Here is a 72,089-nt window from a genome sequence, read left to right as displayed (position 1 = left end):
ATTCTTTCTACACATTGGGGAGGCATCTCATATATACCTATGACATTGTTTCTTCCTAAAGGGAGGAATATTATTCAACAGTCATGGATCAACTTCTACATTCATCTTGGAGCAACTATCACTAATGGGTATTCTATATTCTAAGGGTGACTACCTTGTCTCCTTTATGGGGGGAAGCTTTTCCTCTTATGAGGTTTTGTCCTTCTCATACTTCTTTATTATACTTATACCTCTTTTTTTTTTTCTTTTTTCTTTTTGGGGGGGAGGGGAGTGTTTCCCATGAGGTTTTCCCTCTTTCTCTATTTTCAGAGAGATTGCATTGCATCACATCATATGTAGAGCATTGCATTTGTACATGGGTACCTAACATGACCTAGTAGCTATGACCCATCATGCATTTTCATCATAGATTTTGTGAGCTTAAGTGCATTCCCATAAGTTTCACTTAAGGGGAGTTGTTAGTGTAAATAATTTATTATTATTACACTTTTCTTAAGTTTACTTAGGTTAAATGAAATAATTTATTAGTTATCATATAGACACCTAGGAGTATGCATAGTCATATGAGTTGTCTTGTTGACAACACAAGATTTTGCATATTCATCTAAGTTGTCATGGAAACAAAACAATTGTTTGTACTCCAATTGAGCACATGGTGTATACAACATCTCTTTATGAGATACACCTATGTAAGCTTATCCTCTGATCATCGCACAAACTCCTGTACTCAATTAAGGATAATCCACTCTTGGTGGACATGTGCTTAGTTGTGACGCTTATCGCTTTGCTGACTCCTAGTCATTCTAGATGCCTTTATAAATAGGCACTTCTAGTGTGTATTCAATATGATATTCAATCTCATTATTGTTATTATGATCATACATTATTGGTCCATATTGTGCTATTGCTTGAGCTTCTTGATCTTGGTGTTATTTTTTTGTAGGGAAAATTCTTAAAAAGACATCTTTAAAACTAATGGTGGTACATTGATTACATTCAAAAAAGAAGAGGAGACCCATAGCTAAAGAGAGATAATGTAATATCTCCCATTTCATGATTACCAGAGGTGAGAACTCCATATCAAAAAAGCTACATGAGCATCTAATTGATGGTGGTTCTTAGAGAAAGACAAAGTTAAGATGTTAAAAATGATTTTAATGGATCTTGTTATTAGTTTTGAATAGTCCATCCTCAATCTGATAGTAGGCCCGATTTGAGAAAAATGAAAATACAATGACTCCTTTGCATAGATCATTTATTATTCCAACTACTTCTTCATCACTACCTGCAAGGCTTCTAATCACCTTATGTTTCTTAAGAAGGTCAACACCATTGGTAGTGTCAGTTAAGTTGTCCCCTAGATGCATATAAGTTGAGATGATTATGGGTTCCAGAGATACTTTGTAACTTTGATTCTTTTCAAATGAAATTAAGTTCCTCGTAAGTATTTTTGTGTCATCCTCCATAGTAATTTGAGGGATGGAAAGAGTGCTCCCAAAATACCTATTATGAAATCTAATATGTGAAGTACACAATTTTCTGTTGCAATGAGGGAACAACTATATGGCAATGGTGGACATGGAAGGTATCGATTAAAAGATGAAATCATTAAACATTCAGCTTGATAGGCATTGACTTTATCTATGCCTTATGGAAATTTGGGTGCTCATGTGGATGTATAAACATGAGAGGAGGTAGACAAGCCTAGTACTGAGTGAAATAAACAAGAAATAGCTCACAAATTTTGTCCCACATTGGGGAGGAGGTGAATCTTTCAAGTCTTTTTATACAACAAGACTCAATAAGCTATTTCTTTAAGACACATGACTTTTAGAGGTAAGGCTCATATGTGAGGGGCCCACACATGGACAACTAAAGGTGATGATGGAAATTTTTTTGAACCAAAGTAAAATGATGATAGGAGGTGACATGGCAACCAGAAGGTGAATAGGTGAGTGCCATGTTGCATGCAATTTGAGGTGGGCATAGATTGTGTGATCGCAATAGTCAAGCTATGATTGGGCCTAACTACAATGACAAAATGAAATAGTCAAATTAATTGCTAGTTGAAGCATCACAAGGTAGAATCCTTGGATAAGGAAATAAGGTGCGAGGATGTAATTAAGGGACTCATAACTTTCGAGTGGTTAGATGCTGATTAAGCCTAACCATAGTGAAGCTATGAAATAGTTTGGGTGTGGTTTGTTGGGTGAAGGTGCAGTTATAGATTGAGGCCTAGAAGTTACATAATTGTTCCATTTGGCATAGTGGGGATCAATCCAGATGCAACACATGGTGGTCAACTAGAGGCTTGATTGAGGTAAGTATGAAGCAATGGATGTAAAGTTTGAAATATTAAAAAATTTGAAATATCTCCACTCTACGTAAAATCTAAGATCTAAATTGGAAAGTAAAATTGGGATATGATGTAAACTAAAACTATATGAAATGGTTAAATAGTTTCAACATTTAAATTCTTTGAACCATGGCCAAGGGCCTAAAACTTCAAATGCATGCTAGAGGCCTCATTTTTTGCTGAAATATAGAGTGTAGTATACTGTTGGAAAGGGGAGAAGATCAATTTTCCATTTTTGAAGTCAAAATATATGTAGGTCGTCGGAGATAAAATTTATAAGTAGATTTGTAAAATTTGGGGTGTTCTCAGTAGAATAGGTGTTTTTCATGATGAAGCTTCAGAATCAATTAGGAAAGAAAATAGAAAAGTTTGGTGGTTCTAGATTCAAGAAAATTGTTCCTAGAGGTGTTATTTTCCTTTGAAAATATTTGGTGGATGTTTTGGCTCTTCTTTTTAGCATTAGATTCAACATATTTTGTAGATGTTTCTTTCTTCATCATTTGGGCAATTTCAAGCATTTTTCAAATAGAATGATGGAGATATGATTTTCAGTTGAAGGAAGAGAGTAGAGAGAGGTTTTACATGAATAAGTGGAAGTTCTTCAAGTGGAAAATTTTTTGTATCATAGAAAATTTGAGATTTCTTCCTTTCTATTTAGTTTCTTCTCTTCTCTTTCTTTATGGTGGTTGGTAATTTTCTGTTTGCAATCTATTGAGTTGAGCTCTACCTGTGATACTTCCACGCACAATAATTTTCTCTTGTATGAACAGTAGTTATTGGAGTTTTACATATAGTTCTGATCTATTGAGTTCTTTTATGAGTCATTTTCATATATCCTTTATGTATTTATTTCAAGGAAATGAATAAAATGCATCAACAAGCTTATCTTCAATCTAATTCTTGTCTCATGTTTATGATGTTTGTAATCTTCTATAGTTTGTGAATAAAGAGCACAAATCTAGTTACAATCTATTTTAGTTTATAAGTTTTGGTATATTTTTCTTTTGATTCAAGGAGTCGTGTAAATACTTGATTTACCATTATGGGATTGCAAATTTCATGAAGGGATAGATCGAGTATGAGATCCAATTTTGATGCAAATATCTGATTCACAAGGTGAATGGATAGATATGGAGTCTTGATATGATTTCCAAGGATATGTGTTAGTAATTTGTGGAATTTCCCAATAGCTAAGACACTAATCAACTATAGGGTCTAAATGTTTTGTTGTTCATATCTTGGTTTTGCTAATAATCAACACATTAATCAAAGTCTTTTCCCTTTTATTTTGAAGAGGTGAAAGGATTTTCCCTCCCTTATCTTGTCAAATTCATAGGTCATGTTATTGGTTGTTTCATGTTTATGTTGTTTACATAAGGATAGAAGAATTGGGGTTTCAATCTTCTTTATCTAGATTTAGATATATGTTTTAGGTAGTGGTACCATATGAATGAATCTGAGCTTCACCCACCTAGCTTTTGTAGAGCTTGAAGAAGGAGTATAGCCTTATAGTTGGCCTTGGTGTCTAAATAGATATGTTGAACATGCAAATTAGATACCCCTATATCTATTTTTTCCTATCACTGGGTCATTGAAAAGATGTTAATTTAGGAGCCAACAAAATGAAGACTTTTGAAGGGGAGTGTATTGAATCTGTATGATAGACAAACCTTGAGAATTTGAAAAGAGATTCAATAAAATGGAAAGAAGTGCATGAAACAATTTGCAATAGTAAGTTTTTATTTATGTGCTTTCTAGTTTCTTACTCAAAAAATCATGTGTCCCAGTGGTTACCTTATTTAGGACAACAATACTTTGAAAGTTGAAAGTAAATTGCATTGTTACTAGTGAATTCATCATCAATCAATTCATCAAGGTAATGTTTTGAAGTGATGTTGTAAAATTTCAAAGTCAAGAATGATAAGATATGTTGTTCTTTTTTCCAATTTTTTAAATCTTCAAGAGTGGTTTGATGATTTGCACATTTTTCCTACAAACTGAATGTCTGGTTCAGATTTATCAAGAGATAAATTACATTTCAAATCTTTCTCACAAGTGTGAGTTGTAACTCTAAATCTATGCGTGCCAGTTTCCTAGTTGATTTCAAATTGAAAATTTTGAAGAACTTTCAACTTGTATTGGCAGATTTGATGCTTTTGATAAGTAGTTCTTGGAAAAAAAGTTACAAGTTCTTGATTTATAAGTTCAAGTGTTGTATGCATATGCTGTTCTAAAAATTTTAATGTTAAAAAACAAATCACAATAGTGATTTATTTTTCCTTTTCAAAAGGGTGGAGGACCTACATGGTTTTCATTGACGATGTGAAGAAGTTGAGGTTTACACCTGTGCCAAAACCAATAGATCAATTTCCAGTATCAACACTTAAGGTATTTTGATTTTAACATGTTCTCTTTTTATGAAAGTTAAGTGAATAAAATGGTTACCTCTATTTAGTGACATTCAACACTAGTAGAAAGAGGTACTTAAAAGTTTTCATTTCAAGATGAAATCAGATCTCAAATCTGAAGTTAGTTTACCAAGTTATGAAAGTGTGATTGAAGAGGTTGCTATGTTTATAAGGGAATTTCGTATTGAACTTATTACTTTCATAACAAATGTAGTAGGAAGTATACAAGGTCAATCTGATATTCAAGTTTATATGAATTTCAAATTAGTGCTCTTGGAGCTCCATTTTTCTTTAAAACCTAAGGAGTCTTCATAGCCTATTGTTTTCATATTTTCTTTTATGTTCGATTTAGTTGATAGGGAAACACATTTGAGATTATTAAATATTTTGCATGTTGAAGATCTTTTCAAGAAATTGAGAGTGATTTGAGTAATAGTGAATTCTGTACAAAATCCTCTGATAATAAGAGTGAAAGTGTTAAAGATAATAGTGAATGTGATCAATCCATGATAATGATAATGTGTCTTGTGATTATGAAGAGAGGGATTGTAGATCTAGAAAATTATATTTCAGTCAGCAAGATAAAGATGGATATATATCTAAAAATGAATCATGTGATAGTATGTATGAGAGTCTAGAAATTTACAACAGCAGTATGGATAACTATTCTTGTGATGGAAATGATAATAATGAAGTATCTAATGTTAATGTATTGTATAAGGGTAAAAGCACAAACCTGTGTCACCCTTTTGTAAAGGAAAAGGCTAACAAATGTATAGCTATTCACCTTCAATGATATAAAAGTGGTATTATTAATTAGAATTTGAAAATGAAATAAACTAATGAAATACATAGAAATGGACAAAGTTTAGCATTACAATTTTTAATAATTATTTGGAATAAGAATTGATATATTTTTCAAATTTTTATAGATAAGTTTTTAGTTGCCAAAAAATGTTGAGAATTAAGGGTTTAGTTCCCACTACAAAACTATATGGAAATATACCTATTTCTATTTGAACTTAAACTATGTTATAGATAACATATATAGCTAGGACAATAAAAAATAAAAATTCACTTTAGACCTACATTTTCTCTTTTATAATGATTCAAATTTCACTTCACCTAAAACCTATAGTTTTCATCTCTCACCACAATGTTCAAACGAAATCTATTCTAACCAAAAGAAAAATTATACATTCTAGAAGAGGATCCTCTCCTCTAGAATGTCATATAACTTTCAATATTTTAAATATGATTTTATATTTTTTTCTTTCTCAAAATCAACATCTTTTTGCATGTTAAAATATGTGCTTGTAGAATTTTTTAATTACAATATAATATATCTAATTAAAACAATGTAAACTCTATATGAGAATATTCTTGACTTTGAGCTCTATAAAATAGTGTTTAGATGTTACTAAAAAATATCATAAAAAATATTAAGAGTTATTGAAACATTAGTTTTCTTAAATACTTTTATTTCTTTAGTAATTGGATACAAACTAGTATAGAACATGCATTTAATAGACATTTTCAATTGGAAAAGTGTGAGACCATATATAACTTATCTAGAATGAATTTATTTGGATGACATGTTTGAAAAAAATTAGTTTTTGGATAGAAATACTCAACTTTAGTGATTCTGATAAGTCAACTTGAAAGGTGACACAACTTTGTACTTTTACACATAAAGAAGAGAAAACATGTTGTGATAAGGATTTTGTTTTTTCTAATTATCTTACTAATAGTACTATGGCTATAAGTTTTTCAGACCATCCATAGCCAAGGAGAATAAACTTGTGATGAAGTCTTGTTGAATGTTGATGAAATCTCAGAAATATTGGCTCGTGATCTTAAAAGGTATGCAAATGTTTTTAAGAGTGATTTGGTTTTCCCTTGCACTTTTTCTTTTTACGATGAAGTCCTTTCCCTAAAGTTTTATGCTCAAAATGGTACAAAATCAAAACATTCTTTGTCCAATTTTGGAGGTGTATGTGATAATAGTTCAAGTTTCAATATGCATGATGACTTGTCTTATTTGGAGAATACTATTAGCAAGAAATTTGGTATTGTTTTAGATTCTTTTCATGTTGATGATACTAAAGTTGGTTTTGATTGTTCATATGACAAAGAGGAAATGGATAGAAGTTGCGATTCTAAGTTTGACTTTTCTTTATATGTAGATAAATATTGTGATGATGAGTTTTATGAGTTTAAATTTCACTCTAACAAGTTATTTGATGAAGACTATGATTATGATAAGCATATTATATATGAGAACTTTCATGATAGTTTTTCAAACTTAGTGATTAATTAGTTGTTTGAGTGTGAAAAAGTTTCAGCATGTGATAAATTTGATCGATTAATATGACTACAAGTGAGAAGAAATTAGATTTTATGTATTCTTCACACTCGATTACACAATGTGAGTAGTAAACTCTTGACATGTGCAACATTTTGAATGAAGTAGAGTATGAAATCTTTGTGTTTCCAATTAATAGCATGCATTAGTCATATGTTCATGAAGATTTTAAATTTTATTCTAGTTTCTATGAGCATTTTGATCTGCCCTCTCATAGTGTGGATGATTTTGAAGTAAATTTTTATTGGTATATGAACTATGATAGTGAAGATAGTACTTATGTTTTGCCAAGTAAATTAATTCAGAATACTAATCTAATTGGTGAGATTGATAGGAACAATGTTTTCATCTTACCTCATGAAAATAGAAATGAAAGTAAGGTATATGATAGAGTTAAGAAGTTTTGTTAAGCCTCGGTGCTCTGGGGCCATCATTTGTGTAGTTTAGGAGTAGTTTTCTTACTTTCAATAAAGTTTCTTGAGAGAAATTTTTTGAGTGGTCTTCAATTTTTAGAGATCTGAATCATTTCCATACCCATAAGGGACATACATCCCTAGAAAGAGCCACTAACGGGACTCAAATTTGCATCCCTAATTTTGAGTACCATTCTAAATTTTGAGTCAAATTGAGCCACTATAAGAGCTTTTTCGTGCATGTGTATCCGACTGTCACTTTGAGGCCTATGAAGTGTTTCAAATTTCTAATTCTCTACACTTAGTATATGCACATGTCCTATGATGATAAATTTCCATTCCAAATCAATCTATGAAGCATCATTTTGAGCATTGTGCAAATATGAATTTTTTCCCAAGTGTGAAACAATGATCGAAAGCCTAGTTTGTATTTGAATATCTTGCACCCAGTTAAGTTTCATGATTTTCCTCTTTGGGAGTGTTATGTATGCATAAGAGAGAGCCTATGTGTCAATTTTCAAGTTACTCAAATATGTTTTGACTCTGTTTTGAATCCCTCGAAATTGATTGTTTACTGTTGTCATGCTGATGCATATTGCTTAGAATTCTGGGAAGCCCTGTTTGACTAGTTATAACTTGAACCTAGTTGACCAAAATGAGAAAATTTCTTTTGCATTGCATTTTAAGGGTCAAAAAAATGATATGTTTCATATTTGAGCCTATGATGAATCTATTTGACTAATTTTCAAATGTGATTCCAAATGCATTTTAGAAATTTTTGCTGGTGTCAAAATGTTTAGATTGATTGGTGACCCTATTTGGGATGTCGTAGCTTTCAATCCATGATAGGTGAGACCAAGTTTATTGTACCACTATGTTCTACTTTGAAAATATTTTAAGTGTGCCAATTTTCAAGTCTTGACAAATCTATTTGCACATTTTTAGGATGTCATAACTTTGAGAGGAGTGGGCTATCATAACCCAATAAGAATGTATGACTATTGTATATATCAATCTTACTTTAATAAAGCTATATGTATTCAATTCATTCTCACTAAACTATTGTGCCCCATTAATCATTTTAATATGGACCATTTACATTGACATAATATAACTTCATAAAATTACTCAATATACTATATTGAATTATTGTCATTACAAAATAATAGAAAAATAATAATAACTTATAATAATAATAATAAAATATTACCTTTGATAAATTCCCATATTTATAATAGTATTGAATGATATAATAATAATAATACTTTTAACCTATAAACTAACATGCTTAGTAATTAAATAATTATGCTGAAGGCATTCCCTTATATGAGGTCCATGACCTATTTTTCCCCATCAACAATAGATATATACTTTAAATTTGTGGGTGACCATAGGATACATCATTGCCACCCCATTTTCCAACCACAATTCGCTCCATTTTCGCAATTGATTTGATTTATCTATTATTTCTTGTCATGTATACACGTCAAATCACAAAGCCTTGATTTCCACTTTTAATCAGAATGACTTGTATTGATTTCCCATGACATCCAACCTAGATTAGAGAAATGAAACAACATTGTAGGAAATGACATACAATTAAGATCAAGGCAAGGAAACACCATTGCAAGAAATGACATCTAAACCTACTTAGAAAAATGAAACATTTCTACAAAGGATAGACTCTAATGAACCACCATTAGGAGATGTTTTTCTTTTGGTGACCATTTTGTGAGCTCTTCTTAAGCATGTAATCTTGTATGATGTCTTTTCACACTGTTGATGAGGTCACTATTTCCTGAAGCTCCCATAGAGTAGCAACCAATTTCCTTGCAGAAATGGAGACCCTATTACCATGGGAAAATAGCACTCAGTCAAGATGTGTAGGACAATGACACTATGGGAGGCATTTTACAATTTGGTTCTAGTGTTCTAGGTTGTAGGATGCAAAATGTACAAATAAATAGACACTAACATAGTGTGCTTCTTGATACAATATAACTACATTAATTATGTATAATAATACCTAAAACTAATTTGATGTTTAAAGTGGAATATTTAAGTATCTTGTGGGAGATACTTACATGATCAAACTATTTTGATAGATGGCTCAAATCACTATCATATTCAATTTAATTAACAAACTTTGATTCACATTGTACTTTCAAAATTTTAGGTACACTAATAGATTTTACAATAAATATATGTTATACAACAACTTAGAACTAAATAAAAATTTGAATATTTAATACAAAAGAATGCTTCTCTATTGTGTGCATTCGCCTAAAATTTGCATCTCTTTTAGTAATTGTTTACATTATTTTAAAAGAGCTCAATGTAGAACTATTTAGATTTTTTTTTTTTAAAAGGAAAACAATTTGTTTGGAGAAGGGGATGTTTTTCAAGACGAGGTGCATACTTTATTGTATGTTTGTAAATCTTGTAACGAGGTGTACCTCATAGTTCTTATTGCTCCTAATAGGGAGAATCACTAGAAGTGATCAATAGCAAGCCTTAATAGGTTAACTTTATACTACATTGCTAAAGCTAGTGGATATCATCCCCACTCCAATTTTACTTTCTAATTGGATGGTTTTTGGGTTACCTTATTGTGTGTCAAAAGTGTTATGAATGTTTAATGCTTTTATTTTTTATGCATGCAATTAGATTAGATTATTATATGAAGAATTAATTGGTGAAATAATTAAAGCTTTCAAATTTTATTGGTTCCTGGTTCACCCCCCTCTTAGTAACCTTGCCTACCTTATATTTCCAACACTAACTTCTGAATCAATGCCAAATGGAAAAAGTATAACAACCAATGGATCAACAACTATCATATAAATGAGAGTAAATCACCAATAATAATTCGAATGATAAGAAAAACTCACAATATATTAACCACTAAAGGAACTTCCATGAGTACACCACTAATGAATAACTAAAACTCATCAATAAAAGTCAACCATCAATAATATAAGACCTCTTATCCAACAAGTAAACCATCAGAGGCAAATATTAAAAACCATGAAGGAGACTCGGGCTACATACTAGGGAGTGTCATCACATGGTCAAACTAATTGAGTTGCCCTAGACTAGTTGGTAAAATCAAATATCTATGTCACCTTCTAGGATACCAAATTCTATTTTGGTCAAAACTCATTTCTTTGTGACAACTCATTTTTTATCAAAAACTAAAAATACCCTTTGATAGATCTCAGATTCAATATCATCATTATAAAAATTTCTAAATGTTTTGATTAGTTATAATATGTTACAATTTCAAATATTATAAGTCAATATTTCAACATTTCAGAAGATGCTCCCTCAAAAAATGGAAAATAATATTATATCATGTCAAAAAAAATAATATTATATTTATCTCTAAAGGAGAGAGTCCTCTTCATGAATATGTATTTTATTTTCAAAAAGTTGTAGATTTGATAGGGAAGTTTTGACGGCAAAAAAAAAATGTTGGATAATGAGGTTAAACTTGAGTACATATAACAAAGAAAATATACATCAAAAATAATAATTTCTTTTTTTGTTCCCTAGCTATACAAGTCATCTACAAGATATTTTCATCACAAAACAAAAAGAGATGATTTGCATATACGTGTTTGACAAGAACTGCACCATGTATGTTTTAGGGTTTCAAAGGGGACTTCAAAATTTTAAAAAAGTGAATAAATTCTTATTCAATAAATTTATAGAAATTATAGGCATTAAATTCATCCAATTCTACATATTTCATCAATTTACATCATCTTCAAATTCTAAACACAAATACCATTTTTTTGTCATTAAAGTTGAATAGTCGCATTCTAATATCCTTTTTCTTTATAAAAGTTGACATAGGTTTGTGCTTTTCCCATGGTCTCTCACTAGACCCCAGAGTCTCAAGCATTGACTTATCCTAGATTGATCACTCTAGATGTTGGACCCTTAATGTGATCCATGTGGAACCAAACTACACTCTCATGAAGACATAGGAAACTACTCATACCTCTCACTGCCTATATCATCCCAATCCCATCCTTAGCCTATAAAAGAGCTCAAGGCATGGGCAAGGAAAAATCTCTAACATATATTTTAAATGTCTATCTAAATATTTTAATTAATATGCTATTACTTATTACACAAATTACAATGAGTTACCCTAGCAACCACTTTGAGCCCCAACGCTTGTTGAAAAACACTCTCAATAGATGCACCTTGACTACATTGCCAAAACTCACAAATCATAATTGTGTCCCATACCACAAAACCATAATGATCGAATTTGGTTCCATAATAGGCAACCCAAAAATATAAGTTGGTTCTGAAAACCCAAGTCATTATAAGTGCTCATCAAATAAATCTTATAAACATAATTCTCAAATTTGAATCACAAACTACATCTTGGCATCCAATGAAATAAACATTATAAAAAAAATCTTAGCAGCCTTTGGTGCACATCCTAATTTGGCCAACTAAACAGTCGACCAAGAAAACCATCATAAAAATAAACATCACAAGACTATAAATAGAATATAAGAAAACATGGCTTCAACCATATAATTTGATTTCATCATAATGTATGATTAGATCGAGTCATAAGGATTTGTTGAGCAATAAGGTGAGAATATACATGTTAATGTAAATTGTAATGTTAATATATGTATTTAAATATATAAGTATTTAAATGTCCCATCCTTTTGTGTACATGAAAAATCATGCAATATAATCTTGTTATTAATTTAAATAATCTTAAATAATATTATTATCAATTTCATTTCTAAATATTAATTTGACTTCTATTTAAGTCCAATAATAATATTTACTTTTCTTTTAATTCATCTGACAACTAGAGATTAAATTATAAATTTAATTGAATTATTTATAATTTCTTTCATAATGTCAAATAGTTATTAACTTTATTAAATATGTGATTACAAAGTGAACTCAACCATAACTTCTCTTAAAATATAATAAAATTAAAATTATTTATTTATTAACTTTCATGTTGCATTAATAAATATAAAACCATTTATATGCAACTAAGAGTTTAACTAGGCTTAAGGAATCATTAATACTAACTTCCACATTTCAAATAAATGAGTAGTATTTATACAATTTTTTGAATTGATAGATAATAATTTTTTTCCAAAAATATTTAATTATTTTTTCTAATTTTTATAATTGATAAATAATTTCATTTTTGAAAATAAATCCATTTTTTCAGAATTAATAAATAATCATTTTTTTAATAATAAATAATAAATCCAAAAATTATATTTCTTGAAAAAGAATAGAAGCATACAATTTTTTATTTTCACATGGCTAAGATCTTTTCAAACATGCAATCATTAAGTTTTATTAATTTTGTATCTTGAATACAGTTATTTTCTCAAGAGATTTTTAACTAATAATTTTGTTTAAATCCAAGGCAAATATAAGTTTTTCTTGATGAATCTTCACAAGAGTTTCTCTTGAAGTTTTAAACTAATTTTCTTTCAAATCTTAGCTGATAATAATCATTGTTCTCTGAACTTTAATGTTGAGTTTTCTCTAGTTGCTAAGATCTAGGTTTTCTAAATCAATTTTCAGTAGCATGATTCTACAGTTTACATTTGGCTATGGTTTCCAAAAAACACATGAATCAATTCTATTTCTTAATTGAAAATCAAAATTTTCTTTTATATTTTATCCCTTTAATTTAAACAAATAAATTTCAGCAATATTATAGACACGAGGTAGACATATCTTCCAAAAATAATTTCAACAGATGAGTTCTCAGACCCTACCTCAATCTGATATTTGAAATTGTAGACAATATGGTAAGTACATGCAATCCAAATACCTTTAAGCTTTCAACAATTCTTTAACTTCAATTTCCAAATTGATATCCCAAAACTTTTGTGTAACTCTAAAATGACCAAGACGCCTCTAATAAAGAGTTGTATCCCTAGCTAGGGTTTCTAATTTTTAATTTAAATAAAAGCCACTCATTTTTAATTGAATATTAAATAGCTTAGTTTATTAATTTTTTTGGTCCGTAACTTAATTTATTAAATCCTCTCATGCACAGTCAAAGTTCTTTTTATTTTAAAAATTATTTTATTTAATTAAGCTTTTCATGAAAATTTAACTCTTTCTAAATTAAAATATTCATTTATTTTATTTTTCTCACTTTATTATTTAATGCAAGCATGCTAAAATGAATTATTTATAATTTAATCAACAAAGATAATTAGAGCTCATTATTTATATTTGTAACTCTAATTCTAATCATATTAATTAAATAATTATAGTAAAATAATATTTAATATTTAAATTATTTTATTTTAATTTTCTAAATTAGAGATTTAAATTAAATCTTTTAAATTAAGCATATATTCAAATAATTCTCAAGAATTAAATATCCATTTATTTAATATTATTTTTAAAAGAAAAATAATATTTAATAATTCAAATATAGATGATTAAATAAAAAATCATAAATAAACATTCTACCTAGCAAATCACAAAGTCAATCTACATTAACTGCATTAGGAAAATCAACCCAAGTGAAAATCAAACAACATACTCACAAAAAGACTCACGAGTTTAAAAAGGGCAAATAATAAGATACATGTCCTCCTTGTAGGACACACATTTAAGCTTTGGTTGGGATTGGACCTGAACATTATCTTCCCATTCTTACCATTGAGTTATTACGATAGGGTAGGCTCATCCTAACAATTCGGGGAAGTCGATGCCTGCTGTTTGCAACCTTCATAAAAGATGAGTGTATGTACATGCATATATAAAAATCTAAGCTGGATAGGCAATGGTAGGAGTGGTACATTGTATAGATCCTGACTAGTGAGTGACTATGACTCCCTCCCCTAACCCTAACAAACACATTAGACATAAATATAAAATAGACACACACACCATACACATGCAAGTATGGGGTAAGTACCATAAATAAATCATGATTACCAATAACATTAGATTTCACAATAAAAAATGATCATAGTGAAGATACAATAATCATCATTCAAGGAAATATCGTATTGTAACATCAAGAAAACAATTCCATTTGCTAAGAGTAATTTACAAAGGTAATTATAATCATTGAATAGACACATGAAAGTATCATCATTGTAAGTAACCAATACTATTTGGTATAGTCAATTAGTCTATATATGAAAGGATCATATTTTCAAATATTAGTTAAGGGTTAGCATGTCCACATAAGAATTTTATAAAAAATTAACAACAAAGTATAAAATGATAGTAAAGGAGGGGTATTATGTCGTGAAGCTACTAATCATAGATTAGTAGTCTATGGTTTACCTCTCTACAAGTGGGCATGCCAAAGAGTGCATGTACACTTCTTATGACAGAAGAGCATGATATTTGTCTCATGATAGAGAGGAAAATAGTTATGGAAAGTATTTTGAACAACCCAAACAAATTGTGCTGATTTGATGATTTGGTATGCCTCATGTATTTGAGATTTAGGTTTATATTTGTTGAAGTATGGTTGTAGGTGTTCATTTGGTATCAAAGAATTTCAAATATGTTTTCTACAAATTTATCTTCTTGGCTTCTATAGTTGAGTGTTAAGTGTGTGAATGGATCATTTGTGAGTATCTTGAGTTAAATATATTAGTCAAAAAGGTTAGTTGTGCTTACATTAAGTAAAAGTTATTTAGATTGGAGGTGAAATGATTTGCTACCATTTGTTGGATGTTTAGGTAGTTGAAGTTTATCAAGAAGAGTGTTCGATTTATAAAATGGTAGAACAAATTTGTGTCATTGTGTTACTTGAGAAGACTAATTTAATGATGTCCCCTAAGAGGTTAATGCTTAATCATTTCAAATTATTGATAGTATTTGGGAGGCTTCTTAAAAGAGGGTACTCCAAAATAATGAGCACTTTCAAAGTAAAAAAAGGTTGCATTGTAAATGGGCTATGCATTTTGCCTTAACTTTGAGTGCATGTCACAAATTTCAAAAGGAAAATATAGAAAATGCATGTGCCTGAGTTATTGTAAGGGGTGCATTATCGATTGTGCCCGACATTCCAAATGTTTGGTTTAACATATTGATGAACCATGTATCTAGAAAATATTCCTATAGAATTGGCGAGTATAGTGGTTGGGTAGCCATGTATCTCAGTAGACAAATTTATTTTATATGTACCCAATAATCAGTTTTGATACAAGCACAAAAGGATAAAGATCTAGAGTGATGATAGTTTCCTAATAAAATATAATACATCAATACTTTAGAAATCAAACTTAACTTATTTCAAATTTTTGCACTCATATCTAAGAAATTTCTACTCAAACTAGAAAACCGAATAAGATAGAGTAAATAGATATAGAGGTGTAAACATAATGAGGCCATAGTAAGCCTCAACATTTAGTGTGTGGTATTTAAATCATACTTATCAAATATAATTGAATAATTCTCAAATTCCAAGGGTAAGAAAGATATAAGAAATGATAATAGAAATAAAGGAGCAAGAAAGTAATGCATGAGAAAGAAACTAATGTGAAAAGGTAGGCAACCATTAAACATCACAAACTATGGATAAAATTAAGTTTTGAAAAAAAAAGTCAACTTTCACTATTTAAAACTTTTAATCTTAGAATGAAGCTTAGTGTGGGAATTTTAAATTGTCGGGAAAAGAGATAGTTTCCAAACTATGTAGGATTTAAAATAAAGTGGCTACTGCAATAGCTATGCCAAGGTAGAAGAATTGATTTATTTCATAAACAAGAACAACCCTAGTAAAAAAAATTCCACTGACCAATCTGTTTAATGTAATTTCTTACATTCATTTCTCCAAATTCCCCTATTCAACCTCAATTGGCAAGGGGATGAATGCTTGGCAATGTAGATAGAATTAAAGAGTTTTTATCCTTTGTGAAATCATTGATGATTCCTTCATTGGAATGTGAATGTTGTTGAGAAAGTAGATAAGGATAGTCTTAGTTTCTCGAAATTTCAACATTGAATATCAAAAAGCAAAGAAATTATTGAGAACGTAGATAGAAGTTATGAATTTATAAATTTTGTGATGCCGGTGAGGACTTCCTTCTTTACAATGTGTTGATCTCTTCTAGACTACTTCTTGAATTTAATTAAATATCTCAAGATAAGGGAATGTGTGGGATGGTTTGTCCAAGCCATATATTTAGACAACCTTAGATTGTCAATGTGTGCATTGTTGTCATCAATTTTCTTTCATTAATCTCCAAATATTTTGGAGCTCTCACAATAGGGGTTGACTCCCCTCTATACATAGGACTTGATCATCATTTCATTGGATCAATTTTCCTTATAGCATAAAAGAGAAGGGTAAAGAGAATGAAATAATTTTGCATGCTACTAATTATAATAGTTGCATTGGTCTTGTGCATGGCAGGTATAGCCAGGACAAGCTCACCCTTATTCTGATTACTTGCATTGACTATTTTGAGTGTTAATAATATTAGATTTCTATAAATTTCTCTTCTTGGCTTGTGTACTTGAGTGTTAAGTGTGTAAATGGATCATGTGTGAGTATCTCAAGTTACAGATATTTGTTACAAAAGTTAGATGTGATTGCAATAAGTAAACATAATTTGAATTGGAGGTAAGATGACATGCTACCATTTGCTTGATGTTTAGATTGTTGATGTTTATCAAGAAGAGTGTGCTAGTGCTAAAATGGTAGAATGCATTTGTGTCATTGAGTTACTTGAGAAGACTAATTGAATGATGTCCCCTAAGAGGCAAATGTTCATTCATGTCAAATTATTGATAGTATTTGGGAGGTTACTTAAAAGAGGGTAGTCTAAAAAAATGAGCACTTTTGGAGTGAAAAAAAAGGCTACGTTGTGAATGGGCTATGTATTGTCTTAACTTTGAGCGCATATCACAATTGTCAAAAGGAAATTCTAGAAAATGTATGTGCTTGTGTTGTTGTAAGGGGTGCATTATCAGTTGTGCCCAACATACCAAAGGTTAGGTTTAACATATTGATGAACCATGTATCTAAAAAGGATTCCTATAGAATTGGCAAGTATAGCAGTTGGGTAGCCATGCGTCTTGGTAGATGGAATTTTTTTATATGGGCTTAGTAATTAGTTTTGATGTAGGTATAGAAGGATAAATATCCAGAGTGATGATAGTTTTGTTGTAGTGATGATTTTTGATCATTAGACGTAGACAGTGCTTGGTTTGTCATAATCCTAAAACCATTTGTAAGTAAGGTTTGTGATGAGCCAAAATCACTTTACTCTAAAGTTTGTAGTGATCTTGAAACCATTCATGTGATGTTTGTGAAGTCCATGGTGAGATTGAAACCACTACAACATTGCATCGGTTAGGGCTAAAGTGTAAACATCCAAAGTGATTGTGATACATGGGAACAATATGAATGACATTATTTGATAAGCAATTGTAAATATGTACCTAATATGAGAATGTATACTAAAGCTTACACACGTAATAATATAATTATGTGATAGACATACTGGCTAACAAGGTGTCCCAACTAGAGTAGTTTCTCAATCATTAGGGCAAAGCACTATGTACATTTGTACGGGTTCCACCAAATTTTACTTCCATGGACCAATCTCTACCCCATGGCTGCTATTGGAGTCATATTTTTTCTGCTCATTACTCATGGATGCCACACTCTTAGGCTCCCTTCTGTTCCCCAAGTAGTGGCTTAAATTATCCTCTCATCATATTGCCTCTTTACAGTAGGGTTTTGGCTAGTTCCCGTTTGGTCCTCCTATTGCTCCTGCTATCTCTAGTTGGCCTTCCTCCAGTCAAGACCCAAAGTGGCCATTCCCCTACCTAGACCTAGCAATCTCACATTCTAGGGTGGAGGGACAAGATGAGAAAGAAAAATATGTTGCTAATGATGGGTGGGCTCCTCTTGAGCCACCCACCAACCCTGCTAATGTATGGGGTTATGATGACTGCCATTAACCACCTCCTTTGTGTGGCACTACATTAGCCACCTAAGGGTAGTTTTTATATTTTATTTGATGAACAATTGTTATCTTTTTGACACTGTTGCATGACCTCTCACATAATGATCCTTATATCCCCTGACCTTTTTTTTTTGTGAATATATAACTTTAGTTAATACAAAAATGATTTTCATAAAAACAAAATAGAAAAATGTTATTTATGATTGATTAGAAATAAAAATAATTTAATTTTTTTAAAAACATAATAATAATTATACAATCACATAATAAATATAATATAAAAGTTTAAATCAATATTTTTTTGATCAAATAAAATATGTAAAAGAACAATAAACATAATATAATAAATGAATACTTTAGAGGTCAAGCTTAACTTATTTGAAATTTCTGTACTTATATTTGAAAAATCTCTCCTCAAACTAGAAGATCAAATAAGACAGAATAAATTGACACAAAGTTGTAAATCTTATGAGGCCACACTAAGCCTCAACATTTAGTGTGTGATATTTAAACCATGCCTATCAAATGTAATTGAATAATTCTCAAATTGAAAGGGAAAGCGAGATATAAGAAACATTGATGGAACTAAAGGTGCAAGAAAGTAATGCACAATAAAGAACTCAATGTGAAAAGACATGCCACCCTTTAACATCACACACTAAAGAGAATATTAAGTTTGGAAAAAATAAGTCAACTTTGACTATTTAACACTTTATTCTTAGAATAAAGCTTATTGTGTGATATTTAAGCTATGAGGAAAAGACATTTAGAATAAAGCTTAGTGTATGATATTTAAGCTATGAGGAAAAGACATATCTTTCAAATAGTGCAAGATTTAAAATACAACCAGTACCGTAATAGTTATGCCAAGGTAGTAGAATCGACTACTTTCATAAACAAGAATGATCCTAGGAAAAACAATTCCACCAACCGACATGTTCGATGCGATTTCTTACCTTCATTTCTCCAACTTTCCTTATTCAATCTTGGAAAGGGGACAAATGTTTGGCAATTTAGTTAAAGAATTTTTACATTTTTTGAAATCGCTGAAGATTCCTTCATTGCAATGATAATGTTGTTTTTCAAGTAGATAAGGAAAGCCCTAGTTTCTCTAAATTTTGACATTAAATCTCAGAAAGCGAAGAAATTATTGAGAATGTAGATAGAATTTATGAATTTTTAACGTTTGTGAAGCCGGTGAGGATTCCCTTCTTTGCAATGTGTCGATCTCTTCTAGACTACTTCTTTAATGTGTCGATCTGAAGACAAGGGAATGTGTGGGACAGTTTGTCCAAGTCATATATTTACACAACCTTAGATTGTCAACGCGTGTATTGCTGTTATCAGTTGTCTCGAATTAATCTCCAAATGTGTTGGACGACTCATAGTAAAGTTAAAATAACAAGGGTTGTCTTCCCTCTATACATAGGATTGTATCATCATTTCATCGCATCAGTTTTCCTTATAGCCTAAAAGAGAAGGCCAAAAACAATGAAATCATTTTGCATGCTGCTAATTATAATAGTCGCATTGATCTTGTGCATGGTAGGTATCGCCAGTATAAGCTCACCCTTATTTTGATTACTTGCATTGACGATTTTGACTGTTAATAATATTCAATTTCTATAAATTTATCTTCTTGGCTTGTGTAGTTCAGTGTTAAGTTTGTGAATGAATCATCTGTGAGTATCTTGAGTTAGAGATATTTGTTACAAAAGTTAGATGCGATTGCATTAAGTAATCATAATTTTGATTGGAGGTGATATGGCATGCTAACTTTTGCTGGATGTTTAGGTTGTTGACGTTTATAAAGAAGAGTGTGCTAGTGCTGAAATGGTAGAATGCATTTGTGTCATTGAGTTATTTGAGAAGACTGATTGAATGATGTCCTCTACGAGGTTAATTTTTAATCAATTCAAATTATTGATACTGTTTGGGAGGCTTCTTAAAAGAGGGAAGTCTCAAATAATGGGCACTCTTGGAGTAAAAAAAAGTTGTGTTGTGAATGGGCTATGCATTTTCTCTTAACTTTTAGTACATGTTGCAATTTCCAAAATGAAAATATAGAAAATGCATGTGTCTGAGTTATTGTAAGGGGTGCATTATCAATTTTGCCTAACACTCCAAAGGTTTGGTTTATCATATTGATAACTATGTAAACATGATTCCTATATAATTGGTGAGTATAGCGGTTGGGTAGCCATGTGTCTTAGTAGATGGATTTATTTTTCTATGGACTTAGTAATTAATTTTTATGCAGGTAAAAAAGGATAAAGATCTAGAGTGATAATAGTTTCCCTCTAAGGATGATTTGTGGTCATTAGACCTAGCGAGTGCTTGGTTTGTGGTAATCCTGAAACCATTTGTGACTGAGGTTTGTGGTTAACCAAAATCAGTTTACTCTAAAGTTTGTGGTAATCTTGCAACCACTTCTATGATGTTTGTGAAGTTAATGGTGAGATTGAAACTACTTCAAAATTGCATTGATTAGGGGTAAACCGTAAACACCCAAAGTGATTGTGATATGTGGGAACAATATGAATGACATTATTTGATAAGTAATTATAAATGGGAACCTAACAAGGAAATGTATACTAAAGGTTGCATGTGTAACAATGTAATGATATAGATACACATACAAGCCATCAAGGTGGCCCACCTATGATAGTTCCTCAATCATTGGGGCAACACACCATGTACGATTGCTTGGATGCCACCAAATTTTTCTTCCATGAATCAGACTCTACCTTATGGCTGCCACTTGGGTCATATTTCCTCTTTTCACTACTCATGGATGCTACACTCTTAGGCTCCCTACTATTAGCCTAGCGATGGCTTTCAATGTCCTTTTGTCTTATTACCTCTTTGTGGTGGGGTTTTGGCTAGTTCCCATATGCTCCTCTTGCTACTCCTACTACCTCTAGTTGGCTTTCCTCTAGTCAAGACTCAAAGTGAAAATTCCCTTGCCTAGACTTGACGATCTCATATTCTAGGATGTAGGGAGAAGAAGATAAATAAAAAGATGTTTTTGATGATGGACGGGCTCTTGTTGAGCCACCCACCAACCTCGCTAATGTATGAGGTTCTAATGACCGCCATGATCCACCTCCTTTGGCTATCACTGCTAGCCATCTTAGGGTAGTTTATATATTTTCTATAATGAATAATTGTTAGCTTTCATGCTCTGTTGCATGAACTCTAGCAAGGTAATCCTTGTATCCTTTGACCTTTTTATTATGAATATGTAACTTTGGTTAATAGAAAAAAGACTTTTCATAAATTAAAAAAATTTAGAAAATTATTATTAATGATTGATTAGAAATGAAAATAATTAAAAAATATTTTTAAACTAATAATTATATAATCACATATTAAATATAATATAAAGTTTAAATCAATAAATTTTTGATTAAATAAAAGATGTAAAATAACAATAAATAAATTATTTTATTAAAATATAATTAATGAATACTTTAGAACTCAAACTTAACTTATTTGGAATTTTTCCACTCATATTTAAGAAATCTCTCCTCAAACCAAAAGATCAAATAAGGTAGAGTAAATGGATATAGAGTTCTAAATTTTATGAGGCCACACTAAGCCTTAAAATTTAGTGTGTGATATTTATGTTGTGCATATCCAATATAATTGAATAATTCTCAAATTGAAAGGGCAAGCAAAATATAAGAAACATTAATGGAAATAATTGTGCAAGAAAGTAATGCAGGGGAAAGAAGCCAATGTGAAAAAATAGGGAACCCTTAAACATCACACACAAAGGAGAAAATTAAGTTTGGGGAAAAAATGTTACCTTTGACTATTTAGCACTTTTAGTCTTAGAATGAAACATAAGGTATGATGTTTATGTTCTTAGGAAAAGACATTGCTTTCAAAGAGTGCAATATTTAGAATAAAAGCACTACCAAAATAGGAATGCCAAGGTAGAAGAATTGACTACTTTCATGAACAAGAATGACCCAAGGAAAAACAATTCCACTCACAAATGTGTTCGATGCAACTTCTTAGCTTTGTTTCTCCAATTTTCCCTATTCAATCCTAGAAAGGGGATGAATGTTTGGCAATGTAGATAAAATTAAAGAATTTTAATCCTTCGTAGATGATTCCTTCACTGCAATGTGAATATTGTTGAGAAACTAGATAAGGATAGCCTTAGTTTCTCAAAAATTAAAAACTAAATCTCAAAAAGTGGAGAAATTGTTGAGAACATAGATATAATTTATGAATTTTTAATGTTTTTGAAGCCAATAAGGACTCCCTTCTTTGCAATGTTACGATCTCTTCTAGACTACTTTAATTTAATTAAATCTTCGGAGATGAGGGAATGTGTGGGATAGTTTGTCCAAGCCATATATTAAGACAATTGTAGACTGTCAATGCATGCATTGTTGTCATTAGTTCTCTCAAATTAATCTCCAATTGTTTTGGATGGCTCATAGTAGAGTTAAAATAATAGGGTTTGACTCCCCTCTATACATAGAATTGGATCATCATTTCATCAAATCAAATTTTCTTATCGCATAAAAGAGAAGGGGAAAGACAATGAAATCATTTTGTATGCTGCTAATTATAATAGTCACATTGGTCTTGTGCATGGTAGGTATAGCCACTATAAGCTCACCCTTATTCTGATTACTTGCATTGATGATTTTGACTATTAATAATATTAGATTTCTATAAATTTATCATCTTGGCTTGTTTAGTTGAGTGTTAAGTGTGTGAATGGATCGTGTGTGAGTATCTTGAGCTATAGATTTTTTTTACAAAAGTTAGATGTGATTGCATTAAGTAAACATAATTTGGATTGGAGGTGAGATGGCATGCTACCATTTGTTTGATGTTTAGGTTGTTGATATTTATCAAGAAGAGCACGTTAATGCTGAAATGGTAAAATGCATTTGTGTCATTGAGTTACTTGAGAAGAATGATTGAATGATATCCCCTAAGACATTAATGTTTAATTGTGTCAAATTATTGATAGTTTTTGGGAGGCTACTTATAACAAGGTAGTATCAAATAATGAAAATGTTTCGAGTCGAAAAAGCTTTCCTTGTGAATGTGCTATGCATCTTGTCTTAACTTTAAGTGCATGCCAAAAATGTCAAAAGGAAAATATAGAAAATGTGTGTGCCTGAGTTATTGTAAAGGGTGCATTATCAATTGTGCTCAACATTCCAAAGGTTTAGTTTAACATATTTATGAACCATGTAACTAAAAATAATTCCTATAGAGTTGGAAAATATAGCAATTGGGTAGCCAATGTGTCTTGGTAGATTGATTTATTCTGATATGGACTTAGTAATCAATTTTGATGTAGGTACAAAAGGATAAAGATCCAGAGTGTTGATAATTTTTGTCTAGTGACGATTTGTGGTAATTAGACCCAGAGAATGCTTGGTTTGTGGTAATCCTAAAACCATTTGTGAGTGAGGTTTGTGACTAGCCAAAATCATTTTACTCTGAAGCTTGTGGTGATCTTGAAACAACTTGTGTGATGTTTGTGAAGCTCATGGTGAGATTGAAACTACTTCAAAATTGCATTGATTAGGGGTAAACCATAAACACCCAAAGTGATTGTGATACATGGCAACAATATGAATTCCATCATTTGACAAGTAATTGTAAATGGGTATTCAACAAGGCAATGTTTACTAAATCTTGAATGTGTAACAATTTAATGATGTCAATACACATACAAGCCAACAAGGTGGCACACCTATAGTAATTGGTCAATCATTGAGGCAATGTGCTATGTATGGTTTCTTGGGTTCCACAAAAAATTGCTTCCATGGATGGGAGTCTGCCCCGTGACCACCACTGGTGCCAGAGTTCCTCTACTCACCACTCATGAATGCCATACTTTAAGGGTCCCTACTGCTCCACTAGCAATGTCTTTGAGGATCCTTTTGTTATATTACCTCTTCACATCAGGGTTCTGGCCGGTTCCCATTTTCTCCTCTTGCCACTCCTGCTATCTATAGTTGGCCTTCCTCTAGTCCATACCCAAATTGGTCATTCTATAACCTAGTAGACCTGGCGATCTGACATTCCAGGGTGGAGGGAGAAGAAGAAAAATAAAAATATGTTGCTGATGATGGGTGAGCTCCTCTTGAGCCACCCACCAACCCCACTAATGTATTAGGTTCTAATGACTTCCATGATCCACCTCCTTCAGTTGGCACTGCATTAGCCACCAAAGGGCAGTTTATATATCTTCTTCGATGAATAATCATTAGCTTTCTTGCTATGTTGCATGATTTCTTGCAGGTTGATCCTTGTATCTCATGGCCCTTGTTTGTGAATATGTAACTTTAGTTAATAGAAAAATGACTCTTAATAAAAAAAAAATAGAGAATTCTTATTTACGATTGATTAAAAATATAAATTATTTATTTATTTATTTTAAAATAATAATTATACAATCACATAATAAATATAATATAAAAGTTTAAATCAATAATCTTTTTATTAAATAATAGATGTAAAAGAACAATAAATAAAATATTTTATTAAAATATAATAAATGAATACTTTAGAAGTCAAACTTAACTAAATTCAAATTTCCATACTCATATTCGAGAAATCTCTCCTCAAACTAGAAAATCAAATAAGACAAGTAAATAAGTAAATATACATGTATTTATAAATTTTATTAGGCTACACTAATCCTCAAAATTTAGTGTGTGATATTTAAACCACGCCTATCAAATATAATTGAATAGTTCTCAAATTGAGAGGGTAAGTAAGATATAAGAAATGCCAATGGAAATAAAGGTGCAAGAAAGTAATGCACAGTAAAGAACATAATGTAAAAAGATAGACCCTTAAACATCACACACTAAGGAGAAAATTAAGTTAAGAAAAACCTAGTCAACTTTGACTATTTAACACTTTTACTCTGAGAATGAAGCTTAGTGTGTGATTTTTAAGCTGTAAGGAAAAGACATAGCTTTCAAGTATAAAATTTAAAATAAAACCACCACCATAATAGCTATGCCAAGGTAGTAGAATTGATTACTTTCATAAACAAGAACGAACCTAAGAAAAACAACTCCACTGACCAACATGTTTGATGCAACTTCTTACCTTCATTTCTCCAATTTTCCTAATTCAATCTCAGAAAGGGGACAAATGTTTGGCAATGTGGATAGAATTAAGGAATTTTCATCCTGTGTGAAATCACTAACGATTCCTTCATTGCAATGTGAATATTGTTTAGAAAGTAAGTAAGGATAGCCTTACTTTCTCCAAATTTCAATATTAAATCACATAAAGTAGAGAAATTATTGAGAAAGTAAATAGAATTTATGAATTTGTAACGTTCATGAAGTTAGTGAGAATTCCCTTCATTGCAACATGCCGATCTCTTCTAGACTACTTTAATTTAATTAAAATTTTCAAGACAAGGGAATGTGTGGGATGGTTTGTCCAAGCCATATATATTTAGACAACCTTAGATTGTCAACACGTGCATTTTTTTCATCACTTTTCTCAAATTAATCTCCAAATATTTTGGATGACTCACAGGAAAGTTAAAATAATAGGGTTTGACTCCCCTCGATCATCATTTCATTGCATCAGTTTTGGTTATCGCATAAAAGTGAAGGGAAAAGACAATGAAATTGTTTTGCATGCTGCTAATTATAATAGTCACATTGGTCTTGCGCATGGCAGGTATAGCCAGTATAAGTTCACCCTTATTTTGATTGCTTGCATTGACAATTTTGACTATTAATAATATTAGATTTCTACAAATTCATCTTCCTAGCTTGTGTAGTTAAGTGTGAAGTGTAAGAATTGATCATGTGTGAGTGTCTTGAGTTATAGATATTTGTTAAAAAAGTTAGATGTGATTGTATTAAGTAAAAAAAAAATTGTTTTGGAGGTGAGATGGCCTACTACCCTTTGTTGGATGTTTCGGTTGTTGACCTTTATCAAGAAGAGTGTGCTAATGCTGAAATGGTAGAATGCATTTCTGTCATTGAGTTACTTGAGAAGACTAATTTAATGATTTTCCATAAGAGGCTAATGTTTAATCATGTCAAATTATTGATAGTATTTGGGAGCTTTCTTAAAAGAGGACAGTCTCAAACAAGAGACACATTGCGTCAAAGTTCCTGCCAATAGTTAGGAAAGAAGGAAATTAGAGAGTGAGATATATGAAGAGAGAATTAAAGAGATATATTCCTCGTAATAGTTAGAAAAAGAGGAAAATGGAGAATTTAATATATGAAGACAAATTGAAAAGAGAGATAATGATAATGGAGATTTATAAATAAAAATGAAGGATACAAAGAGATTTAAGAAAGAGAGAATGATATGTTATTATAGGGACAATGAAAAGAGCTAGTTTGAAGAGAATTACAAAAAGATTAAGGATTATATTATTTTAAGAAATATTTAAATCAAAATTATAAAATTGAGTTAAATCAATGAAGTATTTATTTCTACATTTTCCAATATAAACTCAAATATTAAGATTTAAAATATAAATTGTTGACTACTTGATCCAAACCAACAAAAGAGTTAGTAAGTTTGAAGAATAATATTAGTTTTATAAATTTTTAAATGCAAAAAAAATTAAAACAAGAATGAAAAAAATAGCTAGTTAAACATAGTGTGAAAAGAGTTAGCATTTTGGGTAAAAACACAAACCTGTGTCACCCTTTTATAAAGGAAAAGGATATTAGAACTTAACTGTTCAACTTTAATGACAGAAAAGAGACATTTGTGTTTAAAATTTGGAGATGATGTAAACTAAAGAAATGTGTAAAATTGGACGAAGTTTATGCCTGTAATTTTTTATTTTTTGATTGAGTCAAAATTTTATCATTTCTAAAAATTTTAAAGTCTATTTTTAAATTTTTTTAAAATGCTGAAAATATAGAGTTTTTTTCCTACCAAACAACTATATGAAAGTGATCATATTTTGGTCTGATTTTGAACTATGTTATAGTTGACATGTATACCAAGTGGAAAAATTTTTATTTTTATTTTGGACTTATATGTTTCAAGTTATAAGTGTTCAAAGTCAAACTTATAAAAAATTGATAGGTTTTTTTCCCACCAAACTTTTTTATTCAAATCTACATATTATTTTTTTTAAATTACATATTCTTGAAGATGACTCTCTCCTCTAGAGGTACACATAAAGTTTTTATATTTTGAACATGATTTACTATTTTTCCTTTTTCTAAATAGACATCTTATTGAATCTTAAAAGACCTACTTATAATATTTTTTAAATATAACATATTTTAAATAATCAAAATACTACAAAATTTATATGACCATAATCTTGACTCCTAGATCTACCAAAGAGTATTTTTCATTTTTTTAAAAAACTTTAAGTTGGATGGAGAAATTAGTATTCCAAGTGATTTTTATTTTAGAAATTGCATCTTTTGCTTGTGTAGATGCCACTTAGGATACCACATAGGTAGTTATAACCGAAAAGGTTTCAGTCATAACCCTTTCAGCCATAACTCTTGTCGGCCCAAAAAAATGCTAGCAATTACATTGGTGGTTTCATATATAAAATAATTTGATTTTAATTTCAATTTATAATTTAAATTATGCACAGTGAATTGTGAAATTTAAAGGAGGATTTTCAAAATAAAATAAAATTTTGAAGCCATGTTTATCAATTGTTTCCTGGAGTTTAACGACAATTACAAAGGATTGTCAATAAGGTATTTTTTTTTCACCTAGTTATTTTATGTACTCTATATTGAAGTATTGAAATATATTTTTAGTGGAATCTAAATTAAAATATTTTCTTGTAGTCCAAAGTATTGAATGGGTAATAAAAAGCTTGATTAAGGAAATATGATAGAATAAGAGATGATAGAATGAAAGGTCATACAAAATGTAATGAAAACCAACCTACTGAAGTTAATGAAGAAGATGAGATTCATGAAGAGGATGAGATTCATGAAGATGAATAAATTGGTAGTACTAATGATAGAAACATATTATTAGGTGTAGGAAATTTGATGGATTTGGATGATGACCTATATTTAGTCAAATTCGATCTATAGAAATGGTAAAAGAGAACACTATTAAAAAGAATTGCCAAAACATGTGGGATGAATATTTCAAAAACAAAAGTATATTTGGAAAGACACAATTATTTGTCAAGTTATTTAGGAGAAAAGATATAAGGCCCATTTTTGAGTTGTTGGGTGTTGATAATAGGAAAAATCATCTACATAATGTTAATAAAATAATAGTTAAAAATTTGCAAACTGTCTATAACAAAATTGACAACACAACTTGAGGAGTTGATTTGAACACTACATGTAGAGCATTGATGACTATTATATCTAGTAGAAAGTTGACACATAGAAAATAAGTAGATGCAATTTTTGATTTACTGCATATATCTAGAAGAACTATTCAAAGATACATTAGGAGGAGAAATATGCTAGATGAAAACATTGAGAATAATTGGGCAAATATTTGTAGAGTCCCTCGAAAAGGCAAAATTTTTGAAGATGTAAAAAGATAGATTATTGAATTTTGGACCATATCGTCTCGTGTTTCTTCCAATAGACGTGATACTATTAAAATTAAAGATCAAGAGACAAGGACTAAAATTGAACATCCAAAACATTTTATAAATATAACACAAAGTGAATTATTTCAAACATTCAAGCAAGAATTTCCAAATGTGAAAATATAATAGAGAATGTTTGAGAGTCTATGTCCTTCCTTTGTATGCATAAATAAGATACATTAAACTTATTGTTGAAACCATGTTGAATTTGGTTTACACTTGCAATCATATAGAAAAGTTATTGTAGTACTTGATCCAAATCTAGTCATCCCTAGTAGTATGTCACAATTTCTAAAGTCTATATTATGTAAAAAATTGGAAGATTTAGATGAGTTCAAAGTAAAATGCATCATAAATCAATGTCCAAATTGTGGAGATTTATCTAAATCTCCACTACAGAATGAGAATATTGATGAATTGACACTAGTTTCAATGGATGAGATATGAATATGAGACATACCAAAATAAGATAGGAGTTGAATCCAAAAAAATCTATTGAAGAAGAGTGAATTGCGGTATGATGAGTTTATGAACTGTAAGATTTGTCCATTGATATATCCACATATCCAACATTTTCATGGTGTATGATGGCAAGCTAAACAATTTCATGATTCAAAAAATTGTTTTCCACCTGTTTGTATTCTTTTGGTTGTAGATTTTTCTGAGAACTATACATTTTCACCTCAAATAGAGCTTCAAGGGCAATATTTTCATTCTGAACAAGTTACAATATTTGTGCAAGTGACTTATAGACATGCACAATTTGAGGTGGATGAGATAGAAAGTTTAGAAGAAAATGAATGCATTATCATCAATGAGGTTCATTTCTATATTAGTGATGATAGAGTTCATGATAGGAGCTATGTCACTCATTGTTTTGCAATGTTCTTTGAAGATCTTAGAAATTATGGAATATATGTTTCAAAGCAATGGATCTAGTTCGATGGTTGTGCAAGTTAGTGTATGTATACATGTACATTTTTTTATTTAACTTTAAATGTAAAACTTATATTGATTTGTACACGTATTTCAATTTGATTTATAGAATTATTTTTTAATCTCATTTCTTGGACTCACAGGATAATTTAAATCTGCAAAAGCATTTAATTGGTTAGCCATACAACATGCTAGAAGCAATTTTAGGGTTATGTGGAAATTCTTTAAAAGTGAACATGGAAAAGGGGAGCATGATGGAGCAAGAGCATGCTTAAAGTGCACACTTCAACAACATGAACTTGCAAGTACATATGTACATAAATTTAGTTTGTTCTTGATCTACTTGTAACATACATACATGTATAGATTCTATATATATATATATATATATATATATATATATATATATATATATATAAGTTATTTTAAATTATATATGTACATGCATGTTACTGAAGGTAATTGGATAAATAGTGCACAAGAAATCGTTGAATGGTGCAAAGATCATTTTGCTACTCGGGATACTGAATACAATAAGAGTTATTTTTGGGAAGTGAAAGGCACAATTGTTAAGTATATTTATTTATTTCATATAATATATGTATGTGTGTACATATTCTTATAATTCAAGTTATTAATTAAATTATCTATATTTGTAATAGATATAGATTGGTCTAATCCTTACAATTGTCAAACAATTTTTGGTATTAGAAGTTTACATCAACTGGTGACTACAGGGCACCAAAAACCCCCAATGATTAAAGTATGAGAGAAATCATGTTTTTTTAATGACTGCATGAAGAACAATCCAATGAGTCTATGTGAAAATATTGTGAGTGGATATCCTTCAGATTGGGATTTGAAGGACATAGTCAAAAAGCCCCCTTTTGAAGATCCTAACATTGACATTGACATTCATGATCCTATATATTCAGCTGATCATGAGCATGTTTCTAATTTAGTTATGCCAGGTTTGTGGCATATGTACATATATATGACACACATGTATGTTCATTAAATTTTTCACATTATAAACATGTCTATTTTTTATGTACATTGCAAGATATATTTTTGTTGTCCAAGCCTTAGCAGATAATGTAGAAAATGTAGACTATTATCTTCTAAGATGCACAAAAGAAAAATTGATGTAAGAGCTTTTAGTGGCTTTCTAAGAAGGAGCTTTTAGTAGTTTTTTTGAAAGCTTTCAATATTTTTCTTAGTTTTTAGAAAGTTGTTTTTTATTAGTAACCTCAAAATACTATTTCCAATTTCAAATGTTAGTTGGAAGTTCATCTTATCTAAATTTTAGAAAGCTTCATGAAAAAAATCAGCTTTTTTTGAGTTGTTTTAAAAATGACCAAAAATGACAAAAAATAGTTTTATGAAAAAATTGCCAAAAATAGTAATTTTGGATTTATATTTAAAATTGTAGTTTCTCTCATTGTAGGGAGAGGAGGGTTTGGAAGAATAATAAAGAAGAATTTGGACTTCTAATATTTATTTTTGTGTTCTTTCTCTCTTATGTTTTTGTTAATTATTTGAGAAATTTTGGCTACATCATTTCGTATTAGAGCACAAAAGGTCTAGAAAAAGGAGATTTTTGTATTTGTGTGGTTGTGAGTTTATGTTTATGTAGGTTGAGAAGAGGAACTAGTTTCCACAAATAAAGGTAGAAAAGAAAAGATCCATTTGTGATGAAGGGTGAACTCATTTGAAGAGCTAGATTTGTTGATGAAGTATTTGCATAAGAGGAAAGAAGAAAATAAAATAAAAGAGAAAGAGAGGAAGAGGAAGGATGAAGAGATGAGGAAATTAGAGCTGAAAGAAATGGTAAGAAAATTACAAGAAACTTGAAAACAATTAAGAAATCTAATGGAATTAGAAATGAAAAAAAGGTACCTATTAATCAAGAAGAAGATCACATGGCTTGTTAAAAAGATTTTTCAAAAGAGGAAAATGCAGGAAAGGGAAAATAAAGTATTGCAAGAGGAAGAGGTAGAAAATGAAATGGAAAATATACCCATGATTGTTTCAACATCAAGCACTAAAGAAGACATGGTAAACGTAGTCATAGAAGAGTCTTCCTATAATTTTCAAGTATTTGAATCTTATGTTCAGAATGAGAAAGTAGAAGTGCATGTTTATAAGAAGGTTTTTAATGATGGTGGTTCAGATTTGTTTTTTAATATGGAATATATATATTTTAAAGGATATTATAAAAATTGTGGTAATGGAGAATATTTTGATATATTATGTGTTGAAGACATAAATGATTATGGTGAAAAGGCTTATACAGAAGAAATGGAATTTTGGATTTTAAAGACTAAGAAGATGTTGAGTAAAATATGGGTTAAGAAAAATAAGGGGAAGAGGGATCTTGTGATAGTTGCAAAGGTGAATGATAAAATGTCAAAAAATTGGAAGACCATGAAAAAGGAACAAACTTGCATTCCTCTCAATTCATAAAATTAATGTTTGATACAATGAAAGGAAAAGTTTCAGAAAAGAAAACTATACACATTCAAAAACAACTTGCAGGACCTACGTTCTTTCAACCAGAGGAGAATGATGTAGGAGCTTTTAGTAGTTTTTTTGAAAGCTTTTAATATTTTTCTTAGTTTTTAGAAAGTTTTTTTATTATTAGTAACCTCAAAATATTACTTCCAATTTTGAATGTTCATTGGCAGTTCATCTTATCTTAGTTTTAGGAAGCTTCACAAAAAAATCCATCTTTTTTCGAATTGTTTTAAAAATTACCAAAAATGGCAAAAAAATTTTTATGAAAAAATTGCCAAAAATGGTAATTTCAGATTTTATTTAAAATTGTAGTTTCTCTCATTGTAGGGAGAGGAGGATTTGGAATAATAATAAAGAAAGATTTGGAGTTCTAATATTTATTTTTGTGTTCTTTCTCTTTTATGTTTTTGTTAATTATTTGAGAAATTTTGGCTGCATCAAAAACACAAGTTGCTAGAAGGAACTATAGATGCTGATGGACAGTCATATCCAATTGTATTAGTTCTTATTGAAGAAACATATTATCAACAAATCAGGATAACCAATAATGGTATTGAATTTATTGAATACATGCCTGGAGAAAAGGTTTTACAATACAGTAACCATGTTGTAGCAACAAAGTTGCAATTTGATGCAATACCAAGAAGAGGACGTCATGGAAATCAAAAGTGGAAACTGCCTATTGAAGAGCATGAAAATATTCTAGAGATAATGAAAAATAGAGAGGATCCTAAGAATACAATGTTTGTGGAGCTCTAGTTCAGAGCTATTTGTACTTATTTTCTCTGTACAACTCTCATACTTTCATATTTACTAGTTACATATAGATAATTTTGGATATATATTTTATAAATTTATATACATTTGATCATGGATCTTGGATATATGGTACAAATTATGAACATTCATGTATTGTTATTTATATTTTGTGTAAGTGCACTCTTAAAATTGACTCTATAGCATGCATAAACATTCTTTATGTTTGTAAATGTATTCTTTGTGTTCTTATATGTATTAAATTTAGTGATGAACATGTATTGTTATTTATATTTTGTGTATGGTTTCATGTATATATATATGTACATACATCCCATTAGGACTTCCCCTTAGGATCTCCCCTTAAGACATCCTATTAGGACAACCCCTTTAATGATTAAATGCACTCTTAAAATTTATTCTATAGCACGCATTACATTCTTTATGTTCTTATGTATTCTTTGTGTTCTTATATGTATTAAATTTAGTGATTAAATGTTGTAGTTCACATTGTGTATTCTTTACTAGTACTCTTTATGTTCTTAAATATGTATTAAATTTATTGATTAAATGTCAATGTAACACATGTACAAAATAACATGATCCATGAAATAAAAATATGAATATTAAAAACATACATACAATCAACATGAACATAATATGTATATCTAAAAAATAACACATCTATGAAATAATGTACACCCATGTCAAATGTAGCAAAAATACCATATAAAATGTCTCCAAAGGATCGCATCAAATCTCTCTAAAATACCATGTATCAAATGTATTTGAAATAACATGTATCCATATTAAAGTATTTGAAATAACACATGTATTTGAAATAACATGTATCCATATAAAAGTATCTAAAATAGCACATGTATCTGAAATAACATGTCTTCATATCAGAGTATTTGAAATCACACACACACACACACACACACACACACACACACACACACACACACACACACACACACACAAAGAAGAAAAAAAGTCCCAACATCAATGAAATAGACATATAAAATAAGATCAAACACATCCCCCTCCTGATCCATGACCCCAAAAGGCTCTACGATCTAGGTCTAAACCCTATGTCAAATGAAAGAAATTTGTAATTCAATTATGAAATTATATGTATATGTGTATGTATTATATCATATGTACATATATATCTATCAAATATATAATAAAAAATACATAACATACCTGTTACTCATGTCATGCAGGATCTATTGGAGTTTGAATATCTCCAAAATGCAACATACTATCACTAAGACCCTATAGAACACACATATATTTACACAAGTTAAATTGAATCACTTGAATATATATATATATATATATATATATATATATATATATATATATATATATATATATATATACACACACACATATATATATACATATACATATACATACATATACATATGTATATGTATATGTATATGTATATGTATATATGTATATGTATATATATACATGTATAAAAGCTCAACTATGCTAAACAAGTATACTTGTGTAAATTATAGTAACAAATAAATTTAAACATATAAATTTATATTTACCATAGCATCATGTAATGCTCTGCTAATCTGATTGACATCTGAATCATGTAGTGATAGAGTAGTTTGGTCCAAGTCAACCATCTCATCTAGAGTCATAGTGATAAATAGAGCCTATCATACTATGGGGGCTTGAGTATGGGATAGTCTTGTAGGAGAGGGGGGCAAGTGCTCTGGGGTCCTGTGTAGGAGTAGGTGCTATAGGATCCTGAGTAGGTGTGTGGACAGGTGTTGTAGGGCCCTCTGTAGGAGCAAGTGCTATAGAATGTGTAGGGATATCATCTCTGTGAGGGTTATGATCCTATTATGCATGAGAGAATATGGTTGATTTTCCCACCAATATCACAAAGAGGAATCCCTGTGACTGTCGATAATGCCTAATGTGAACCAAGAAGATCAGATGCCAAATAGGATGCCATATAATGCAATGTATCCACATTTAATATAGCAAAAACCTCTAGTGGAGATGGTATATCTTCTATCTCATACACATCATCAACTCCTGTGCTAGAGGATGTAGTTGTCGAAATGTTACCACGAGATCGTAACATATATCTACCACATCAATCTAAAGACACCTCCTATAACTACATAGCAACTATGAAAATGCTAGAATATATCTAAGTCCTATCTATATCACCAAGAATAGGCATACCCATGGCAACCATCTATGGAGCTCTCGACATGGCCAAAAGGTTTGGACCCACCATTGCCCATTTATTAACAAGCATAGTGGTGTTCACAGGTTTAAATCTCTTTGACAATCTATCGAGGCCCTATCCAGCATGACCTGAAAAATCTATATAATCAACATCCTGATGTAAATAAAATTTTGCAAACAATTGTTTACAGAAACTAGGAGGAAACTCATCCTTTTGTGGCCACCTATGATGCATTACTAACCACCTAGGATATATAAATGGTGCCACAAGCTGATCTATACGCTTTGTAGCTAAATAAGCTCTAACCCTAGGCCTATCTATATAAAATATAAAACATACTCTTCACCATGGCAGTGGAGACCTCTCCATCAATCTATGTATAGTGCTAGTGATACTGTGAGAAAGGAAAGAGTAAAAAGTCTCAATATTGATATCATCAAATAGGCTGTACATCTCTATAATCTCAATCATATGGCATAACTCATCTCTCATAGAAATAATCTTCTCCCTATTAGGGAGAGTGGTAGAAGCCAAAAGTGTAGAATTCAGATACTCTATAGCACGAGATAACCTATCAACTGTATCTCTAAATAAATGTTCTCTCTCCTCAGAGGATGATATTAGTCTACGTGCTATGCTTGACTTAGCACTATGACCCCCTCCCTAAATATTGGCCTCCCTTGAGGACATAGGTGCACTACTAGATGCCATAATGATATGTGCAAAGAAGATCTCTATCTTTAAATGTAGAATTAAGATATATGTTTAAGTACATATAAAATTGAAAGTTAAATTTAATTTAAGACATGTACAAACAAAGTTGAAAGTAACTCAAAAATATAGATCATTTTAATTTAACACACATGTTAATTTTATATATTGAAACTTGATGTATCTAGCTCATGTATGTGAACAATAAATATGCACATGTTATTAAATAGTATATAGGTTTTCTATGTTAATATTTTCTAAAATATAACTAATTTTTAGCTATCTTGAGGTCTTAAAATTTTTTCAAAGTTTCATGTATATGCATGTTATTATAGTTTCCAAGTTTTCTAAGTTTGAAATTGGTTAAATTTTATGTTCTCAAGTTTGAACAACTAGAACTTATTATAGTTCAGTTAGATACCTAATGCTTCAAGTTACATGTTAGTTATCTGTATAGGTTTGTACTATGCTAATGTTTTCTCAAATGTAATTACTTTAGTTATCTAGGTCTCAACTTGAATTTTCTATATTTGATGTAAAATCTACATTTATGATTAAATAGATATTTACTTAAAAAATACTATATACTTCTTTAAATCTAACATATTGATCTAACTATATATAAAAAAATAGCTAGTCTAAATAATCAACTACTAAAACACTATAAATTTAATAAACTTAGTTAATAAAACACTTAAATATAATAAATTTAATTACTAAAACACTTAAAAGCCAATTAATTTGACTAAAGCTAACATATAATAACTAAAAAACAAAAAAAACCATTTACTGGTTACAGTCGAAACACTCTAAACCACTCCCAAAATCTGTAATAGTACAAATGACCCTCAACAAGACATTTTTTCTTTTTATAATTCCACTATGGTTTTGGCCAAAATGCTTTTCACCGAAAGGTTTCTGTACAATCAAAGGGGTTATGACCGAAACCCTTTTGACCGAAAGTATTTTGGTTGTAACCCCCTTGGATATCCCAAATAGTGACACAAATTTGTGCTTTTACCCTTTTACAATTGAAAAAAGTAAGGGACAATGTAAAACTAATAAATATATTTAAAACAGAAAACATACAACACTAAAAACTAATATTAAATTTTTTTGTAACAAAATTTATAAAACAATTTAGTAAAAATTTATCAAAAATTACATTCTTAAAAATATACTTTTTAAATTTATTAATTTAATTATAATTTAGAATAAAAAATTTAATTTTAAAATTAGAATAAAATAATTTTAAATTATTATGGAAAAAAAATTAAATAAATGATATGATAATTAGTTTTTTAGTAAGATTTTAAATAAACTTAAATTCAAAAGATGTTAGAAATAATAGATTGATATATTTACAATCTTTGGTAAGAAAAATGATTTAGTTCTTATTGATTAGACATGCATCTATGTCTTAGGTAGTGAGGTGGAAGATAAAATAATTACTTTTTCAAAACTTTAATTAATTTGTCACAATTGTGAAAAAGATAAAGCTATCATTAATGCATGGCATTATTGTTGCTGAAAAAATATGTGTATTTTTGTTACAAAAATACACTTTTTCTCTCTAACAAAAATAGTATAGAGAGATAGAATGAATAGAAAATGTCATTTATAAAATAAGGAAAAATGAAAAATAGATATACACATTGTAAGTTTCATATAAAATTTTAAAGTCTTTGAAAAATTGCATTCAATGAATGCAATAGTATCCTGCCTTTGGCAGGAACTAATAATAAGCACTTTTGGAGTAAAAAAAAGTTTGTATTGTGAATGGGCTATGCATTCTATCTTAACTTTGAGTTTATGCCCCAATTGTCAAAAGGAAAATCTAGAAAATGTATATGCTTGAGTTATTGTAAGGGGTGCATTATTAGTTGTTCCCGACATTCCAAAGGTTTGGTTTAACATATTGATGAACCATGTATCCAAAAATGATTCTTATAGAATTGGTGAGTGTAGCAGTTGGGTAGCCATGTGTCTTGGTTGATGGGTTTTTTTTTTATGGACTTACTAATCAGTTTTGTTGGAAATACAGAAGAATAAAGATCCAGAGTGATGATAATTTCCCTGTAGTGGTGATTTGTGGTCATTAGACCTAGGGAATGCATGGTTTGCGGTAATCCTAAAAGTATTTGTGAGTGAGATTTTTGGTGAGCCAAAATAACTTCAATCTGAAGTTTGTTCTTAAAATCACTTGTGTTATGTTTGTGAAGCTCATGATGAGATTGAAACTACTTCAAAATTGCATTGGTTAAGGTAAACCATAAACACCCAAAGTGATTGTGATACATGGGAACAATATGAATTCTATCATTTGAGAAGTAATTGCAAATGGCTAGCACTACATTAGCTGCCTGAGGATAGTTTATATATATTCTTTGATTAGTAATTCTTATCATTCCAGCTCTATTGCATGATTTCTCATAGGGTGATCCTTGTATCCCTTGACCCGATTTTACGAATATTTAACTTAAGTTAATAGAAAAATGACTTTTCATAAAAACAAAATATAATTTTTATTTATTTATAATTGATTAAAAAAAAAAATTTATTTTTTTAATAAAAAGTATACAATTACATAATAAATATTATATAAAAAGTTTAATTCAATATTTTTTTGATTAGATGAAAAATCTAAAAGAACAATAAATAAAATATTTTATTAAAATATAATAAATGAATACTATAGAACTCAAACTTAACTTATTTCAAATTTATGCACTCATATTTGAGAAATCTCTGACAAACCAAATGATCAAATAAGATAGAGTAAACGGACATGGAGTTGTAAATTTTATGAGGCCACACTAAGCCTCAACATTTAGTGTCTGATATATAAACCACACCTATCAAATATAATCTAATAGTTCTCAAATTTGAACGGCAAGCAAGATATAAGAATCATTAATGGAAATAAAAGTGCAAGAAAGTAATGTAGGGAAAGAATCCAATGTGAAAAGATAGACTACTCTTAAACATCACACATTGAGTAGAAAATTAAGTTTCAGAAAAATAAGTCAACTTTTACTATTTAACACTTTTAGACTTCGAATGAATCTTAATGTATGATGTTTAAGTTGTAGGGAAAAAACTTAGCATCCATATAGTGCAAGATTTAAAATAAAACCACTACTGGAATAGCTATGCCCAGGTAGAAGAATCAACTACTTTCATAAACCTGAACAACCCTAGGAAAAACAATTCCACCGACCAACGTGTTCGATGCAACTTCTTGCCTTCATTTCTCCAGTTTTTTCTATTCAATTGCGTAAAGGGGACGAATGTTTGGCAATGTTGATAGAATTAAAGAATTTTTATCCTTAGCGAAATCGCTGACGATTACTTCATTGCAATGTGAATATTGTTGAGAAAGTAGATAAGGATAGCCTTAGTTTCTCCAAATTTCAACACTAAATCCCGGAAAGCGGAGAAATTGTTGAGAACGCAGATAAAATTTATGAATTTTTAATGTTTGTGAAGTTGGTGGGGATTCCCTTCTTTGCAATGTGTCGATCTCTTCTAGACCACTTCTTTAATTTTCGATAGGCTTTCACTTGGCTCACGCAGCTGCTTGCAGACTGCTGCCCAAATTTCCTCAGCTTTACCGCCGAAAAGGACATGCCACGAACCTGCCTCTTGATTGTCTGAGCAACCTAAGTGTAGAGTAAGTTTCTTCGCAGTGAAGGGGAAGGCCACGAGTCTGCAAATCGATCGCCAAGGTGTGCTAAAAATTGGATATGTGTGGAGCTTGCGTAACGTATCATTGGTTTGGTACTGCTTAAACGGATATTGTTCATCACATCATTGTTTGCTAAATATAATTATAATTATTACTATTATTTTTAAAAAACATTAAAATTAATTTTTTTTTTAATTTTAATTTTTTTTTTTGAGATTTGTGCTTTTTGATAACCCTTCTTCTAGTGTTTTTATTACTATCTACAACAACTATACAGATGATAGCATGCACTGACAGCAAGGGGTTGGATTTCATTTCGTAATATCATGTTGGTTGTGTTGTTAGTAACTCTTATGTATTCCATTGTTTTTGAGTGGATATGTCGCTTTTGGTAATGTTCTATAAGAAATCTTGCAAGCTCTTCAGTTTGGTAAATTTTTTTGATGTGCACTAACATGGCTTTAGAAAACTTTATGTTAAAAAGGATTTTTAATATTCTTTAATAATGAACTCAGCTCTTCCCCTTTATACCCACTTAAAAGTTTTCTTTGGAAAACTAGAGTAAATTAGAAATTTATAGGGCATAGTGTTATACGATTTAATTGTGGGCTCTAAAGTACAACGTTCTTCTCCTTTTAATCTTGTTTCAGATTAAAAATGGAAAACAAGGTTGAAAATAGAGATTTCCTATTTTTCTATCATTTAATATTAATGATGAACCATGTGTTCTGTATACATTTATTTGTTTGCTTAAATTTTTGAGTCTATAGTCTTGATTTTTCAGCATTACAAGGCTGAAATCAAGATTCCTAAATCTGATTTAGATTTACATTTAAAACTAAATCATATTATACAATGATTTAGAATTTTAGTCTAGAATTTTAGTTTTTTTTTAATATAACTAGATCTATAAAAGTCCCCATCTAATTTATATTTATATGCTTATAAACATAAGTAGGAAAATGTAAATAAAAAGCATACCATGAGGCCATAAGCAAGAACTTGGATTCCTAAATTTCCAAGAGAACATCTAGCAAGTTGTAGATTGCCCAAATGCCAACAAAATATCCTTTTATTCATTCTCTTCATATAGTTCATCATGTAAACTATGCTTGTGGTTGCAGCAAGGGGCCATAACTTCTTGTATTCAAAAAATATTGCATCTCCCATCTTCTTTATCCCTGATTGATTGGGATTAGATAAAATAAATTTCAATCCCTTAGTGTCATCTACAAGATGAGCATTCTTAGCACTAGTTATTCATTGAATCTTGAAATCTGTATATAAATTATTCAAATCTATATATACAATGTTGAAACACTTTTTTCATAGATATCCTTTGAAACATATAAGGTTAAAGCATTACAAACAGTAAACAGATATAGAACAATTTGAAGGGCTTTCCTTCCATCCTCCAATTTTCAAGTTTTTAACTACTGTTTTCCTTTGATAGATGAAAACCTAGAAGATAACAAAATAAAGTAAATCCTGCAGGGGAAAGAAGAAAATATTGGATCAAAATCATGAATAATAATTCAAGTGTAAAGTATTTTCATGATAAACAATTTTTGAAAGAGGGCCTATGGTTATATTTTGAATTGAAGGGGGATATGTTGAATTTGCATTTGGACTTCTTGACACAAGGGAATCTTATTTTGGGTTTAGAACATCAAGTCTGGATTTAGAATCAGATTTCTTCCATGATAATCTTGTCAATTTGTTTTAAAATCCTCTCCGAAAAATCATTTTACAACTATTTTAATAGATACAGAAACTAAGCATCTTAAAACTTCTTTATAAAAGCTTCATTTCTGAATTCACGTAACATTACGAAATATGAATGAAGTAACAGAAAAATGCAAGAAATTGTAAAAGCTTCATAAAGATTTGATTTCACACATCTCTAATGAAAATTTGGAGAGTTCGAAAGCCCCATAAGGAATCAAGTACCGCTAGTCCATAAACGATCCACATCCAAGAAGCTAAAGCAACCAAGAAACGATAAAAAATTCATCATCTGACTAAAATTTATGAACAAAGTCATTCTCTTAATAGCAATTTTGAACAATGTCTGCTAAAATATTACTTAAAAAGCTAAGTTAAAATGCTTAGCATGGGTAAAAGACCCGTGACCAACCAATTGTCATTTCACATCATTCCTGCAAAGTTCAATAATCTGGTAGGTTCTCATATTTGCAACTATTTTCAGTGTCTTCTAGAAATCTATCCTAAGTGTTTTAGAAAAAAGTAAAGAAAGACATAAGAAGCTTATAATAACGGGACAATCTAAAGTCTGTAAATTTCATTGCAACAATCTATAAAATTCAAATTTGTGTTTATGATCTATTGTTTTCCATCTGGTGAATGCCCTCCAATCTAGATGGTCATGGATCATAAAGTGATAAAAAGGTCATGAAATTGCTCTATTATTTCCTTTCCTATGTTTCCAATAGTAAAACTACTAAATTACAACTTCTTAAACATTTTGGAAATGATTTCAACATTGGCAGAGTTTCCAAAGCTGGAGTAGGCTTAATCTGCTTGTCCAAGGTGTAAGTATTATGCAATAAAATTTGGTGAATGATTTTTCTAAATATTTTACTTTTTCAAAACATTTGGATATTCCAATCCATGAAATGTTTCATGATCTGAAATTGAATTTAACAAAAGATTATATTGAAGTATATCAATACAAAGCTCATTAGATTATTTATCTTAGTGAATTCCATAGGGAAGATGAAAGAAAGAAAATCTTACTTTGGCTCTTCTTCTATCTAATTTATCACACAGTAAACTGTCCTTATACACCTTCATTTTATTTACACCAGAAGTTTATAAATGACTATGCAAATAAAAGCATCAATTTGCTAGATATACTCTACAGTCTACAGTCTGACACGCACTCAAAATAAAGAATATTACCTTTGGCAAGGCGCTCCTGGTCTTAGAGAGATTCACTGCCATTAACACCAGTCACAACAGTGTCTCCCCCGTGGGCTTTCTGCTCGAATTCGCTTCCATCTTGTCCTCAATATTTTTCTTCTCTTCTTGTACTGTTTATTCTTATTCTTCTCTTACCCTTAAATCTTTTATCTGATTCTCTCATCTGCTGTACCTTCTATAGTGCAAGATATGAATGACACAACTGTTATTAATAGCAATTGTTCAGAAAGACACATATCATTCTCCTGAGGATCACGCTTTAGCTGGCAATTGTAAATAATGAGAACCTTACAGAAAGCATATCAATTTACATTCACATTCTCCATCATAGACTACGTTTTTAAATCTCACTGGGCCAGAAAATCCAAACCAACCATCATGGGGATTGAAGATGATAACACAAAACTAAGACAACTTAGGCAAATTGACCCCTATGCCCATAAGTGGTAGGGACATTCAACCTAGACAACTCCATTCAAATTGGATTCAGATGCTTAGAGGTGACCCTATATCAGTTCTCCCAAATGTATCTCATGCATCACCCATACATGATTATTTCCTTGATTGATTAGCACTTCACGTCATTAACTATATCAAATACATATGGAATCATATGTTAGACACTGTCTTGATCACACATGCACTAAGCATACATCTAATGCATACCACAAATGAATAAGGTTGCTACTGCGTGCAATAAAGAATAATTTCTGATCCAAATCTGATCGCTAATGTACAATATGTTGATCTGCTCTTATTAGAACCAATTCTTATCGAATCTCTTTCCTTGATGCCTTGTCCCATTTTGGTCTTCACCATATACAACTTAATATGTCCATGAAGATCAGCATCCCCAGGCAAGTTGCAGGCCTTTCAGAGAGGATTGTGGTTTTTCAGAGTGTAACTCCTGTAATTCTTTTTCATAAGCAATAGCTACCATTGATCCTTCACTTAATCACACCTGTTAATGCTTCCTCCATCGCTGAACTTGTATTATTTGATCATTGTCTAATGCATGGCAATTTATTTCAGTTGTTGTTCCTTTATTTTGTCATGTTGTCTGATCTCCCATTCTCAGAACATCAAGATGTCTTAAAGGTAAGACGATTTACAAGTGTATTGGTACCCTCGTCATAGTGGGGCATTAATTCTAAAATATGGTAGCCTCATTCTCTCCCTTTAAAATCTGTTCTTCCCAGTAATGCTGCTGATCAATGTTTCTCGCGTTTGGTTGGTTGGAGACTTACATGCCAGAATACATTTGAAGCTGACTGACCATGCTTTGCCTTCTATATATATATCATGTACCTTGAAACAATAATACAATAAAAAAACTATTTCAAAAATTTGATTACTGAAAGCTAAATTCATTTTGACTAATCCTATGATACTATAGATGCGGTTATGACAATTTTCATTGCATCAATGTAAATAGAGTGAATGAATGCTGTACTAATACCCAAATAAATAATAGAGAAAAGCAACATATATCATAGATAGTTCAATCCAATGCAAATATGTTTCCAAATGTGCATATAAGAATAGTTCCGAGCCTCAAATGATTATATATCCAAGATTAAAATTTAATGGTTTTGCACTTGACAATACATTGACAATGTATCAAATGAGACATTTCAAACCTATATTTAGATGTGATTCTTTAAAACTATATTTATGTGGTCCAATGTAGGACTTTAATAACATTGGTCTATGATAGCAGTTTATAAGGTCCCATCCTTATGAAATGTAAAAATTGAAGTTCATTAGTTTGTTTGTGATACACAATATTTTATACTTGTGGGCACACTAGTTTGTAAGTTTGAAGTGGTTGAAGCCTTTTTTTAGACTCTTTCTCCTAGTTCTGTGTAAAGCCATCTGTTGGAGTCCACAAATAATCACAAAGAAACTCTTCACAGTGAGAAAAGATAATATTTAAAACCAGATGTCAAATAGAATAATACTCCTATGCATCCTAAAAAATGATGATCATAGAATATTGATAGAAAATTTATTTTTTTAAACATTTATGAACTTATACATAGATTCAATTTATAGTATTTAAAACTAATAATAATATTAGTTATTGTTAAGTTTTATTATACTCTTTAGTTCATTTTATTTTAATATTCTTTAAGTATTGCAAATTTGCTTTCTATTTTTCTTCATGATTTATGTGATTTATGAGTTACAACATAGTATGTTTTCTCTGCTTTCTCTCATCAACAAGGCTACCAAAGAACTATGTTCTTAAGGTGTACTTCTCATTAGTCTATTGAGAGGATGGTTGTCATTTGATGATAGAAATCTTGCATGGCTTTATCAAGAGGTAAATATTTATTTTCTTTTACTTGTAGATCTTTATTATAAGATAAACATTTTATGTAAATTGTAGATCTTTATCATAAGGTAAAAAGGTAAAAGAAAAAATATGTCTCACCCTTTTGTAAAGGAAAAGACTAAATAATATAACTGTTCACCTTCAATGACATAAAATTGGCATTATTATTTAGAGTTTGAAAATGAAGTAAACTAATGAAATGTCTAGAAATGGATGAAGTTTAGGATAAATTTTTTTAAATAATTTTTTTGAATAATTGTTTTGAATAAAAATTGATATATTATCCTAATTTTTATTAGATAATAATTTAGTTGCTGAAAAATGCTAAAAGTTAGGGGTTTGGTTCCCACCACAAAACTAAATGAAAAAAACTTATTTCTCTTTTATCTCAGACTACGTTATAGATAACATATATAGCTATAATAATAAAATATAAAAATTGTCTTTCGACCTACATTTTCTCTTCTATAATAATTTAAATTTCAACTCACTTGAAATTGATAGTTTTAATTTCCCACCACATTTTTCAAATCAAATCTACTCTAACCAGAAGAAAAACTATACATTTTGGAAAATGACTCTCCTCTAGAACATCATATAATTTTTATTTTTTTTAATATCATTTAATATTTTTCTCCTTCTCAAAATCAACATGTTTTCAAGTGTTAAAATAAGTTCTTGTAGAATTCTTTTAATTAGATTATAATATATATAATTAAAACACTATAAACTCTATATGAGAATACTCTTGACTTCAAGCTCTATAAAATGGTGTTTATATGTTATTAAAAAATATCATTAAAAATAGTAAGAGTTATTGAAACATTAATGTTTTGAAATAATTTTATTTTTAAATAGTAATTGGATGCAAACTATTATAAAATATGCATTTAATAGACATTTCCAATTGGAAAAGTGTGAGGCCATATATAATTTAGCGAGAATTGATTTATCCAGACCATACGTTTAAAAAAATTGATTTTTAGATAGAAATACTCAAATATACTTTTTTTGATAAGTAAACCTGAAATGTGACACAACTTTTTACTTTTACCCAAACATTTTATGTAAATTGTTAATCGCAAATATCCCTTTGAAAAGTTGGCATGTTATAAATTAGATAATGGTTCATCTCCCACCACTTTTTACTCTCTTGTAAAAAATCATAGCTTTACTGAAAAATGAGTTCTTAATGTCTTGTAAGGTAAGTAAAAAAGTCTCAAAGGAAAGATTACAAAGGCATTGGAGATAGAATAAGTACTATTAGACTCATTGAAGGTTGCATACAAGTGCAGACATAGGAAACCACTCTAGTGTAGATTAGGTGATAATCAACTTCATCATCCCTAGAGTCACTATTAGATTATGTATAAGACATGAATCCTTATATGATTGAATTAAAATATTTTAATTATATAGTTCAATATGGTGTGGAGATTTTCAAAAGAGATTTCAAGTGTACAAATTGGCTTTCTCCAGTTGCTCGCAACTTGATCGAAACAATTCTATAGTACTGGTAGATACTAATAGAGATGTAGAATAATTAGATAATTATATCAAGTTGTTTTCTTAAGAGTTTTATTAAGTTATGTCTTTCAAATAGTGTATTATATAAATGGATGATTTCAAAAAAGGGAAAAGGAATTCAAATGTGTATGGAACTCTTTTTCTATAAAGGAAGATGACATAATTCACTTGATCTTTTCATTTACTTCTCCTTTATAATATTTCATTGAATATCAGTTTTTTTGTATTCTTTCTATATAAGTGTCAGTTTGTTTTAGGTCTAAAAAATTGGTGTTTAAAGTTTTCTTTCAATTTTATACTCTAGAAATTTTAAAATAGCCCCTTACTTTTTAACTAGTTAGATTCTTCATTAGGATCCACATTAAATTGGTCTATATGAAATTTTGGCACACACTTAGACAAACAGAATGCTTTGAATTAGATTTGAATGTTTACTACTACATAATAATAGCCACAACCATCACTTCACTAAACCCTAGTGGAATCTCTTAGACATTTTTTAATATCAAATTAAACTTTGAATTAAATCCCTATATCTAGAAATGAAGAATAGTACTTAGTACTAAATTAACAAAAAAAATATAATACATATTTTATATAGTGGACATATAAGTTTTGATTATAGAATAAAACAAACACAAAACCCTATTTACAAAATGATGTCACCAATAGACATAAAATATAGCACAGATAATTTAGCAAAACCAAAGATGACAAAATGACTTCTTCCATGTACAATGACAAAAAGACTTTTTTATATATCAAGACCATTCATATATCTTCTATAAAATACTTGAATGCCTCATGACATCCATGCAATTTGAGCTGATATAAACAAATAATATTAGAAGTTGAAAAAAGTGTCTACAATTTCTTCATACTTGTGAACGCCATTTGGTAATAGCTCACATGCAAGAAATATTTTAAAGAACTATGTTTTTATTCTAATGATCATTTTTTATGACTTTTAACTTCTTTAAAGAAACAATAAAACAACTAATATTGAGTGTAGACACATTTATGCTTTTAGTTTTGTGGATTCAAATTGCAAGGGGAGAAAATCTCTGCATATTTCAAATCATTAAAGATGAAGGTGTAGATTCTTAATTTCATGAGGTCAAAGTTTTATACTAGATGGAAATTGATGATATACACTCATGTTAATATAGAGGAGGATCCTTCCATTGTAATGAAATCTACACAAATTGTGAAAATGAAGAGGAGAAATAGAAATCTCCCATCCTTGGTATAATTAGAGATTTTGTAGCATATGTAGTAAACAATTATATTCATACATGGCAAGAATTAATTCATATTTCCCCTTGTGGACATTATATTGAGGGTTTGAGATGAATCTCTTCTTTTCCCAAGGGATTGACAAAAATAGAAGTAACAACAACAACCATCAATTCACCATCATTAACAAAAACTTTAGCTACTGAGACATTTTGACCCCTAACCCCATCAACTGTACTCTTACACCCTACTCAAGTGAAAGTGCTAGTTTAATTAAATCTCTCAAGATGAGGGAATATGTGGGATGATTTATCCAAGCCATATATTTAGAAAGTCTTAGATTGTTAGCACATGCATTGTTATCATCACTTTTCTTGAATTAATCTCCAAATGTATAGGACAACTCATAGTAAAGTTATAATAATAGGGGTTGGATCCTCTTTATACATAGGATTGAAATATCATTTTATCACATCATCTTTCCTTAAAGAAAAATAGAGAAGGGGAAAGACAATGAAATCATTTTGCATGCTGCTAATTATAATAGTCACATTGTGTCATGTGCATGGTAGGTGGTAGGTATAGCTAGTATAAGCTCACCCTTATTCTGATTATTTGCATTGATGATTTTAATTGTTAATAATATTAGATTTCTACAATTCGTTTGTCATATAATTTTTGTTTTTGAATTTGATTGTGTATTTTTTCAGTATCAATGTTTTGGATCACATTCTATTATTTTTATGTGATGATTGTTGATATATTGGCAAGTATTTCAATTTCTTAGGATGATCCATGAATAGATAATACATCCTATAACAAGTCTCAGTGTGGTGTTGATATGACATGTTGTGAGATAGGAGCATGTGGTGACTCGAGGGGTTATTTATGCAATCCCTAGATGGATGCTTGTATTTTTGACACTTATTGTCTTGAGGAAGGTGAAACATGTTGCAAGATATACTCTTATGATGAGGGATTTGAGCATTGGTGCGTGGAGACTTCACAATGATTATCATAGTATAGAGATGCATATTTTGGATTTGATTAAGTGTTATATTTTTTTATAAAATTTTCAAATCACACATAGTGATCCATCATTTGGATGAGACATGTTAGATGAGATATCTCCTTTAGCTCTTCCCATCTTGATGATAGATAATTGATCTCCTTTAATTCTTCTCATTCTGATGATCGATCACTGAGTGTGATTTGAAATGTTAGTGCAAAGATATGACACACAATAAAATCTAGAAACTACATATCTCTACCATGACTAATTGTGAAATCTCTTCATGTTAATGATTGTCATATCTTAATTATATTTTATTTCATTAGATTGCAAGGAATATTTTGTGTGAGATTACAATGATTTCATAGAATTAGTTTAAGAAAATAAAGATATTTATTGTCAACCTATAGAATATTTTGGTAGTATGAGTCATTTATATTTAATTGTTTGTTATTACATATCTTTTTTAGAGTTTGTATGATTATCTATTTTAGGTTCTACTCAACTATAGAAGAATCATAACTAAAAGAGAGATGGTAAATTATTTACATGTAGTATATTATTTCTTATAATGAGAATAAATAAGATTAAGATAATTATCTTTTTCTTATATACTAATCATAAATAAATGCTTATCTTTTATTGTGTACTATATTTATTTAGTGGAATAGTGCTAGATTTCTATAGACATAACAAAGTTATGATAGTAAAATTGATTTGATCTTTATCAAATTAGATTTTAAAATTTTGATTCTTATAAAACCAAAAAGATGACAATAGAAGATGAATTAGAGATATTAACAAAAAAATTAAGAAATTAATTTTTGATTCTTAAAATATGAATTAGAGATGATTTATCCTTTCTAGGGATTGATCCTCCCAAGTTAGTTCCTACTACCCTATCTTTGAGGAAGAGCTACAATGAGGTGGTGATAGGATCCAAGAAGAGGATAGCAATGATGGATCTTCCAAAGGTCATATAAGGTGTTGCAAGCCCAAAATTTTTTCTGCTAGACTCCTTAGCAGAGAATGTATCCTTTTCTATCCATCTCTTCTTGGTAGGAAGATTTTTAACAATTAGACCATCAATTGAAATGGTTAGAAAATGGAGTTGCCAGTGGAAACATAAGGGTAGTGTCTCAGTTTTAACACTTTTGGGTGGAATTTTTGTGCTCAATTTTACCTTGTAGAGTGATGTTAACAAAGTCTTATTGGGTACTTTGAGTTATGTAAACCATGGTTTTTTGTTGGGTCAGTAGAAACAAGGAATTGACCCTACAATTTACCTCCATCACTTGGCATGTATATGGGTTCATTTTCCTATGTCCCCACTTGAATTCTTAGATGAAAGAGTCCTCAAGAAGATTGGCAACTCATTTGGACACTTCATCACTCTAGACGATGTTACTAGATCTATGTCTAGGTTGGTTAGTCTTTTGTCAAATTTTGGTTAATGTTTTTATAAACCGACCCCTTCCAATGACCATCTAACTCAACTCCAAGTGGGGGAAGAGAACCCAAGCTTTGGATTATGAGAATAATAAGTTTTCAAGCTTGGTTAGCATACGCATCTTAATTTTCTTTAAAAATGTTACATCTTATTCCACCATCATGACATATTTTTCATACAAATAATACTGAACAAATACGATTATTAAAAATACCACCTTATTGAAAATAATTTCATTGTTTGATCCATTTTAATTAATTTTAAAAGTAAGATAAATGGTACTTTATTCTATTTTTATTTCATAGAGTTGTATTTATTTTTATTATTTATCATTATAAAATAATTAAGGATAAAATGAGTAGACATCATTCATATAATTATTCAATAATATTTTGGATATAATTTGAAAGAAGCTATTCAAGGAGGCAAGTGTTGTTTCTACAAAAAATGTGCTAAATATATTGCATTTCAATTAATTTGCAATGCAATAATAGTTTTCAAATAAGAAAATTTATATCAGCTCTCTATTGAGACCAAAATATGAAAGGAGTCTAATATACACAACTAAAACTAAACAAACATAGTAAATGGAGAAAGAAAAGAAAACTCTAAATGGGTTATCTATGATATTCTTAGCATTGAAGCCCATGGAATATTTTTTATAATGTTAGCAAGGGTGTATATTCATACCCATCAAGTTATTGAACATGGTACAAAACAAGTCTGCATTCCAAGGGCTATCACAATGAACATTTAACAAAGTCACTTGTAGAAATCAATAACCCAATAGCACTAATACAAAAAAATTGACTCGATATCTCTTTAAAATTTTGCAACTTTCGCAAGGTTGTCAAATTCCTCCTTTGTTCTCTCTTTTCTCCTAGATTTTATGCCAATGTATTAAAAGATTTATATGAGATGAATCTCTATAAAATGTAGCGGTCTCTGCATCTATTGGTAAGATACAATCCACTACAATCAACTTTCCATTCTTTGACAATTCCTTGTGATAGGTTTTAAAAAACTTTATGCAATGATCACCACTCCAATCATGTAAAATCTACTGACAGAAAAAATAAAAATAAATATTAATTTTCTAGTTTAATAGTCAAACCAAATACATTTTCAAATATCATATAGAGAATAAATTAGACCATAACCAACAAGCAACTAATTTCATTTAAGAATTATTATTATATTATATAAGATTTTTATTTATTGTAAGCTTCAGTATTTACCAATGGTGTAATTATTGTATTTGTTTAAAAAGAATATTACATTTCTCTAGCTTACCCAATGCTTGCTTAATAGTCCATTATTTATACAGTACCAATGTCAAAATTATAATGACTTTCACAATAAAGTTGCAACCTTCAAATTACATTATGCATTTAAGTTGTTTATAAATCTAAAGATAAATGTTGAAGAACTAGATGCCAAATATATAAATTGAAATATTTCTTAATAAAATGACCCCAAAAAACAAATCTTTCTATATGAAGGTAATTTTATTTTGAAATCAAACACCCACCTCATTCAATAATCAAGACATATATCTAAAGTGGAAACATAAGTATTATAATCTTTATCTAGAGTCTAAATGCTAAAAATACTAGCAAATATTGTTAGAAACATCACCCAACTATTTCAAATCATTAATTTGAATTACATACCATCATAAAAATAGCCTTGGTTGATGGTACATTCTCAAACATGTCTCCTCCAACATGTGTGACACCTTATCCAAAATTCATTCAAAATTGTTTAGTTTGTGGTTTATGAGTGATTTAAATAAAAATCTTAAAGTAGAATATAAATAGAAAAATAAGAGATATTTTCCAAAACAAGTTAAAGTCAATGTTTAAGTAATATTGGTATTTTTAGATTTGGTGTTTCTCAAATAGATTTTGTTTAAAATTTTTATCAATGTTTTGTGTCAATCTACAAGATCCTTCTTCATAATGCTCGAGAACATGGATTAGACAATATTTTGGTTTATGATCTACACTTTTAGATCATGTTGTAATCCATTAAACACAATCTATTTATTGATCTCTATTTGAAATACAATAATATTTCTTTTAAAAAGTCAATTCCTTATTATCTTGATAGTCACTTACAAAATATAATTTAAAAATCTCAAATAATGTAATCTTTAAAAATGTTAATACAATCAATTAAATCTAATTAATTAACAATAAAATAGAAATGATTAGCACTCATTTACACATTGATCAATACTATTTACTAAGCTAGATACTTAGGAGCATCTTTCACAACATGAGGCAAGTCAAAATTCACTCGCTTGATATGAGGGTATTTGGAGAGTATAAGATTAAAAGTAGACCCAAATCCACCTCCCACATCCACAAGCTCCTCTAGCTATTTGAAGCCATGATAGATATCAAAAATATTCTCCATCATCATTGAAGAATGCTTAGACATTGCCCTATTTAATATGACATTGAATATATGGTCCATGGCAGGGTAGTCAAATGCATGCACCCCATGAGATTTGGTAAATGGCTGACTCCCGTCAAGAACAACATCCTTTAGATGAAACCAAGAGTCTATAAAGACCTTGTCCTAATTCACTAGTACAAATGGTGCCAAGGACTTCGCATCCCTTTTCTTCACAATGTATCTACACAGAGGAGTAAGACCATAGATCCTCTTAGGCTTCCCATTATTTCCCATGGTTAAAGAGAAAGTGAGGAGTGAATGACTTGCTAGGACTCTTGGAAACCTCTCTAGAGTAATTTTCGCATTTGGATAAATGAAATCTATATTAAAAGAAATGTATGGTTTGATGAAGATGTTAAGAATGATAACTCCCTAATATTATATTTCTTCCAAATCTTGATTGATGAAGCAAATTCTACTTCTATCAATGGTTAGTCAAGGTGTGCAAACTACTATAGGAGAAGATACTCAAGTTGAAGAATCAAGTGAAAGTGATAACGAAAATCCAAGGAAATTTAGAAGCATCCAAGAAATTTATCAAGAAGGTCCTAGAAATATATTTGCTAACATGCTCTTATGGCTAAGGTGATGTAGGTTGACACTCCAAGCATGTATGAAGAAGCAAAGGGAAAAGATGAGTGGGAAGCAGCTATGCAAGAAGATTACAAATCTTTGATAAAGAATGGAATGTGGGAGTTAACAAAACTTCTAGAAAATGGAAAAATGTGGTTGGTTGCAAGTGGACCTATAGAACTAAGTTTGCATCAAATGGAGCTATTGAAAAATACAAAGAAAGGTTAATGGCTAAAGGTTTCTCACAAAAAGAAGGTATAGATTATACTGAAACCTTTTCTCTAGTTACCAAAAGACTTCTGTTTATACAATAGTTGCTTTAGCTACAAAGTTTGGTTGGAAATTTTTTGAAATGGATGTAAAAAGTGCATTTTTGCATGGTCACTTGTAAGAAGAAAATTACATGCAACAACCACCAGGATTTATTTAATATGGTCAAGAAAAATTGGTATGTATATTAAGAAAATCACTTAATTGTGTTAAGCAAGCACCAAGGGCATGGTTCTTCAAAATAAATAAGTACTTTCTAGATGTTAGATTTAAAAGAAGTAAAGTTGATCCAGATTTACATGTAAAATATAGTGATGATAAATTTGTTATCATTGTATTGTATGTGGATGACTTGATTATTACATGACATCACACACATGATATTGAGATAACTAAAGATCAACTCATAAATGTTTTTTAAATAACTAATTTAGGACTAAAGCACTACTTTTTGGGTATGCAAGTATGACAAGAAGATTGAAGTTGAGTACTAACTCTACTCAAAAGAAGGTGGATGGAAAATTATATAGGCAACTTGTTGGAAATGTGTTGTATCTTACTATATAACTAGACAAGATATTGCATATGCGGTTGGTATTGTATCTAGGTACATGGAAGATCTGCACATTGAATATTGGAAAGTGGCTAAAATAATGTTAAGATACATTAAGGGTACTTACTAGCTTAACATTGAATACCAATATCGAGGAGAGCCTACTTTAGTTGGATATAAAGATTCTAATTATGTAGGTGACATAGATGATAGAAAATCAACTTCAACCAATTTCATGGAGCAACAATAAGCAATCAATGGTATCACTCTCAGTGATAGAAGTTGGATATATTGGATCATGAAAGCCATCACAAGAAGCATTGTGGATTAGCCAATTAATTGAAGAATTACACCATCCACAAGACTCTTCAACTACAATATTTTGTGACAACCAAAGTACTATCAGGCTAGCAAAAAATCTAATATATCATGCAAGGTCCAAGCATATGTATCATCATTTTGTTCGAGATCTAATTGAAAGTCAAGAGGTGGAGCTTCAATTTTGTTGAATAGAAGATCAAGTTGCTGATATATTTACAAAAGCATTGTCTATTGTAAAATATACTAAATTTAGGGATCTATTACAACTCAAGGAAGTTCCTATCCTCTCCAAATAAACATTAAGGGGGATTGCTAGAATAAATAGTGTTTATTTATCTCTTGGTAGTTAGGCATTTAATATGTAGTTTGAAAACATCATGAACTATCCATATTTCTCCTATATCTTCATCAAAGCATATATTTCTTTTAATATAGAATTCATTAGTTTTAGGATTGTATAACCTATATCCTTTTGATTCCTCACTATATCCAACCATTATGGACTTCTCACTCTTCCTTTCAGGTTTGTTCCTTCTTTCATTAGAAATGTGAGCATATGCATTGCAACCAAAAATTCTAAAATGAGATACTCTAGGCTTTCTTCCACTCCATGCCTCTTTTGGTGTTATATTCAAAACTTCCTTAGTAGGTGTTCTATTCAAGATATATACCGCAGTATGAACTACTTCAACCCAAAATTTAGCTTCTAGATTTTTAGAGTGAAGCATACACCCAACCATTTCTATTATAGTTTTATTTTTGCTTTTGGAAACCACATTTTTTTTGGGGTGAATAAGAGATAGTTGAGTCCTTTATGCCATGTTCTTAACAAAAATCTAAAAAGGTCATATTTATATATTTAGTCCCTCTATCAATCCACCAAACAACAAGTCCAATATTATTATTATCCAATGATTACAGCCTGATTACAATTTTTAATCCCTTAGAGCTCAATACTGTCAGAAGAAGTAATGTTTGGATCACCCAAAATGAAACAATCCTTAACCCTATGCCCTTTTATACAAGTATTTTTACTACTTTAGTGTTAAAAATTAGTTACAATGTGTTAGCCATAAAATGCTGATATAGTAGCCCCAAAAAAAATTCTCAGTGGCTCCACCCCTAAACCCCAATAGTCATGGCCTAACAGACCTAGCTGTATTGGGGGTTGTCAACCCCCAAACCCCCACTTTGAGCCTAACCTAGACCTGAACCCCGCTGAGGAATTTTGTAGTATGTACAATACTTTCTTGATTAGACATGACAATCTAACAATCTTCCACTTGGGGACTAATCAAGCTCCACACTAAACAACAATCTCTCACTTGGAGATTGATCCTGTAGCTACGCCACTACTCCATGAGGCTCCCACTAGATCAAAACATCTTAGACTTTATTGTTCTTTTATTCCTATTTAGTCTAGAAGACCAATCAAAGATAAAGAGGAGTTCAACTTCTCCCTTGTTACTACCTTGGTAAACATATCTGGTGGATTGTCATCTATATGTATCTTGTCCATCTTTAACTATCTATCATCCAAAACTGACTGAATGAAATGATACCTCAACTGTATGTCTTTTGTCTTTGAATGTAGAGCAGAATTCTTTGCAAGAAGAATGACACTTTGGCTATTTGTAAACAAATAATTATCCCTCTAAGGGTGTCCCAATTCTTCCAAGAAGAACTAAAGTAGTATCATCTCCTTGTCTACCTCTATAGTAGAACCATACTCTACATCTCTAGTGAATAAAGCATTCACCTTCTGTAATATAGAAACCTAGCTCACAATTTTCCCACCAATAGTAAATACATAACCTATAGTACTCTACCTACTATCAATATCCCATACCAAATTTGAGTCAACAAAGTGTAAACACTTACTAGATGTTCCTCTCAAATATTTGAAAATCCATTTAATGACATTTCAATTCACAATTCTTGGATGACTCATATACATGCTAACAACTCCCACTACATGTGCAATATTTGGCCTAGTACATACCATATCATACATCAAGCTTCCTACAGCTGAAGCATAAGGTAACTTTGACATCTTATCCTCCTCTTTTTCTTTCTTGGGATACATCTCCTTAGTCAACTTTAAATGACTAGGTAAAGGTGTGTTGACAGCTTTAGCATTCTCCATAGAGAAATGTTGCAACACTTTTGCAATATAATCAACTTGAGATAATGTCAATTTCCTATTCTTTCTATCTTTGCAAATTTTCATACCAAGGATTTGTTTTTCTTTCCATAAATCCTTCAAAGAAAATGCATGTGCTAACTAGCATTTTAGCCCCTTAATATGATCTATGTTAGACCCAACTACAAGCATATCATCAACATATAAACATAAAATAATGTAGTTTTCATCATCCAACTCTTAAAATAAACACAATGATCTGAATGACACTGACTATATCCATGCTCATGCATAAAACTATCAAATTTTAAATACAATTGCCAAGATGCTTGCTTCAAGCCATATTAACTATTCTTCAATCTACACACTAAGTTCTCCTTACCTTTGACCAAAAATTCCTATGGTTGAGCCATATATTGCTTCATCCAAATCACCATGAAGGAAGGATATTTTAACATCAAGCTACTCCAAATGTAAATCTTCAGTGGCCACAATACTTAGAACGGGGCAAATAAAAGTCATCTTAACAATAGGAGAGAATATTTCATCAAAAGCAATGCCTTTTTTCTGTGCAAATCCTTTTATAACTAACTTGGCTTTAAATCTTTTCTTACCTCCATCCTCTTCTTTCAACCTATAAACCCATTTATTTTGTAAAGCTTGTTTACTTGCAGGCAACTTGCACAAATCCCATGTCTTATTTTTCATTAAGGAGTTCACTTCATCTTCCCTTGTAGACTCCCATTGAATCTTAGTATCCACCTACACAACTTCATCATAACATTTAGGTTCACTAGCATTTGTTAGTAAAAGAGAGTACAAAAAAGGAGAAAATTTTTATGTAGGTCTACTTAATCTTGTTGACTATCTAACATTCACTATTTTGTGTCATATTTTTGTTGTTGTAGTTATTGCACATTATGAGAAATTGTTGGAACATCATCTTTTGGAGTATCATCCAACACTACATAATCATCTTCTTTCTTCTCATGTTGCTGCAATAGATCTTTGTACAACACTTTCTCATTGAATATGTCATCCTTACTTCTTAAAATTTTATGATTTTCAAAATCTCAAAGCTTATAACCAAAGTCATCAATGACATATCCAAAAAATACACATTTCTTCAACTTAGCTTCCAACTTGGTTCTATTTTTCAGAATCTATATGAGAAAATGCTTCTCAACCGAAGGTCTTGAGAAAAGAATAACTCAACTTTTTACTAGTCCATGCTTCCTCTAGAATACCACAACCCAAAGGAGTAGAGGGACCTCTATTAGTCAAATATATAGTAGTATTGACAGCCTCCACTAACATATTTAAAAAACCCTGCATGCAACCTCATGCTCCTTGCAGACTCCATTATAGTCTTATTCATGCGTTCAACCACTCCATTTTCCTGTGGAGTCCTTGGAACAATTTTCTATGTATGACTACCATTAGTGTAGCAATAATCTTCAAATTCATGACTACAATACTCACCACCATTATCATAGCTGAGACATTTTAATTTCCTACTAGTCTCATTTTCAACTAAGCATTTCCATTTCTTAAAAGTTTGAAATACATCATATTTCTGTCTATAGAAATAAACTCATACTTTTCTAGTTACATCATCAATAAATGTAACATAAAAATGAGTGTCACTAATGGAAGATACTTGGGCTAGTCCCCATACATCTGTATGCATAAGCTCTAATTTCTCACTTTTATTTTCCTTCCCAGTCTTCACAAAACTCACTCTCTTTTTTTTTCCATACACACAACTTTCACATAAATCCATATTAACACATTTTAGACTTGGTAAAACATTCTTTGAATGAATTAATTTCATACCTTTCTCACTCATGTGTGTAAGTTTGTGGTGCCACAACACTGTATTAGAATTTGCATTAGCTATTTGTTCTCCCTTCTCAACTATCGCAACTATTCCTGAACATTCATTTTCCTCTGAAACAATTAAAGTAGAAAGAACAATATGACCTATACAAAGATATAAGCTTCCTACTTTCACATCTTTTTTTTACTGCAAGGGAACTTTTTGAAACCTTTCAATTTTTATCATAAAATGTAACTACACAACCCTCATCACCAAGTTGCCTTGCTGAAATTAAATTCCTACTTAGCCTTGGAACATGTTTTACCTCATGTAGTAGCCAATGATTCCCATTATACAACTCAATCTTAACTTTTTCTTTTCCAAAAATTTGACAGGGTTCATTATCCCCCAAATAAACAAGCCCAAAAACCCCTTGGACATAATCAATGAAATAACCTCTATGAGGTGTAGCATGAAATAACCTTTATGAGGTATAGCATGAAATAAAGCAAGAAAATCTAAAACCCATGAATCATCAACACTTTCTAAAGATAGAAGCAAAGCATCGTCTTTAAATTTGTTACTTACCACATTTTCCTCCTTGTCTCCATCTTACTTTTCCACTTCATTTTCCTTTTGAGTCCAATAATCTTTCTTCTTATGTCCTAGGTTCCCATAGTACCAGCAATCATTTGGTCCTCTCAATTGAGACCTCTTCCCTTTTGATTTTCCTCTTGATTTGCCATGATTCTTGGAATTACTTACTCTCTTAGTCGTTCTACCTCAACTTTGTGCATTCAAAACACTTCTAGATGTAGATCTGCCTGAGGTTTTCCTATGAGTTTCCTCACTCCAAATAACACTGATCACATCATCATATTTTAGAGTATTAGATCTAGAAATGGAATTACTTACAACCATTACCAAGCCATTCCAACTTTCAGGCAAAGGACAAAAAATCAAGATAGCCCTAATTTATTCATCAAAATTAATACCCATAAAAGTTAATTAATAGTAATAGTATTAAACTCATTTAAATGATCTGCAAAAGATCCACCTTCTACCATTTTCATATTAAATAAATGATTTTAATGAGAAATACCTTATTTAAAGTAGAGGGCTTTTCATACAATTTCGCTAGGGTTTCCATCAACTATTCCATCATCTTCACTTTTGTAATATTAAATGTCATTGATGGTGCTAGGCATAATCAAATTCTTGAAAGTGTCTTTCTTTCTAAAAGATCCTAGTTATCATTTGTCATAGATCCCCAATTCATGGTATTTCCTTCCAACGACTTCTATAAATCCTTTTGATAAAGATAGTCTTCCATTTGCATCTTTCATAATTGAAAGTTCTACCCATTAAACTTGTCAACCCTCTGCTCACCCTCATCTGCCATCACTGCCACTCAACTGTAAGACTTTCCTATAGAGGATAACTAAAAAATACCTCGCTCTAACACCACCATTAGGGTAAAACAATAGACAAAAATAACGATTACATGAAAATATAAATTAAAAAAAAAAAAAAAGATTATATAGAAGAAAACAGAAGACACCAAGATTTAACAAGGTTCACCCAATCCCTGGGCTACGTCTACCAAATAGCAAGTCCAATATTATTACAATCTAGTGATTAGAATGTAATTACAATTTGTAATCCCTTACAACACAATACCATCGGAAGAAGTAATTTTTGTATCACCCACAATGAAACAATCCCTAACCCTAAGCCCTTTCATACAAGTATTTTTGTTGCTTTAGGTTTAAAAATTAGTTACAACATGTTGACCATAAAATGCCAATATACTAGCCCCAAAAAAATTCAGCCAAGGAATTATGGAATATGTACAATACTTCCTTAATCAGTCACCACAATTCAACAACTGGAATAAGAATAGGCTATTCTTATTCCACTTTTTTTAAGGAATCTACTATGCTCATTTTGGGGTTAAATTACCATAGATGAATTCTAATTCTAATTTTGTATTTTATAAACAAATGTTAGATTGGTGAATGTGAGAATTTGGATTTTCGTATTCCCTCCTAATTCTTGGAACCTAATAGGAACTAAAAGACTTATTGAAAAGGTTTGGTTTGGAAAGATGCAAACTTGTTGGTACCCCTATGATAATTGGTCACAAGTTATCCAACATAGATGAGACACTTGCAATAGAGCAGAAGAAGTATAGATCAACAATTGGAGGTTTGTAGTATTTGAGTCATACAAGACCAAATATAGCAAATGTAATTGGGATTGTAGAAATATTTTAAGATGATCACAAGGATTATCATTTTGTAGAAGTGAAGAGAATATTCATATATCTAAAAGGAACTTCTTATTATGGAATTTGGTATGTCAGATCAAATAATTTCACTTTGTGTGCATATACTAATTCAGATTGGGCAAGCAGTATGGATGATAGAAAGAGCACCAGTGGTGGATCATTTTTTCTTGGAAGAAGATTGGTTTCTTGGCTAAGCAAGAAGAAAGATTGTATCTCATAGATTACAATAGAGAAAGAGTATGTTTTAGAAATAAATAACTATAACCAAGTTATGTAAATGAAAGAAATGTTGACAGATATTAGAATTGAGATTGAAGAACCTATTATCGTTTACTATGATAGCACAAGTACAGTGAGTATGTCTAAGAATCATGTATTGTATTCAAAGATAAAGTATATATTTATAAAGTATCATGTTTTGAGAGAGAAAGCAACATCAAAGGAGATTAGATTGGAGTATGTGAGTACTAACTTAGATTAGATTGTAGATATCTTCACAAAGCCTTTGCCTAAAGATAATTTTAAGTAATTGAGAGGTATGCTTGGGGTTAGTCTCCTACTTACTTCTGAGTAGGTGATGCAAAGAGTGCATTAGTACAGTGGTAAAAAACACTATTATTTGACTAGACTGAATGTTGATGCTTCTTGTATGAGGGAGTACCTAGTATGTTCCAAGTCATTGAGGACTCTTGGTATTTGGTACTTGGTATTGAACAGTGTCTTTGGACACTCAAACTAGTTGATGACTTGGAGCAGTTGATGTAACATTTGGTATGTAACAATTGGTTGTAATATTGAGACCGAGATTGAGACCTTTGACATTGATGTCAATGGGGGAGAGTATATGCATGAAAAACATCTCCTAAGGCATAGGGGAGAGTATGGATGAGAAGAACTCTTAACTTATGGGGGAGTAATATTTCTTTATAGAGATTTAAAAAGATTCATGTATGAAAGTAGGAAGTTGGTTAGCAGCAACAACAAAACACTATTTGGCATTTTTGGAACTTGGATATTTTTCATCTATGTTGTTGTCAATTCTAAAGGGGGAGATTGTTAGCATGAATGATAATGATACTAATTTGGTGGAGTATCCTAAACATTGGAGAGTATTGATATGTTGAATTAATAAATGTGTACTTGTCATTGATGTCAATATAGCATTGTTTCTATAAAGATTAACAGAGTAGCAAACATAGATCATGATGGTATGGATAATGATTTGATTGTCTAGTTATGTGCAGTTATGGACATATACAAGATAGTGTAATGATAAAGTGGTTAAGTGCACAGAAGCTGAGTTGAAGATGTACGGAATTTATACTTGATTTATAGAGAGTAGTTTAGAGACAAAGTATTGGGAAATTAGTTCTTTATGTTTATTACATATCCTTTATAGGAGATGAAATGAAGAGATACACAGTCAATTAGTGATAGAGGATAGTCCATTGGTGATGTCAGTGAGTGCGCAAGCTTTGGTATCAGACATGTGAAGTTTTGTATATAATGTGAGCTGATAGTGCTATTGTAATTGTAATTAATTTAATTATCTTATTTTTAATAAATTAGGAAAAGCCCCAAGGCTAACTCAAGGAATTATTATAATTATATGGTATAAAGGAAGGATGTTTTCCTTCTTTGTCATATGTATGGAAGTATTGTGATCATGGTAAAAAGTGCATAGCTCGTAAAGGAGTAGAGTATTTTCTTAATTCATGTAAGTGATCCAAGGGATCCATAGTTCATGATCTACTTACAAGATCTCAAGGAGCAAAAATATGGTTGACGTGATAGCGGAAGAGGAATGAACAATATATTACCAATTCTATTATTCAGCAAGGAATAAGATAGAGATCATTTGAATAATGGGTTCATTATTCTTGCCCTTAAAGCTATTTGGGTAGTGGTTCTAGCTATCTTCCACAACTCCTAATAGGGATTCAGAGTCTCCTAATAGTGACTCATATGTACTAAATGTATTCATAGACTCCTAATAGGGTCCATCCTCTAACAAGGAATATTTATATTAGTACATCATCTTGTGGGTACCATCCCCACAAGAGTTTTCCCTCTGATCAAGAGTTTCCCTAATTAACATATCTAGTTTTATTGTATATGAGTATCTAATTGTGGCTTCAGTTGATATTTCTCTTATGGTTAAGATTGTTTAAGGTTGTTAATTGTGTTATTAGTTGGATAATTAATTGACCACTCCCCTCTTGGTCATATCAAAGGACTATAGATTCTAATAGTTCATGCTCTTATGAGGTGAAAAAAATTCCTTTTAGGTCATAGGTAACCATTTTGAGGCATTTCATAATCCCCGCAATATTTAGAGCATTTTGAATTAGCCCAACCTTAATTTCATAAAAAACTATTTGTAAGGAGTTTCCTCTTGTGTATGTATTTGATCTTAGGTTGATTCAGGGAAAACAAAATCTAGTTGATGATCATTTTAGTAGAAGAACGTGTGATATTTTGTACATACTCATATTTTTTCATTTTAGGAGTGATACACTATAGGTAATTTCATTAGACGCTTGATATCTAAAGGTCAAATCTAGTATATATTCAAGGAGATCTTTCTAGGATAGATTTTCTATTTATTCCTTGGAGACTAATGGTCTATTATGACATGAAATTTGTATTTGCATGCCTTCTTAAAATGACCTTCATGTTTTAATTTTTATAAGGCTCATTCTCTACCTTAAGAATAACATATAGGCATTGAGAAGATGCATTCAAAAATTAATTTATCATTCAGGATAATGTGTTGTATCATAAAACTTGTAACAAGAATCTTGGACTATTAGAGGTTCAAGGGAGAACATCAACATCTAGGAAAAATTCTCCATCTATATCTTATTCTAGATTAGAAATGTGACATAATTAAAGGGAATTTTATTGCAAATTTTCCCATCATTTATTAACAATGTGATGCTATCATGGCAATCATTAATATTTGGACCAATATAGGACATGTTCCTCCCACAAAATCTTCCTACATAAAATTTTGAGTACACAAATATTTTCTTAGTGTATAATATCACATGCATGGTATTCCTTGTACCATTTCTAAATATGATCTAGTATCCACTTTAGTATTATTAAAGTTTCTACATTATGTTATGAGGGTTTGGTTGAACTTTAATTTATGTTAAGACCCAAAAATAAATGGTGAGATTGAGAGAGTAAACCATGTTTTGAAGTATATTATATGTTTGTATTCTATTTATGGCTAGAATAATTAGGATAACTATTTGAATTTTGTATATTTTTCCTCTACTAGTTGATATAAAACTTATGTTGAAATAACTCCCTTTAGAGATTTGTATGTACATACTTTCTATACTCCTTTGAGTTGGGATTGATTCAAGTGCAAAAGGTTTTGGATATTGTTTATGATATGGAGTAGTATGAAGATTACTTATGATATCATCTAGTGGTTACACATCATCAATAAAAGAAATATGTAGATGCCTTTAGGATGAAAAGATAATTAGTGATTAGAGATTGAGTGTTTTTAAGAGTGCATCCATGAAATTTTTTGATTTTATCTATTGAAATAGATATAAGTTCAACACTTAATTAGTTGTTCAAATTGAGAACTTTGAGAGATATGCATATTTTATTATCACTTTACTTTACCACCCACCCTAACTTGGATTCCTATTTTTTTATTGTATTTTGGTACATAGATAATATATTATAGATGCAACACACATTATTTATTAGAATTCATTGCAAGTAGAAGATGGAGAACTTTCTTTACAACCCATATGACATAGGGATGAGCAAATTCAGGAGGATTGAGTCCAACTTAAACCTATGAATATCCCTACTAGGAGTTACATATAGAAGAAACATATAAATTGAATGAAGAAAATAGAACCAGAGACTAGATTCTACACAACCATATTGATGTAATCATTTAACTTTTATAAAAGATATCTAAACATACTCGACTATGAGGCCTTCTGGGTTGTGACCACATATAATGAATTATAAAATTAGTGTCGAAGTTTGCATCCTATCTTCTTCTATAGGATATCCTAATGATCTATATTTTTAATAATCTAGAATTATGTTTTGTACATCAAACTAAGCTACTTATATAGCTAGCTAAGCCACAAGTCAACAAGACAAGAAATTAATTACATTATAGGTCCAACCTTGGAAGAGTAAACCAAAACTATAGAAAATTTGAATAGAAATTGATGCTATGTTACATTTAGGTCTGTACATGACCCAAGAACATGTCTCTAACTTAGCAAGATCCCATTTCATCATATAGAAGCACACGTGATGAACAACTCCACGTTTTACAGAAAACTAGCTAAAAATTGATACTCAAGGAAAACAATGATATCTCCTGCAATTCTAGATGAATTAAGACTTGGTCTCTTACATGTAGATCATATTTTAGATCCTCTTTAAGACTCTAACTATGAGAAGAATGATTAGTTAAGGATAATTGGCTACAAGATGCATAAATAGCACATGGAAAAAAAAATAGCTTTAACAGCAAGGTAAAATGACTCTTAACTTCAACATGTTCTATCCAATACTTATGCACTCATAGGAGAAGGTTCAAAAAGATGTCTCAAACACATCCCTAACCTTTCAAACTATAAGAATCATGGAATATTTTATTATTATTATTTTATTTGATGCAATATTTCTTAAAGCCTCAAGATATTCCTACATCAGACATGTAGGGTTAATAAGAATTGATATCCTCATCAAGAATTTCTATTGACCCCAATGCGATCAAACATGTACACTTCAGCTTGAGTTATCCATGAACTATCTTCAAATGGTTTATGCTTCCAATGAACAAGGTATTCCAAATAATATTTTCCTTTAGTGCTTACTAACCTTGGTAGCCAAAATTCTTTCAATTCCTTCAACTTGCTTCTTAGGATAACCTAGTTCATTAGATATTTCATAATCTAATTCAATGTACTCATATATGTTTGAAATGTTGAAGATAGGAAAAATATACATATCATGTGGTAATTTAATCACAAAAGCATTACCACTTTCAAACTTCTTCAAAATTTTACAAGGCTCAAACTTCTTCATTTTTAGCGTGCTATAAGTTCCAACTAGAAATCTATTTTTCCTCAAGTAAACCATTACTTCATCACCAACTTCAAAAGATTTATTTCTTCTATTATTATATATTCATTCCTTATATAGTTGATTAATGTTGTTCAAGTTATCTTTGACTTCGTAATGTAATTTCTTCATGAAATCAACAAATTCTTCAACCCCAACACTCCTATTTGTGTCCATGATCAAGTCTATCAATTCTATAGTTCTCTTATGATAAAATATAGTAACAATATCAAATGGTTTTTTCTTATTACTTACATTCAAAAAATTATTATATGAAAACTCTACTTGTGACAAAACTAAATCCTAATTAGTAGGCTTATCTCCAACTAAACATCTCAATAAGTTACCTAAATGTTTGTTCACAACTTCAGTTTATCCTTCTATTTGAGGGTAAAATTTAGAACTAAACTTCAAATTCATATTCAACTTCTTCAAAAATGTCTTCCAAAAATAACCCATAAACATAGTATCTTTGTTTGAAACAATAGTTTAAGGAAAACCATCCAATCTTACCACTTTCTTGAAGAATAACTTAGCTACATGTAATGCATCAGATGTTTTCATACAAGGTATGAAATGAGACGTCTTTAAAAATCTATCAATCATAAAAATGATAAAATCATTACCCCTCTGAGTTCTAGGTAAACCAAGAACAAAGCCCATGATGATATCTTCCCAAGGTTTATTCAAAACTAGCAAAGGTGATTACAAACCCAAATTTTGACTAGTTCCTTTTATTATTTAACAAATTTTGCAACTTCTAACAATTTTCTGCACACCCTTATAAATTTGTGGGCAAAAGTATCTGTTTGAAATTAGTTTCACTATCTTATTAATCGCAAAATGTCTAGCAATTCCACCACATATGTTTCTTCTTTACCATGTTTTCTCTCATAGATCATTGAGGTATGTATAATTGAATTCCTTTAAATAACATGTCTTCTTGAATGAAATACTCACTCATTTTGTTGAGAAAGAAGATTTTTGAAGTATAGAAATGAAGGAGATTGATTAAATATATCATGGACCAATAATTATTTTTTCACTGATGTTAAACCTGCTACTTGCTAGTGAGACAATTGTTAATTTGGTTTGAAAGCTATTAGTTGGATGATTTGTAAAGATGGTTTGAAAGAAAGGATAACATGAGTACCTAGAGAAGGGTTGAGTTATATGGTGTTTATAAGTAGCACTAATACCAAGTAAGACATTGATGATATAGTGTATTTTTTATCTACTTGAGGCTATAAGGGAAGGATACCTAAGAAAAGATAAGAAGAAGACTAAGTAAAGAAATGTCTACCAAGCCTAACCAAGTAAATTCATTAGGTGTCAAGAAAAGTAAAATATTAGTAGTGAGAAAGTAAAATATAGTATGTACTAAGCGTTGAAGAATGGCAATAGCAATTAAGAAAAGAATTAGTTAATGTTAAGCGACCTAAAGTTGATTGAGCATTAGAAGATGGTGTTTGTTGAGCAGAAAACATGTAATTGCCGAGTGATAGTAAAATGCATTTGATCGAAGATTTGATGAATCTAAGCTGACATAATTGATTTTTTGAATTGTGTGAAGCATGTTGAAGATAAGTATGATGAGCTGGTGGTATAGAATTCAAGATATACCATTTTGAGGTGAATTCATAGAGGATTCTAAGAGAAGTTTCTAGAGGGAACTAAATGAAAAAATGGGTGGATTTAATTAATCTTACCTAAACCTAAGATGGATGATTGGAATTAAGTGGAAAAATGTCAAAAATCTCTATATAAGGAGATAATATGCCAGAAGTAATGAGGTAAAGAGTGTGAAACAAAGAAAAATAATGAGTCTGGAGGTGTTGCTGATAGAAGCAATAGTCCACTAGAAGATAACTTGGCGGGGGGGGGGGGGGGTGAATCAGTTATCCAACAATTAAAACATGTATCTTCTTTAACCAAACTTAACAATTCAACCAAAGTAAATAACAACCATAGTAAGATGCACATAGACAATTACACAAGATATGTTAACTAGAGAAACCCTTGATCAAAGGGAAAACCCTAGTGGGAATGATGCCCACAATATGATGTACTAATATAAATCTTCCTTGTTAGAAGATGGACCCTATTAGGAGTCTATTACAACATTTAGTATAATGAGTCCCTGTTAGGAGACTTTGAATCCCTGTTAGGAGATTCTGACCCTGTTGGGAGTTGTGCTAGCCCTATTAGGAGTTGTAGTACAATGTATGCAAGAAAAGCCCACTACCCAAACATGCAATTTCAACTACAAGAAGAGCTCATTGCTCAATTATGCAATTTATTGTTATGTTCTTCATTCCTTTATTCTATCAACCAAACCAATCACTGTCAAACCTTGTAGATTAGGTCACAAACCTTAGATCAAAAAATCAAACCTTAGATCACTCAAAAATACCTTGGTAATGAATTTTCCTTCACTTCTGCTCTACTCTGCTCAACTTCTTATTTTTCTCTCTCCGTTGCTTACAATTACTTCTTCACTATGTCCAATTATTATAAAGAAAAATTTTCTTCCTTTATACTGAGTCCATACTAAAATTTCTTGCATTAGTTGGTAGACCTTCTCAATTAGTTATTATAGGACCACATAAAGAACATGTTACACTTAGCGATAACATTAATCTTCCACCTTGCAACTTGAATAACTCTTTGTACATGTGATATCCTAATGAGAAAGCTTACCCACATCATCATCAACATGTCTTCTACACGTCCTCAACCTTGATTCTAAGAATAACAATTTTGCAAAGAGATATAATAAGTTTACTAGAACATGCCTTTGAAAACTCTATCTTGGATAGACATCACCAAAACTTACATAACTTCTTCCAGATTTATCATTTTTCTTTTGATATTAACTACATATACCAAATACTTCGATGTAACTCCCATAACCTCAGATAGTTAGAATACTCAACTAAGCATCCATACCAACTTGATCTTTTCACTATTCTTTTGTTAGATACCACATTAAAACTGCTATGTTGACATCAATGACAAACTCAGTCATGGATGTAACATATCATCATAGTAACATATCTACAATACTCCCCCATAGGAATATCATCAGCATTCATGCTTCCAACCAATCTTTTAACAATATCTCTCTTTGGCATTGACAACAACATAGATGAAAAATGTCTAGTTCCAAGAATACCAACAAAAGATTGTTAATCTTTCTTTTCACATCCTCTTCATCAATCATTCTCCACATTGATATACACTCTTGCCAATTGATATACCTCAATGTTCTTTTCATCAAACTATCATTCCATGCTAAAATTCTCCCTCATTATGTTTTTCATGCAATACTTCTCACCCATTGACATCAATGTCAAGGGTTTCATTAACCAACATCTCTGCACCAAAATTTGCAACAAATGATTCTTACTAGCTCAGTTGTCCAAAGAAATTGTTCAAAAAGACACCAAAAAGAGTCTTAGATGACTTTGTCCATCACATATACTCCCACATATAGGAAGCATCAACATTCAATCTAGATAGCAATGGTGCTCTGTTACATTGTACAGATGCACTCTTGCATCTTCTACTTTAAAGTAAGGAGGGGCATAACCCCAAGCATACCCCACAAATACTCAAAGGTCTCTTTGGGTAGAGGTTTAGTGAATATATCTATAATATGCTCTTTCATGCTCACATACTCCAATCTAATTTCTTTATCTACAACTTTCTCTCTCAACATGTGATACTTAATAGAAATGTGCTTAGCCTTCAAATAAAACATTGGATTCTTAGACATATTTACTGTACTTGTGTTATAGAAATGTATGACAATAGGCTCACTAATTTCTATCCTTATATCCTTTAGCATCCGCTTCATCCAAACAACTTGATTGTAATTGTTTGCTGCAACATATTCTACTTTTTTTGTACTTTGTGATGGACAATCATACTTCTTTCTCAACCAAGAAACCAATCTTCCTCCAAGAAAGAAGGCTCCACCAGTAGTTCTCTTTATATCGTCCATACTTCCTATCCAATCAACATCAATAAAAGCACTTAGATTAAAATCATTAGATCTATCATTCCACAATCTGAACTCTAATGTTCCCTTTAGATATCTAAATATTCTTTTTACTGCTACATAATGTGCTTCTCTAGGATTAGCTTGGAATCTTGCAAAAATTCCAATTGCATTTACTATATCCGGCCTTGTGTGAGTCAGAACTTGCAAACCTCCAATCAGAGATCTATACTTCTTTTGCTCAAAAATAGGTGTCTCATCTCTTTTAGATAACTTGTGTCCAGTTACCGTATGTGTTCCAATGGGTTTGCAATTTTCCAAACCAAACCTTTTCACTAAATCCTTCAAGTACTTAGTCTGAGAAATAAATATTCCTTCTTTATTCTGTACAATCTACAATCCTAGAAAATATTTCATTTCTCCTATCATACTCATCTCAAATTTTTTCTTAATCTCTTCTACAAACTTCTCACCATCTTCATCATTTCCCCCAAATATGATATCATCAAAAAATATTACCAAAATCATCAAACCATCATCAATTTCTTTCCAATATAGATTACTATCTACCATACCTTTTTTATATCCAAGATTTATAAAATGCTTGTCCAACCTTCCATACCAGGCTCTGGGTTCTTGCTTCAAGCCATATAGTGCTTTCTTTAGTCTACATATTATGTTCTTGTCATCTATCAAAGGAAATCCTTTAGGTTGTTCAATATATACCTTTTCTTCAAGTTCTCCATTTAGAAATGTTGACTTGACATCCATCTAATATACTTTGAATTTATTTTGTGCTGTATAGGTTAAGAATAATTTTACTGCTTCTACTCTAGCCACTAGAGCATAGGTCTCATCATAGTCTATTCCTTCTTGCTACGAGTAACCATTTCATACCAATCTTTCTTTGTACCTTACAACTTCTCCTTGTTCATTCATATTGTTCCCAAATACCCAATTAGTTCCTATCGCATTCTTGTCTGCCACTCTAGCGACCAATTCCCATGTCTCATTTTTTACTATCTGATCCAATTCCTCCTTCACATCTTGTTTCCAATAATCATCTTTACATGCTTTATTTGCATTCTTTGATTCAATTTGAGATATCAAACATGGTTCTTCATTGACTCTTCTTCTTGTCATGAAACATTTATCCTTGCTTCCAATGAAATTCTTAGATGGGTGATTCTTTATCATATTATTTTTTGAAGTAGGAATTGCTATCTCAACTCTTGGTTCTAATAAAGGTTTCAAGCATTGTTCATGCCTTGGCTCTCCTTCATTCTGAAAATAATTATTAGTCTCAAGAAATACCTCATCATTCCTTGGCTTAGTAGCAACATTATCATTTGAATTTTAATCAACTATTCTCTCTTTTATCATGAATTTCTCATCAAGTCTCACATTTTTATTTTCCATAATAGTCACTTAAGTTTTCTCTTCTTTTACTTCAACTTTATTAACCAATCTAGGCTCATTATCATAGTCATTCAATACTCTTTCTATACTTGCTTTAAATCTTTCCATACTTCCTTTAAATTCTTCAACTTGATAAAAAAGAAAACTCTTTCTACTTTTCCTTATTCTCTTAGGACATCTGGCTGAAAAATGACCAAACTCTTTACATGTCCAACAAACAAAAAATTTCATACCTTCTGGTTCTCTCTTTGGAAGTAGACCAATACCTTCCTCTATCTTCATGTCTTCTTCACATTTAGATCTATCTTTGCTTGAACTTATGTTCTTCTATATACAACAAAATGATTTTGGATCTGAAGACTTAACACTTTGCTCTGTACATAAATCTGATAATTCACCAAGAATTTCCACCATCTAGGTGTCAAAATTTCCTCTGCTAGACTTAGAACTATCTTTCTTGAATATGCTTTCCATGGATCTCCCAAATTTGTTAAACCTTTTCTTCAAGAACCTGATGCTCTGGTACCAATTGAAGAAACAATAGTCCACCAATATAATTGAGAGTGGGGGAGGGGGGGGGTGGGTGGATCAGTTATCAAATCAGTTATCCAAAAATTAAAACATATATCTTCTTGAACTAAATTTAACCATTTGACCAAAGTAAACAACAACCATAATAAGATGC

The 72,089-nt window shown here is 30.6% G+C and overlaps 1 pseudogene; it reads right to left on the bottom strand.

The window, feature by feature from the left end:
* Positions 1-39,763: 39,763 nt before the first annotated feature.
* On the bottom strand, positions 39,764-59,973 carry LOC149531306 (caffeic acid 3-O-methyltransferase-like; annotated as a pseudogene).
* Positions 59,974-72,089: the final 12,116 nt, after the last annotated feature.

Source organism: Cupressus sempervirens, chromosome 11, assembly GCF_028749045.1.
Source record: "Cupressus sempervirens isolate cs-2001-9-10 chromosome 11, ASM2874904v1, whole genome shotgun sequence".
Lineage (NCBI taxonomy): Eukaryota > Viridiplantae > Streptophyta > Pinopsida > Cupressales > Cupressaceae > Cupressus > Cupressus sempervirens.
Note: the sequence above shows the minus strand (reverse complement) of the source record. Positions and strands in the feature narration are given on the sequence as shown.